Source organism: Chrysemys picta, chromosome 13 (assembly GCF_011386835.1).
Source record: "Chrysemys picta bellii isolate R12L10 chromosome 13, ASM1138683v2, whole genome shotgun sequence".
NCBI classification, from domain to species: Eukaryota; Metazoa; Chordata; order Testudines; family Emydidae; genus Chrysemys; species Chrysemys picta.
The window spans coordinates 27,682,925-27,753,359 of record NC_088803.1 but is presented as its reverse complement, the minus strand read 5'-3'; the positions used below and the strand labels follow the sequence as shown (position 1 = coordinate 27,753,359).

Genomic DNA, 70,435 nt, shown 5'->3' with positions numbered 1-70,435 from the left:
ATTGATCAGTGCCGGTGATCATGGATCATGATCTGAGAGCAACTACCTGGTCTGTGGAACACACCTCGGCAGAGTACACCATCCTCCACAACTTTTTACCACAGTGGTACCCATCATGGCAACTCATGCACCCTCTGCACACTCCTGCTGCCAGCTGAGCATGTCAAGGGGCAGAACTGTCCACACACCTCAGTTCCTTCACACCCAAAAGCTAGTATATGCTGTGACTCTGCTATGGACTACGTCTACACTCGTGACTGTCCACAGTCACATGTGCGTTGCTATGCCATAATCCCCTATTGTCTACATTTGAAACCCTGAAGCACGTTCCCAAAGGAGAGCTCACAGTGCAAAAGCTAGCACGCTGAGGGGTGTATGTACACAACTCTGCTGTGGCATGGCCCCGTACCTGTGCTACAGTGCAACGTGGACAGGGGAAAGGGCATGTACCAGGTCATGGGTGTTGATAGTACTCCAAGGCCATTCCCACAATGCATTGACTCTTACCCAAAGATCCCTGATTCCCCCCCTCCCCCCGACCCCATTGCCAGCGGTGGGGTAGTGACCTGCACTGAGCATTTCAGAATAATTTTCTGCTGAAATCTATTGTTCAGTGCAAGCGATCATGGTCTGAGAGCAGCTGCCTGATCTGTGGAGCACACCCAAGTGCTGATCAATGTGTGAGCAGAGTACACTGCCCTCCACAATTGCACCTGGATTGGCAGGAAGATACACCTCTACCGGGAGGTTTCATGGATGCTGGAGCAGGCAGCATTCACCAGACTCTGTCTCAGTGCTGGGAGCGCATGAGATACCTGAGGCTCCTGTGCCGGAGGGTGAAGGACCTAGCACATGCCCATCCTACAATGAGCCAGCTGAGGTGCTCTCCAGGGCTGTGAGTACAGAGCCTGAAGTGACTCATGGCCCCTTCTTAGCCCCACTGGACTCATCACATGAAAGGGGCAGGGCGAGGAGGATGCAGGGACCTCAGGGGAAGTCCTGGAGAAAGAGGAGCATGTGATTCTTCACTTCTACCCTGTGGACCTGGTTGAGGAAGCCCCCCTGAGAGCTTGAGTAGGAGCCAGAGCTGCTGTAGGAACCAGAACCTGAGGTTGGTAAGCCACAATAAACTCCCCCAGAAATATTCCCTCTTGATCCAGTAATAGGTGCCTGAAGCCTCCCCTCACCCCTGTTCCACCTTGACATGGTCCCAGAGCATGACATGGTTGTCAATCTACACTTGTATTGAAATCCCAAGACCTCATGTAAAGCATTTAGTGGCAGATATAACTGATTGTTAACGAACCAGCACCGTGCCCCTATGTCTGTGCATTTGTCAGTCAGCACTCAGGCTCTGAGGACCAAGGAGGGAGGGTGGGGTGGGTTCTGAAAGGTCCTGGTTGGGGAAAAGAAGAGTGTTATGACACTTACGGTTGTGCAAAGACCCAACACTACCTCTCTTTGCTCCTCGCAATTGTTCCTTCCCATTACGAACAGGAGCCTCAGAGAAGGGGGAGGGACGGGGACGTTTATTGGTTACTTGTGTGGGGACCCGTCTAGGTCCAAAGGGAAAAGGAACCATTTTGTTGTCCAAGAAACATCCAAGCATTCCATTCTCCTTGTGACCATTTCAAATGTGTATTACCATTCCCTGCCCCTCGTGTCTGTCCTTTCCCTGCATTGAGCCACTCTGGAGAAGCTAGGAGAAGTGGAGATGGGTGAAGCATCTGCTCCACAGTTGCACAAACACAGACCTGCATCCCTTAGCAGTGGAAAGGCGACTGGCTTACAATGTTAATCAAAAAGTTTAGGGAAGAAAATATATTAGTGGTGTCACTCTTTCCCAGTCCTCTCTATGCTCTTTACTGGACACGGGGGCCTGAATTTCTGGCAAGACAGCAGGAGCTAAGGCATAGGGGTACATTTTCTGTGATTCTTTGTTCCTCTTCCATGGGAAATCCAGCTGCTAGGTGAGAATTCAGTCAATTTCCTTTCAAATTGCCTTCCAGTCCAGTAAGCATAATTCAGCAAATTTTTGATGTAGCAGAAATTCAAGCTGGTTCTTCGGGTTTAACAACTTGGTGTATGTAAATGGTCCACCTTCATAACTCAACAAACCCCTCCACTCATCAATATGTAGAAGGGTGACCATTAACAGAAGCATCTCTTTAGCACAGGAGACTGGGTGTCCTCCACAGGTTTAGAAAGTCACTTCTCTCGTTTCCATTCCAGTACCTTGAACCTTGCTAAGTTCTTCAGATAATGGCCAGCCTTTAAAAAAGACATACGTAACTAGGAACATAACCCCTGAAAGGAGCCGATACCCACCCCAGCCGACCCCATGTTTCACTGCCAATTTTAATAACAGTACTGCAGGTATCTTATCATTTTTACCCTCAACTCCTTCCTTGGGGGCTGCAAACACTCACTCCTCCCATCTCTCTGTTCATGACATCAGTGAAGACCTGAAGGACACTGAACTAAGGGGGATGGGCCCCAGGCTGAAAGGAGACCCAGCCTGTGAAATTTACTGCAATGTATGATGAGGAAAACCTTCACTTTGAATTCTGTTAAGTTGTTAAGTTAGCTATTAGCTTGTGTGTCATCTATTTCTTTTGTAACTAATCCTGACTTTTATGCATCATTACTTTTAATCACTTAAAATCTATCTTTCCATAGTTAATAACGTATCTGATTGTTTTATCTTAACCAGTGTGTTTGGATTAAAGTGTGTGGGAAACTCCATTTGGGATAACAAGGCTTCTGCATATCATTTTCCTTTGATGAAATGACAGATCTTCCATTAACTTGTACTGTTCAGAGTACTGAGCAATACAAGATGCACATTTCTGGGGACAAGGGTGGGACTAGGAACTCATGGGTGTGGCCCTGTATGTAATTCATGAGTGGCTGGCAGAGCATTCATGTAACAGAGCTGGGAGTGATGCTGCATGCTGAAGGCTATGTGAACAGGCCAGGAGTAGATGTTCTCACAGCAAAGCAGTGTAAAAGGCACCCTCAACTAGAGAATTAAGGGGACACCACTGCTTGACAGTCCAGATTGTGCTCTGGGTAATGCCACTCAGTCCCTCCAGGGACCCTGGGCCCTGTGACTCTAATTCCACTGATCATGACACACAGCCATCTCCTAAACAGCTTGATACACTCTGGACCTAGCTGTGAGAATTACATCTGAATGTGTGCCTCAGAGCCACTGCTTAATCACATGATGGATCCATCCCTTTCAAAGAATTCTTTGAGATACAATCTATGACTGGATGAATCAAATGAACCTATTGCTCACTCCTTTCCAATCCCCATTATGGAGTCACAGGATCCATCAGGAGAGTTCTAAATCAAAAATACTGTCTCCTGCCCAGAAATCAACCATTCCTACTTAACAGCCAATCAACAGAGTCAAATAAAACAAGAACCTACTCAAGCCTTCACCCTTCTGAGATCAGAAACATTTTCTGTCAACTATTTTGAAACTTTTCCCCCCCCCCCCTCACAACTCAGTTGCTAGTCAAGGCTGGAAGCCTGATTGTCAAAACACCACCACACAGATTGTTATTGTGCTATTTCTGCCCCACCTGAAAGTGGAATGTATTAAAAATCACTTGGAAAATCCTGTTGTGAGATCTCTGGACCAAGTGGTTGGACTACATGCCTGAACATTATTTAAAATCAAACTTTCAAGCCTCTTCCAACAATTGTAATAGGCCGGATTCTTATGAGCGCTTAGCTTAACTAAAGGGGAGCCTTCAACACAATGCAGTGCAAAACAACTTCCTGGGAGCCTCTTTCCTAAGTCCAGCAACATCCTGAAGCTCCAGAAAGAAAAGAACTTTAAATGCTGCTCTTTAAAGTACTCAGAGAAGGAGCATCATGAAATGCCAATAATTTTCTTATGCAAATAGTCATAGCATCATAGAAATGTAGGGCTGGAAGAGGCCTTGAAGGTCATCTAGTCCACCCCCCGCCCCGACCTTATGGAGATCCCTGGCACAGTTTACCAATGAGATCAAGAGTTTAGCAGGATTTTTTTTTTTAAGTTAGACCTTCATATACACCATTACATTAGATAGGATAAAATGTTATAAGGGACATAAATGCAAATGTTTCAGGGCCTATGCCAACTACGGGCTGCCTCGGGTCAGTCAGAAACTTCTCATATGGGCAGGGCCAACGAGAGGGGGAGGAAGCCAGTACAAATTACAGGGGCCCGACGGTCCGGAAGGGGGCCCGGGGCCAGGCTTCCCCGGCCCTGTTTAGCCGGTCCACCCAAAAAAAAATGTTCACCAGGGCCCAAACCCGCTCTTGGCAGCCCTGGTTACTCCGTAATTGTCCTATATGGGGAAAGTGAAGTCTCCTATGCATTTTCTTATGTCTGATTCTCTTATGTCTACCCACCACTAGAGGGAGACATTCTGCACCACATTCTGAAGCTGTGAGCTCCATAAACTCATCATATTTATTGATGGAAATATTCACTTTTTGTGTCATTCAATCATTGTCTGCACCAGTTGCACTTAAATTACTCTTACAATCAGTTTAAGAGTTGTTTTTTAGCCCTAAAAACAGAAGTGCCACTAGAACCAGAGAAAGCTTTTCCAATGCAGCCAGTGTGCCATATATGTGCGTGTCTGCACCAGCGTGCTTCAATTAGGTTTACACTCAGCAAAGCTTAAACCTGCAGACTCAAGCTTTTAGTGGCTGAGATGTTTAACTGGCCATTTTTAAACTGGCTTATCTGCCTTTAGAGGATTTCTAAAGTGAATTAAAATTGTCCTGTGATGAGTTGCGGTCACTCAGTAAGAAATGTTTGCAGGTCTCTTGTATCTTGACAATTGTTAAGGGGGGAAAACAAGCTGACAAAGAAGCAAGGGCAGAGGATGAATCATCTGTCAGGCAGCTAATCTACTTGCAAGTTAAAGAAAATAGAGGCCCCCAAATGAGCCCAAACTCTCAAAAATTGCTGGATAATCTCTTCTGGTTTCCAGAAGGCAAATAAAAATCCAATCGTTCAGATTGGTTACTAAAAACAGCTTTAGTTAATTAATTTGTATAATCACTAGGACAGTAACAAATCCACTTCCATATGCAAGTAAACAGGGCAAGGCTCAATATAACATTATCCTTGGTCTGTGCAAGAAGACCATTGATTGCTAGCAGTATATAATATATTCCTTTGTATAGCAATGCTGTATATTTGTTTTTCTGAGAACCACGCTGCTTTGTGTTAATCATATTGTTTCCATTTGAATTATATTCACTTACATTTAATATATAATGTTTTGTGCATGAAGCCCTGATTTAAATGCAGCCATGATTTATTAGTTGATAGGTAGGATATGCTGCTCTTGGTGGAATACCAGTTTGGCTGCAATAACATATCAGCTCTAATCTGCTGATGGATTGTGTGACAAAGTTCCTCCTCTATCTTGGTGGGTCCTGTGCTTATTGGCGGATTTTCTTGCCTCAAAGATTCACCATGTGGGTTGGGGAACAGCCTAGAGACCTTCCCCTCTGGGTGAACCCACAGTCCAGGTCAATTGGGAGGTTTGGGGGGAACCCGGGCCCGCCCTCTACTCCAGGTTCCAGCCGAGGGCCCTGTGGACTGCAGCTGTCTATAGTGCCTCCTGTAACTGCTGCATGACAGCTACAACTCCCTGGGTTACTTCCCCATGGCCTCCTCCAAACACCTTCTTTATTCCCACCACAGGACCTTCCTCCTGGTGTCTGATAACGCTTGTGCTCCTCAGTCCTCCAACAGCACATACTCTCACTCTCAGCTCCTTGCGCCTCTTGCTCCCAGCTCCTCACACTCCCACCACAAACTGAAGTGAGCTCCTTTTTAAAACCTAGGTGTCCTGATTAGCCTGCCTTAATTGATTCTAGCAGCTTCTTCTTAATTGGCTCCAGGTGTCCTAATTAGCCTGCCTGCCTTAACTGGTTCTAGCAGGTTCCTGATTACTCTAGTGCAGCCCCTGCTCTGGTCACTCAGGGAACAGAAAACTACTCATCCAGTGACCAGTATATTTGCCCTCTACCAGACTCCTGTACCCCACTGGTCTGGGTCTGTCACAATTGTTTCATGTGAGGTTTTTGCATTAGTGACAGGAAAGTGCTAAATATAACGCTCAGAGATTCGTATGGATATTGCCACTAACTCAGAGGTGAAAGTGGCCGGTACGCGCTGGTACAGTGTACTGGTAAGAAGTGGCTGCCGGGACCGGCCCGTACACAGCCCATGTGAAAGCGCTGCCGTGGCAGCGCTTTAACTTTGCTGCCCGTTTTGTCCCCCAGGGCCACCGACAGGGGGGCCAAAAGGGGCAGCTGCCCCAGGGCCAGGCGATTTAAAAGGGCCCGGGACTCCCAGCTGCGGCTGCTGCTACTGCAGCAGCAGCCAGAGCCCTGGGCAGTGTGGAAGGGCTGGCTGGGGGAGGCTGACCCCCTAGCCCCGCCCCTTCTGCCTGAGGCCCCGCCCCTTCCAGGGGCCCAGAGCCGGGCCCCTGTACTGGTAAATATTTTATCTTACTTTCACCCCTGCACTAACCCAGCCTGCTAAATACCAATAAAGGTATGGATGGGTTGTATTCGGGGACCTGCCAGCATTACATATATACCAGGCCCAGTGGCATTGCTGTGTAGTGCACTGGCTATTCAGAATGGGAAAAGACCTGTCATATTTAAGCAGTAAGACAGTAAAGGCTTGTTCCTGCCCCACTGAGTCACTGAGAGTTTTGCCATTGATTTCAGGGAGCCCCTGAGGCTACATTTATGCTTGGAGCTGGGGATGTGATTCCCAGTTCAAGCAGACAGCCACGCTAGCTCTCCTCAAGCTAGCACGCTAACACTGGTAGTGTAGCCGCGGTAGCATAGGCAGAGGCAGCACGGGCAGCCGCCCCGCGTATGTACCCATGGAGTCCTGGTGTATTCAGGGCATCTAGCCCATGACGCCACTCATTCCTGGTCATGATACTGCGGCATCCACCTAGCACATGTATGTCTATTCCCCCAGTTCCAAGTGTAGACACAGGCTGAGAGTGGAAGCAGCTCGGGCTTCTTTTGAAATACCCCATTTGTCCACTCCAGGAGAAGCTCTGGAGGGAACTTGCATGAAGGTTTCCTCAGATGCAGGAAGAGTCACTGCAAAAGAGTGGGGAGACAAAAGGATAAAGGGGAGAAAGCAGGAGATTGCGGCTGCCCGTCCACATTTCTAGATGGAGAGATGGTCTTGTCCACCTACCAGCTCCTTGGCAATCAGCAGCAATGAGAAAGGAGACACAACTTTTAAAACAACCTCTAACTCTGCACCGCAAGTGTTCACCACAAGTAGATTTCTAAGGGTTCCCAAGTCATGAAACTAGACATGGAAGGACAGAGTTTCAAAAGTACTCCCACAGAATTGTGTACTCTTCACTAGCACACATTGTATGTGCAACCTCTGACCTGTGCATATGCTTGCTTCAAGTCCCAGTGTGCGGAAATCAGGGTTTGTGGCACACTGGATGTTGCACACACACAGAACTCTACTTGTGAATTCGAGCACTCGAGTTTGAAAATTCACCCTCTAAATGCTTTTGTTTGCACCTATGTGTTGTTGTGCCTGTAGGGTGACCAGATGTCCCGATTTTCTAGGGACAGTCCCGATTTTGGGGTCTTTTTCTTATATAGGTTCCTATTACCCCCCACTCCCATCCCGATTTTTCACACTTGCTGTCTGGTCACCCTATGTGCCTGTGATTTTGCTCATGCAATGGACAGGAGGTGTAATGTCAGAGGCTGGATTGTGGCCTTGTCCTAATGTTACTCCCAAAGTATGTGAGTTTGGGTACAAACACTGCACCACATTCTTCGCCTCAGTCTAGCTCCTTTGCAGCATTATGGTAGAGCAAAAAAAGCTTATGTAATACCCAGTAGGGGGGAATCCTATGCGGCCAACAGCTCTCTTCCTGGGCTCCAATTTAACTTTTCTCCATCTTTTTTATGGCAGCCTGTCAAGTATCTGATGATTGCTATCATGTCCCTCCCCTTAATCTCCCCTTTCCAAACTAAACATACCCAGTTCCTTCAGCCTTTGCTCATATGGCTGGCATTGCATCCCTTTGATCATCTTTGTTGTTCACCTCTGGGTCCTTTCCAGTTTCTCTACATCCTTTATTTTTGAGCTTCTCCATTATTGAAGTGATGGGACTACAGCCGCTGTTACTGAAAAACACAAGGCAGACATTTTTCCCCCTCAGAAGGGAATTCATTGAAAGATGCCTGCTGGACAAGCCTGGAGACTGAAGTCGCCTGTTTATCCATCAACAGGGTACAACATGAGCAGTGACAGAGCGAGCCTGCCCTGTACCAGCACTTACCAGTATGCTTCCATCTTCTCTTAGAGGAACCACCCACAGGGCTTGCTCAGTTTCCAGCTGTCTATTCCATCGCTATCCTTTCTACTCATACTGCCTACAAGCATGATACTGCAGTGAAGGGGGTAGTGTAGGTATCAAGAGATGTAGACAAAAAGAGTAATAAATGGAGAGACAGACTCGGTGCTTCTTCCTTTCAGCTATGATGTTTTTTTTCTCATGTGGACACCCATTGCCTAGGACCTCTGCTGAGATCTCCAACTCGTGTCTCCAACTGCTGCACAATACATAGGTATCAGATGGCAACAGCTTGTGGTTGGTATTGCCCTTTCCTGGGTTCATACTAATGTGAACCACTCTCTTCCTCAGCAGATAACTTCTGAGTTACCCATTTTCCACTAAGTCCCCTGGCTGCATTCTCTCCAAGTTACAGCAGTGCAGTCCTACTGACAACAGCTCCTCTGGGACTTGAACCGCTGTAAATGAGAACAGAATCTGGCTCACAGCATAAACTTCAGCTTGTGACATGAGGGGGCAAATAATGAACGGGAGCCAGTAAACACCCAAGGGACAAAGCTCCTGTTTTCAGGCAAACCCCCTCCTTAGTGATAAAGGGTACAGCAAGGGTACCTACCAAGGAGCAGAACTGCTTCTAGACAGAATGCTTTCCGCCGAGCATCTGCTGCCCTTTTTAGGTTCTACAGGCAGAATGGGAAAACTAGCATCCAATTTAACAGCAGAGACACTGATGCAGTCATCAGACGGATAGAACTCAGCTACAGAAAACAACAAACCAAACCTGTTCAGCTTCCCCCAGGACTCTTTTGACAGGCAGAGACAAATACTTGAATGAGTTCAGGTCAAACTACTCCCAGTTAGCATGACCCAAAGGCATTGATTATTCTGTCTAGAAGACATCTGAATGAGAATAAAGAAAGGGGGTGGTGGCTGTTTTGTTTCTTTGCTGGCAGTTTGTGGTGGTAACTGAACGAGCTTGGAGTTCCTGTGTTATGTCTTAAGCACGGGTGGGCAAACTATGGCCCAGGGGCCGCATCTGGCCCTCCAGATATTTTAATCCGGCCCTCAAGCTCTCACCTGGGAGTGGGGTTGGGGGCTTGCCCCACTCCGCACGGCTCCCAGAAGCAGTGGCATGTCCCCCCCCCTCAGTTTCCTACGCCATGGGGCTCCACATGCTGCCCCACCCCCACAGCTCCCATTGGCCGGGACCAGCAGCCAATGGGAGCTGCAGGGTCGGCGCCTGCAGACAAGGCAGCACGCAGAGCCACCTAGTGGCGCCTCCACATAGGAGCCAGAGAAGGGACATGCCACTGTTTCTGGGAGCTGCTTGAGGTAAGTGCCGCCCGGAGCCTGCACCCAACCTCGACCTGCACCCCAATCCTCTGCCCCAGCCCTGATCCCCTCCCGCCCTCCAAACCCCTTGGTCCCAGCCCAAAGCATCCTCCTGCACCCCCTGTCCACTTGTTAAACAGTCATACAAACACCCTGTTTCTCCCATGTTGTGCCACTAGCTTGGGAGGTTCTCCGCTTTAAACCTCTGCAAAGATACCGCATTATCCACCTTCAGATTCCTCCTTCAAACTTTCCTTTGCCGTGATGTCTACCAAAAGCTTGACAACAGTGGGACTTTGCTGAGTCTGCTGCCTGTCATGCTGGCCAATATTGTGTCATCGTTTCCTTGTACTCCCATATCTGTCTATACCCATCAGTTGTTTCTTGTCTCATACTTAGCACTTGTCTACATGATGCCACAGTCGAGACCACCGGGGTGTGATTTGTAGAGCTCTCTAACAAGCTGTGCTCAAACTGCCCCTTATAGGTCTTTCTGGTGTGAACTAACAGGTACCTAGTTTGCGCGGCTCTAGTCTTGGAACCATGTTAATGCAAACTAGATACCTAGTTGCTGTACCCAGGGCAATTACAAATCTCACCCCTGTAGTCCAGACTGAAGCACCATATAGACAAGCCCTCAGGACTGTAAGATCCTTGGACAGTGACTGACTTTTTGTTCTGTGTTTGTACTGTACCTAGCACAATGGGGTCCTAGCCCATGATTAGGGCTCCTAGATGCTATGGTAATACATGTAACCCCCTTCAGATTGTGCAAGCCCCTGGAACACTAGGGGTCATACCCCCTGGACTACAGCAACAGTGGCTCCAGAGCCTCCAGACACAATGTCCAGCCTGCTTAGGGTCCGGGGTGGGACAGAATAACCTAGGAACTCCTACAAAACCCAATGGGGAGCTTCAGGTGGAGTGCTTTTGTCAAGGCTGCTTCCCCACTTTGAACTTTAGGGTACAAATGTGGGGGCCTGCATGAAACTTCTAAGCTTAACTACCAGCTTAGATCTGGTCCGTTGCCACCACTCTCGATGCTAATTCCCTTCCCTGGGTAGCCTTGAGAGACTCTTCACCAATTCCCTGGTGAATACAGATCCAAACCCCTTGGATCTTAAAGCAAGGAGAAATTAACCATTCCCTCTTCTCCCTTCCACCAACTCCTGGTGGATCAAGATCCAACCCCCTTGGATCTAAAAACAAGGAAAATCAATCAGGTTCTTAAAAAGAAGGCTTTCAATTAAAGAAAAGGTAAAAATCATCTCTGTAAAATCAGGATGGAAAATAACTTTACAGGGTAATCAAACTTAAAGAGCCCAGAGGACCCCCTCTAGCCTTAGGTTCAAAGTTACAGCAAACAGAGGTAAACACCCTAGTAAAAGGTACATTTACAAGTTGAGAAAACAAAGGTAAACTAACACGCCTAGCCTGGCTGTTTACTTACAAGTTTGAAATATGAGAGACTTGTTCAGAAAGATGTGGAGAGCCTGGATTGATGTCTGGTCCCTCTTAGTCCCAAGAGCGAACAACTTCCCAAACAAAGAGCACAAACAAAAGCCTTCCCCTCCGCCCCCCACCAAGATTTGAAAGTATCTTGTCCCCTTATTGGTCCTTTGGGTCAGGTGTCAGCCAGGTTACCTGAGCTTCTTAACCCTTTACAGGTAAAAGGATTTTGGAGTCTCTGGCCAGGAGGGATTTTATAGTACTGTACACAGGAGAGCTGTTACCCTTCCCTTTATAGTTATGACAACTTTATATAGACAGTTTGCTGGGTGCATGTGACTTTTATACGATGTGAAAATTGCATTAAGTTCCTCCCACTTCCCATTCTAACAACCAGTCCCTTAGAATGTGATGGCAACGGGGTTACAAAAAGGGCTTCTGAATCAGCTGGTCAGTCCTCCTGCACCCATGCAATATTATCCTCCATGACAGTGCTATTGCCTTCCCCGGACAAGTGACAATATTGTGTAATTGACAGCATCTTAAAAAATACTTTTCCTTCTCCAGCATGTGACCACAGGTAATTAAAACCCAAGTGTAGAAGATGCTAGCTTGCAACATAGGCCTGTTGGTCTTCCTTAGACTCTGCCTCCTGTTTACTTCAATTCAGAAGTAGTCTTATGAGTGTAGTGAGTTAGAGGACCAGGGGAGGGTCATTGAAGATAATGAATGAGCCCAGGTAGACTTGCTGCCATTAATTTATAGCTGGTCCAGCAACACAATGCATTCAGTAACAATACAAATCCACAGGGGGCTGTTTATGCATTCCCCTAGCACAGGAAAATACACTGGAAATCTATTTTCCCCAAATTAGTGTTGATTTGATTCCAGTCTGGGCTTCACTTGTCCCTGCTCTTGCCTAATGCACTAGTAGAGCCAATCCATCCTTCTTAAGAATGAGGTTGCCAGATGTCATTCATCCCACAATACTTTGCTAGTCTAAAATGAGTATGTATCTTCAGGGCTGCCCAGAGGATTCAGGGGGCTTGGGGCAAAGCAATTTTGGGGGCCCTTTCCATAAAAAAAAGTTGCAATACCAGATTCTTGTGTGGGGCCCCAGGCAAATTGCCCCACTTGCCCACCCCCTTTGGGTGGCCCTGTGTATCTTTTTTCCACCCAGCTGTATAATATGGGGATATGCCTATTGCACAGAGCTGGAAGGGACCTTGAAAGGTTATTGAGTCCAGTCCTCTGCCTTCACTAGCAGGACCAAGTACTGATTTTTGCCCAGATCCCTAAGTGGCCCCCTCAAGGATTGAACTCACAACCCTCGGTTTAGGAGGCTAATGCTCAAACCACTGAGCTATCCCTCCCCCACCCAAAGTGAATCCATTTTAATATAACTGCTATTTAACTTCTACCCAACCAATATTATGAATCATTCCTTTGCATTCAGACACAGATCCAGGGTACTAGAGTCTGAGACAATAGCAGGATGTCTCAAGGCCAATTTATCAATGGGAGTGAAACTGTCAAATACTCTGCATCTTAGCTTCTCCTGGGGAATCACCTGTAAGAGCAGCATTTGCATAGCTAAAAGACAGCTTCTTGTGCTGAGAAAAGAAATGAAAATGCACGCACTTAGGAGAGACAGAGAAATGCCCTGTGCTTTGTGATTCAGACAGGCACTTGCTAAGAAACCTCACACAATACAAGCTGTCAGCAGTGGGCCAACTAGCAAAAAGGGCAGAATAGGACAAAAAGTGAAGAATAATTTCCCAAATTCAGCGTGTTGGGGAAATGTTATGTGGCTCGAACCTACCCAGAGCACCAGGACTAATATTCTGATCCTTGTGAAAAGTGCAATGCGCACATGGAGAGTCAATGCCTTGCTTTTGTCATTCATCTGACAGGCATCCACCTCCTGCAGCATGGAGACCTCTAACACCGGCTTGGGAGGCACTAATGCAGCACTGACTGAGGCTAGGTTTACACTGGGGGGGAGGAGGATTTGATTTAAGATACACAAATTCAGCTATGCGAATAGCGTAGTTGAATTCGACGTATCCTATTCGACTTACCCCGCTGTGAGGACGGCAGCAAATCGACCGCTGCGGCTTCCCCATCAACAGCGCTTACTCCTCCTGATGAGGTGGGAGTACGCGCGTCGATTCGGGGATTGATTTATCCGTCTAGATGAGACACGATAAATCGATCTCCGAGATATTGATTTCTACCCGCCGATCCGGGCGGGTAGTGTAGACTAGCCCCCAGAGAAGAGTGCAGCTAATGAACCCTCAGTGTCTGCAGCAGCTGAGATTCACAGAGAGGTTCCCCATATTCAAATATTGGCTACACCTAGGCAGAATTTTTCAGCCAAAATTTTTTTCAATGAAAAATGCACATTCGGCAACACCAAAACATTTTGTAAGTGTGTGTCAATTTGGCCAATTTATTTATTTATTTATTTTTAAATAAACCAAAGTCTGAATAACTCAAAATGTTTCAACATTTTCAAAACAGTTTGTTTGGATTTTGATTGAAAATTACATTATTATGAAATTTCCTTATTTTTTTTTAAATTTAAAAATGCTTGAAATCAAAATTAAAAGTTTTAATTCAACCCAAAATGAAAAAAAAAGTTTCAACTTATTAATTTGCTGAAAATTAACAAAAAAAAATTTGGTTTGACCTTTTTTTTTTTTTTTTAATTGATGGTGAACCAAAAACATCTGTCCTTTTCCCAGCCTTATTTGGCTTCTGAGAATGGACACAATCAGAGCCTGTCTGAAGCAGGAGGGCTTTCCTCCACCAGAAAGCAGAAAATATCATCTGACTCCTGTCTCTGGCTACACACTATCCCTCCCAATATTCACCAGCATTGCTTGGGAACATACATAGTTATGAACAAAATACACAGACCTGAGGAGGAGGAGACTATTTTTAACAGAGATAAAATATTTGGGGTAAAAGGAAATGATTTTCCGCAGAACAAAGCTGCCCAGTTAGTTGCTTAGTGCCCCTCTTTGGGGCAGGGACTTTTTGTTCTGTGTTTGTACAGCACCTTGCACAATGGGGCCGTGGTCCATGACTGGAGCGCCTAAGTGATACCACAATGCAAATAATAAACCTAGGAGAGATGTAAACAAAGGCCAGATCTACAGAACCATAGTCCATCGGTTTAAGGCAACAGAGCAAAATACGAATAGTCTGTGAAAATCATCATTCCATTGACTTGATTAACAAATAGTCCCCAACTCATCTGCTAGACAGGCCAACAATGCTGGAGCAGAAAAGCACAGTCGGAAGCCATATCTCTAGTTAACCTATGTGCTCACTAGGGGTCCACTGAGCTGTTTCCTCAGCCCCTTCTCAGGTGAGCCATCTCTCAATTATAGCAGGATCTTCATCACAAACAAAAAACAGCCCTGCAAGAGGAATGCAGCATATGAAACACACGAGATAGATATAAATAGTATCTTTGTTGATCACAAAAAAAGCATCTGATTTGGTTGGTCAACCCTTCATCTGTGCTCTGTTTTAAGGTATATTTCAGTGCTGGCAAATGAAAGCTGACGGGGAATATGGGGAGGCAGAAACAAATCCTCTAGGGTCACATTCTGCAGGCCAGAATCCCCAGCCCAACTCCCACAGAACTCACAGAATATGGAATTTGGCCTGTGCAATGAGATGAATACGCCCCAGTGCTTGTGAAAAGTGACCCGGGCTCATTAATTACTGTCAATGGTCAGAACTTCAGCTTTATACTTCATCTGACAGACAACACCTCAAACCATATGGTTAGGTTAACACCAAGCTGGGACACCGGCCCAGAACTGACTCAGAAAAGTATGACAGTGGGTGTCATTACAAAAATCTGAAGATATCATACACTGGTATTTCCTATCCGTTAGAACAGCTAAATCTGGAGGACGTTGGTATATAAAAACGACTGAGCTTAAATGTAATATTCTCTTTGGGAAGCAGGCCAGGCTTCGAACAAGCTCAAGGGTAAATAATCAATATTTTGTGCAGCAGGTTACATAATGGGACTTGTGTGCTTACATCTCCCTCCACAGCACTAGAGCCATCTCCTAAGTGTTCTGTAGGATACTTCAGAGTGAGGCCAAGTCTGTTCAGTTCTCCTACAATTTAAGAAGGACTTTTAAAGAAAAAACCCTAGGGTTTAATTCAAGAGGCAAAATGAATGTTGCTGCTCAGACTCATATCTGGCGCGAGGTCAATACTGCAATACCCCTCGACTGGACTGCACATTTGTTGCTAACAGACGTCTTCTGTAAATTTTCCCTGGACATTTTTTTTTTTTAATTCCCAAAAGCTGGTTAGGTTTTTAATTCCATGCTACTCATACCTCATTGGGGCAGAGTTCTACGAGTGATGACTGAGGTTTAAATGCCTATGCAGACAAACAGTAGGAGGGTGATTCAGGGGGACAATTTGCACAATAGTTGTGGAACGGGGGTTTTAAGCAAATGCAAGAAATATATACAGGACATAATATACAAAAATATTAAAGCAAACTTTACATGGTGCCTCTGCTAGGACAAGGAACCTGACTCTGGTCTCACACCAGTGCAAACTAGCAGTAACTCCACTCAGTGCCAAACATGGAGAACATTTCTGAACCACAATATAATCAAAGGGAAAGAGGAAGGGGAGAAAAAAATGCAGTTGATAAACTGGCTACTAAATCCCACTATTGAGGCCCTGCCACATTTAGTCAAGGCAAGAGCAGAAAGTCAACAGTAGGGTAACAAATTCTTGAATCCTTCATCCCTAATGATCTGATATCATCCCGGAGGCCTAGTCCACATACATCTCAGTAGAGGAGTGACACGTGTTCAGAAGCAAGGAATCTGTTCCACTTTACACATGATTTTTGCAGGGCAAATACATCAAGAAGCTTACCATGAATATTGGCTAAGAAAAAAACCCACCCTGTCTTGGAACTTGTTTTGTGTGTGTTCATCCTTCTGTATTTGATTCCCACAGCTATTCCTGTGGATATTCTTGCCAGGGATCTCGTTGAACAGCAAATTTAAATATTGGAGATAATAGAGAATTATACCATACTGCTGTGACCCTTGTCCTTCCTTATCCCATTCCTCCCTGCTGTTTGCCAACCTCACTCATTGAGCCTGATTGTTCACAGCTGTATTGCCAAACCCCAGGGCTCAAAAATCAGGAGGCAGGACCTCCCCCCAGCCCCCAATTTTAAAAAATAAATAAATGTTAAAGGTTTTATTAAATTATTATTATTTGCCAGCTGGTTTTTGCAGCATTTATAGTGACGAGCTAGAAACGGAGGTATTTATTTTGTTAAATGCAGCTGAGAATCTCAGGAGGTAATCTGACACCAGCAGCTGGAGGCTTTAAAAAAACACCCAAGATCATGAGATTCCCAATAAAAATTACATGGCTTGGTGCTGCTTTGTGCCCGGTCATGTACACCTACACACTGCAAGAGCACTTGACACCTGCTTTGCACAGGGGTAAATGATGCCACCTAGCTGCAGGGACTGAGGCTGGGTTTTACCAGAGTAAACAGTGGAGTTTTTACATCAAGATTTGAGGATTTCAGTAACTCAGGCTATGGTTACACTACAGCTTAGGTCGATATGACTTACATCACTCAGGGGTATGAATAAGCAACCCCCGCGCCCCCCCCCCCCCCCTGGAGGGATGCAAGTTACACCAACCTAAGTGCCAGTGTGGACAGCGCTATGTCGGTGGGAGAGCTTCTTCTGGCATGGCTGCCGCTGCTCGTTGGGGATGGATTAATTAAGTCGATGGGAGAACTCTCTCCTGTCAGCTTAGAACGTCTGCACAAGTAGCGGGACAGCATCACAGCTGTGCCTCTGTAGGCTCGCTAGTGTAGCCATAGTACGGACCTTTTGTTGGAGTGGATGGGTGAGGTTCTGTGGCCTGCGGGGATCATGAGGTCAGATTAGATGATCATGATTAGAGTCTAGGAGGCCCATCACTCACAGACTGTCCATTTCAAAAGTTGTTTTGAGAGAAGGGGCAGCCTTCCCCCCCGGGTCATTTCTGTGTCTAACTTGTCCGCTTCTGCACCTGTAGAAAAAGTAGCTGGTGGCTTATGGAAAATGGAGATAAAATAAAAACTCCTTTGCTTTAATGGCATCTGTAATTTCCGTTCCTTTCCCTTGTTTTTTAGGATTTTATTGTTAATTATTATTGTTATTATACATCATGATTAACATGAAAGCGGGATCCTTACTTTTCGGGACCCGATGCCACAACCTGTACTTGTGCTCTCGACAGTGGCCCCACGGCCATAACAGAGCATTTGCATGAAGCAGCGCTATTTGTCAGGAATACAGGTTGCAGAATAAGACTCTGAGGACCAGGGCTGGCTCTGGCTTTTTTGCCGCCCCAAGCAAAAAACGCCGGGCCAGCCAGAGCAGCAAAGGGGGGGGCGGGGGGAGAGGGAAGGAGGAAAACAAACCTGCCCTCGGCTGGAACGGCGAAGGGGGGTGGGAAACAAACCTGCCCCCGGCCGGAGCGGTGGGGGAGGGGAAGAACAAACCGGCAGGCCGGAGCAGCAAAGGGGGTGGGGGCGGGAAACAAACCTGTCCCCGGCCGGAGCAGTGGGGGAGGAGAAGAACAAACCGGCAGGCCGGAGCAGCAAAGGGGGTGGGGGCAGGAAACAAACCTGCCCCCGGCCGGAGCGGTGAAGGAAAGAAAAAACAAAATACCTGCGAGGCGGCGGGACCATGGGTGCAGGGGGACTCCTGGACCTGCAGACCCCAGGCAGCGGAGTGCGCACCCCGGCTAGCGGGGGGAGAGAGAGAAGGGGGGCCCCCAGGGCTTCCTTAAGCGGGGTGCTTGCCACACGGCCCCTCCGCAGGCGCCGCTTGCCGGGAGGGCTCCCCGCCACTCCGGTCGGCAGTCAGGAAAGGACGCGGGCTGCCCTGCCGGGCTTGCTGCAGGGCGCTCCTGTCCTCCACGCCGCCGCCCCCTACAGAGCAGCGGGAGCAGCAAACCAAAAAGAAAAAACCTGCAGTGGCGGCCAAAGTGTGAAGCGCAAAAAAAAAAGAAAAAAGAAAAAAAAAGGATAGATGGAATCTGCCACCCCAAGCACGAGCTTGCTCCGCTGTGCCTGGAGCCGGCCCTGCTGAGGACTGGTCTACACACTGGTTTTGTACTACTGTACCTATGGCAGCGAGGGGTGTGAATTTTAACTGATATAGTTACATTGGTACAACCCCTAGTATGGACACATTTATAAAGGTGTCTTATAGTTTATTCTCCTTCCCCTATGGGAATAAGATCTACTGTAGGGTTACCATTCGTCCGGATTTACCCGGACATGTCCTCCTTTTTGTGCTAAAAATAGCGTCCGGGGGGGATTTGTAAAGCACTCACAATGTCCGGGATTTCCCCCCTCCCCCGGCAGAGCAGAGCGAGCGGCTGGGAGGGCTGCAGGAAAGTCCCGGGCTGGACTCAGGTGCAGCTGGAGAGGAGCTCCGCCCTGCATTCTGAGCAAGTGTATCAGCACAAAGTGCAGCCCTCCCCTTTTGCAACTGGGAGTGGTTTCTGCCATGCAGCGTAGCAAAACGGGAGCGAGAGCACTTTGTGCTGATACAAGGGCAGCTCTCCCCTGCAGCCCGGTCCGGCAGCACTGTGCAGGGCCAGGGACCGGGTTTTGTTGTGCTGGGGAGCGCAGCCACGTGTCCGGCTGGCACAGAGCCCAACACCCTGTTCTGAGCAGCAGGGTAAGGGGGCCAGGGGGCAAGAGAAGGGGCAGGGAGGTTCTGGAGGGGGCAGTCAAGAAACGGGGGGGGCTTTTGGGGGGGAGTGGAGAAAGTTTTGGGTAGTCAGGGTACAGGTAGGGGGTGGGGTTCTGGAGGGCAGTTAGGAGCAGGGGTCCCAGGAGGGGGCAGTCAGGGGACAAGGAGCAGAGGGGTTTAGATGGGTTGGGAGTTCTGGGGGGGAGCTGTCAGGGGGCAGGAGTGGGGAGAGGGATCGGAGCAGTCAGGGGACAGGGAGCAGAGGGGTTTAGATGGGTTGGGAGTTCTGGGGGGGGCTGTCAGGGGGCAGGAGTGCGGAGAGGGATCGGAGCAGTCAGGGGACAGGGAGCAGAGGGGTTTAGATGGGTTGGGAGTTCTGGGGGGGGCTATTAGGGGGTGGGGGTGTGGATAAGGGTTGGGGCAGTCAGGGGACAAGAGGCAGGGAGGCTTAGATAGGGAGTGGAGTCCTGGGGGGCAGTTAGGGGCAGGGGTCCCAGGAGGGGGCAGTCAGGGGACAAGGAACGGGGGGAGGGTTGGGGGTTCTGGGGGGGTGGGAAGTGGGAGGGGCAGGGGCGGGGCTAGGGCGGGGCTCCTCCCGTCCTCTTTTTTGCTTGCTGAAATATGGTAACCCTAATCTACTGGTATAAGCACCATTATATGCATATAACTGCATCCACCAGGGGGAGGGGAGGCCTGTATTGATTGAATGATATTGCTTAAAGTGGTACAACTTGTGTGTGTAGATAAGGCCTAAAAGATCACCAGCCCCTCTTGTTCTTTCCCAGCCTGGCCCTATCCAGCATGGTGCTGTTCCCCTCCAGTGAGTGCTCTCAACTCCTGTTGAGTAGAGATGCCACCCCTTCAGGATTGGCCTGAAGTCTCCAGGAATTAAAGATTAATCTTTAATTAAAGATTATGTCATGTGATGAAATCTCCAGGAATTCATCCCACCAAAATTGGCAACCCTACTATTGAGTCCAGTGGAGGTTAAAAGCACCCAGAACTGTGCAGGATCTAATCCACCTAAGTGCCCATTTCTAGTGCCTGAATCACCAATGAGACAATGACCACATGTAAAAGCCTCCATGTGGTCTATGATTTAGGTCCAGAATCCTTCCATGACCTCAGTGTGCCCCCATTACATGGATTATGGTATCCAAAAGAGGGGATTCCAGGTGGGGAATAAACAGCAGGAGCTAATGAGCTCATCACAAAGACCCCTTGGATATTCCTAGGAGTAAAGGAAGGGATGGGGAAAAAATGATACAATTTTCAGGCAGAAACATTTGGGAAATCTAAAGAGGCCATTCTAGTTGTCCCACAAATGACAGCTGTTTCCAATCAGGTTCTTACAGCAGAAAATACTGTGATGGGTTTGTAATTTGACTGGTAAACCTTGTTTTCAGCTATAATTACCCCATCAAGGCAGCTAAATGGAAACAACATTTTAAGTGACCTTCAGCTTCCAGCTACAATAATCATCCTTGTGTAGAAGGCGAGATGGGGATGAGAACGTGATTCTGACACACCAAGGGGAGAGGTGCAGTGTGAACACGGCAGACAGACATGCCTCCCTAATCAGCGGGTTTTGCAAAGACAGCCTGGGACTGAGGACAACAAAGCTAGAGCAGTGCGGTAAAAGAGACAGCAATGTCCACAATGAATGACTCAGTGTCTTGGGTAGGGAAAGGCCTGGTGGGAGATTTCACACACGCCGGCTGTTTTGCAACAGTAGAATATCCGAGGAACTTGTGCTGGTCTGGTTACAACGATCATTGCAAGAATGAAGTGTGTAGGGGTGTTGCTCCCTGGCACAGTCTCAGAGGTTTATCATGCATGTCAAGACTCCTTAAAGCCTCCACTGCATACATTCACTCACAGCGGAGTACCTCACAGTACCCCAAGATCACCACCCTTCCTCTGCCACCTGGAAAAGGTCCCAACACCACACATTACTTTCTCCCCACTTCCTTTAAACAAACAAGATCCCCCAGCACTTATCTTGGCTTCCTCCCATCTCTCCTCCTCTGGTGCCATCTTGAGTGGCTCCCATCCGGTGCTGCAGCAGTCTTCAGGCAGCTTGCCAAGTTTCCACCCACCCTCTTATTCAGGGGTTCTCAACCTTTTTCTTTCTGAGGCCCCTCCAATATGCTATAAAACTCCCTAGCCCAGCTGTGCAACAACAACTGGTTTTCTGCATATAAAAGCCAGGGCCGGTGCTAGGGGTAGCAAGCAGGGCAATTGCTTGAGGCCCCATGCCACAGGAGCCCCACGAAGCTAAGTTGCTCAGGCTTCGGCCACGGGTGGCGGGGCTCAGGTCCCCAGGCTTCAGCCCCATGCGGTGGGTCTTCAGCTTTCTGCCCTGTGCCTCATCGAATCTAACGCTGGCCATGCTTGGAGGATCCCCTGAAACCTGCTCGTGGCACCCCAGGGGCCTTGGACCCCTGGTTTAGAACCACTGCCCTAAATAACCCAGCCTCTCCTCTTTCTACTGCAGACTTCCCTCTGTGTGAAATCCCCCTGTTCCTCTGCTTCCCACAGACTCCCCCAATGTCTCCTCCTGGTCCTCAGCACCTCCTCTGCCAAGACTCTCCTTCCTCCAGTCTGTCTCTTCTCTACCAGAACCCCCCAAACTCTGTCTCCTCTCCCTTTCCCCAACCTCATCTCATTCTCACCTAGTCCCCAACACCCCTCCTTCTGTCACCTAAACAGTCTCTAACCTGGGGCCAGCAGCACCACGGGGGCTGGAGTGTGGGTACTGGCACTCAAAGCAGCTGCACACCCTCCTCTCTGCCCTTACCCTCAGCTCTTTGCACACACAGTTCCCCTGGCTGCTGCAGAACTATCCAGCAGCAGCTGCCTGTGCATGTTTTACAGGTACATTCTGAGATGAAAATTTGCTCCAGACTAACGCTAGCAGTTTGGTTTTGCTGACCCTTCCGCCTCTTCAGCACTGGGAACGCTGGGCAGAAGGGGGAGGAGAATGTAAGCAACTCCTCAATCGGAAACTGCTTTATAGAGTCAGAGTCAGCTTGCTGCCATCTTTGGTAGACATGAAACCAGCGCAGACCACCCTGAGCCTCCTTTGAGAGAAACGCGTTCAAGTGAGACAAACCCAGCATTTGACAGTGTGCAGCAAGAGGAGAAATGAAACCATTGGAGAGCCTGATAAACTGGAGGGAATCCCAAAAAGGGGCAGCAAGGGTGAGAAATGGGTTAGAGGGTACAACAGCTATCTATCCCCATTCACACCCTACTATCTATGTACCCATCCATCCCCATACAGACTGCTATCTACTCATCCCCAAACACACCCCATTATCTAGCTACTCATCCACATACACACCCCATTATCTATCTATATTTCCATCCATCCCCATACACACTCTGCTATGTATCCATCCATCCATTGCCATAAACACTCTTCTATCTACTTACACTGGCTCCCATCACTGTAATGTAAGGAAGTAAATTTAATATGGCCAGCCCAAAAATGTGACAATAAAAAGGATGGCAGAAAATAGAACAGCGTCGGCCCAGGCTCATTAATTATCCTCAGTCTCCCCCAGCACAGCCCTCTCCTGCCCTCACAACTCCAGAATCCCAGCCCATTTCTGAATTAAAATAAATACAGGAATGGATGGGAGGCCAGCGGGTCGATGGGGCTAGCTAACTGCTTCTGCAAATGGATTTTAATTACCTTGGTCACAATCTCTGACGCCCAGAGACCACCACAACCAGTGTAATTACTTGATGGCGGTGTGGTGTATTCACTGAAGGGACTTTGCCTGTTTTGCAGCATTAAAGGGCCAGAGAGTTATCGATCAGGTCAGATGCATGCCCCACCCCATGAGGCCTGGGGCTTTAACAAGTCACACAGAGGCTGTATTGGAGTGGTCACAGTTTCATGCTCTGTTTGTAAGCAAAACCGAACCAGATTAATTGAACCCCTCTGCCCTCAGGGTGGAGAAGCAAAGCAAAGCTCGCTGTCCAAATCCTCAGTGGACTCTGCCCAGCACTCGTTCTGCTGGAACTGCCCTGCTCTGAGCTTCGTCAATAATGGCTGGTAGAGGCATCTGTCACAGGGCAGAGTCCTACGTTAATGCTGGGGAGCTCTCCGGTCAGGAAAGGATGCTGCTGCTGTTTTCTTACTGTGAATGTGGGTAGCTGCTAAATGCGGCTGCATTACTGCTGATGAGAAGATGTCTCTCTTTCCAACAAACAGGTGCCCTTCAGGTTAGTTGCTAAACTAGTCATGGTTTGGCCCAATACCTCCATCCTGCTCAGGTCTAAATATGGGACAAAGACCCAAAATGGTTCTCAGGATGTTCTTCAAAGTATAAACCAGCCTGAGAACCCCTGCCTGGGAGCTTATCTTTAGCAGTCTCATGTGGCTTGGGCAGCATTAAAATGACAGCTAACACCTCAAACCATTTTACCCGGAAAAACTAGAGTGTTTAGGAAAAATACTGTGAAACAGTGTACCCCAAAAAGCACCCTGTAACCCCCATATTCATCATCCACATACCGCAGTGTACCCCAAAAAGCACCCTGTAACCCCCATATTCATCATCCACATACCGTTGTGATATTTCATACAAAGCATGCCGTGTAAGAGATATGAAAGTTCATGATCTGCTGAAACCCAGTGTTGTCAAAATATGTATATTGTTAGTGTGTATAAAGTTATGAGATTTTGCTGTTTGGTTGTTATGACATATGTTGTACATTTGGGAGTCACCCACTGCCAATTCTCCAGTGACAACAAAGGCGGTGATCCACACTCAGGTGGGCGTTAAACGACAGTTATTCAGTAGGGGAGTTGGGGATTTACAATGCTGTAAGAGGGCTGCACAAGCAACACACAATGGGGAATTGCTCCACTCTGATGTGGCAAAGCCCATCAGGACATGTCTGGGCTAGTGTTTTCCAGGCACCTGCGCTGAGGATATAAAATAGGGGACAGTAGCATCATGGTTTTACCTTTTCTCCTCCCACGCCTGCACTGGAAGCAACAAGAACGCTGGGAAGATAAAGACTTGAACCGAGGAAACTGGGCCCAGGCTGAAAGGGGAAACCTGGGTATTAAGGACTATAACCTACCTGCAACATCCAGTGGGATTAGAAAAACTTCTTGATTCAAATAGTGCTTAGTCCAATAAGGTTTGGTATTTAGCCTGCGTGCTTACTTTTTATTTGCTTTGGAAACTTTCTGACCTTTTGTGCCTACCACTTATAATCATTTTAAAAATCTGTCTTTCTGTAGTTAATAAATCTGTTTTATATTTTACCTAAAACAGTGTGTTTTGCTTGAAGTGCTTGGAAAAAATCTCAGCTCAGTTTACAAAGGCAAGTGTCTGTCCTCTCCACATTGAGGGCAGGGTGGACTGGGTAATAAACTAACACTGGTCAGACTTCTGACCAGGGCAAGACGGTATATTCCGGGGGTGTAAGGCCGGGGACTTGGGAGATACACTGGTACCTTTCTCGGTGTGATTTGTGAGTGGCTCTGGGAGCATTCATGCAATTTAGCTGGGTGTGGGGCTCCACATGCTGTTGTGCTGAGTGATAACAGTGCCTGGTGGGGTTTGCTGCTTGTCACTAGCAAAGCATTGTGAGAGACAGCCCAGGCTGGAGAGTTAAGGGGGCACAGCAGTACCCCAGGGATCCTGTCACAGATACCCAGAGGTGTCTTTGGCCCAAGACTGCACTGAAATCAAACCCCATGCTGTTAAAGCCAGGCATATCACTCATGAATTGTAAAAAGCAGAAAATGGACAAATGGAGGGGGGGGGGAAATCAAGTGAACTCATGTGGAGAATTAAATAATTAAAACATTAGGGCAATTGGCAATGAAAGGAGATGAGGTAGTGTCTAGCAGGAAGCGAGGGACAAGTGTCACCATGATTGCATTTAAAATTCAAATCAACTTAAAACAGTGCTAGCTCATGTGTCCATTGCTCAAGTGCATAGGAGTGGTTGTAGGGGGCGATAATTATAATGTAAGTGATTACACCTTATCAGAAACAAGGAGGCACTACATCATTTCCAAGGGCTGCTAAGAGCCGGAGAAGATATCTGAAAACATATCCTCTTTTCAGGGGGCTCCGTTGGTGTTCTTTATTAATTTGGATATGAATAATGAGCTTGGTTGTTATCATGGCTAAACAATATAGTTACAGAGGGGCAAATGGGTTTGGATAAAAATCAGAAGCAACCCAAACATTCTGTTATTCACACTGAGCCCAATTTAAAGCTTCAAACAGATTCAAAGAAGTTCAGTTCAATTTCCCCTCTATCCCATCATTTCCCTTGCAATGTCATAGACCAGATCAGAAAGGGAAATGCCAAAATCCCATAAAGAGAACTGTAAATGTTTTACCTCCAAGCTAACCAGTGGGGGGGGAGGGGCACGAGTATGAGATACCTCATGCTAGAGCTTGTTCTAGTGAGTTTAGCCCTGCTTTACAGAGCCAAGGGTTTTGGGTGCTTCTCTGAACCTTTTAAAGTTCAATATGACTTTAAATGATCCATGTGGAGACTCACACATGACATCTGCATTGGCACTAGAGCTGAGCAAACAATTGATTTTTCAGTTCAATGGCAGAGCCAAAAAAAAATTGGTTTGTTTCAAACAAAAACTAAATTCTTGTTTTGTTTTATTCCCCCTGAAATAAAAACAAAAAATTGGTGGATTGACTGAAACGTTGTGAACACCGATTTTAAAATGACATGTCATTTAGCAAATGTCATTTCAAAACAAAACGGCAACATGTTTTGACCATTTCCCTTTTCTTTTTCCCCGGCTGAAATTATTCACCGAATTCAACCCAAATTTGTGAAGAGTTTTGGTGCCCTGAAAAATGTATTTTTCAGCTAAGTTATTATTTGCTGAACATGTTTTGCCCAGCTCTAATTGGCACCACATCTCCAGCCACCCAGCCTACTCCACCCAGGTGCAGCTTCAAGAGCTCCCGGTAGATACAGGAGGGGAAATCCCTCCCACAACAGCCCATGTACAACATTGTCACAGGGTACAGGAGCCTTAAGAGTCCCCCAGACATAGGCTGTCCTGGGCAGGCCCTTTCACAAGCCCAAGCATAGGAGGGGAGTCCCAATCATTTACCCAGCTATGGAAATTCTCCGGTGCTGTGGGCTAAAAAGCATCTCATGGGCAGGTTGGGTCATGGGTCACTGTAACTTACAAGCACCTCTTGGCTCCTCTAAATCAGTGGCTCTGAACCAGGGGTACTCAGAGGTCTTCCAGGGAGTACATTAACTCATCTAGATACAGTATTTGCCTAGTTTTACAACAGATAACATGAAAAGCACTAGCGAAGACTGTACAAACTAAAATTTCATTCCGACAATGACTTGTTTATACTGCCCTATACACTAGATCAGCATTTCTCAACCTGGGGGTTGCGATGTATTTTATAATGATATGGTATAAATGAGAACGTAAGCAATGTTTCAGTAACAGTATGCTATGACACTTGTATTTTTATGTCTGTTTTTGTAGCAAGTGATTTTTAAGTGAGGTGAAACTTGGGGTTTGCAAGACAAATCAGCCTCCTGAAAGGGGTCCAGTAGTCTGGAAAGGTTGAGAACCACTGCTCTAAATTACACTGGGGACCACACTGGACCCCTGAGCAGCCCAGAATATGGAGGGCACAAAAGCATCTTTTGCCCCAAGACCCCAGGCTTTGACTCCAAATCTCAGCCTAAGTTCCTAGTTCAATTAACTTGTGCCTTTAAAATAAATATATTTAAAAAAAAATCATAAAAATGGTTATCTTGCCAAGGGGTAGAAGTAATGGTGCTACAGCTATAGTTGTAGTTGTATGATTCTGTATAATATGTTACTTCATCAATAAAGTTTGATGAAACTTAGACCCTCTACAGTCTGTGCAGGGGAGTCAAGAAGTGACATGATTCATGCAAATGGTGGCTCCTATCACCACCAGATCATATACTGAATTCACACCTGGATAGGTCATTACCATTGTCTTTCAATACCTGTGAGACTTGAAACAGCCCATACAGATGTGAAACTGACTTCTTTGAAGCATTTCCCCCTCCTTCTTCCCCCACGGGATTGAAATTTGTTACTTCTCAGGCCTTTTTATTTCTCACAGCTAGTTAGCACAATGGTCAGTGGCAGAGTAAATCCTAGGGGAGGGTAATGCTCATATCAGAGTTGCTTCCAGACTTTCCTGCTTGGAGATTTTGTAAAGAGCAAAGGGTGAAGTATTTGGGAAACCTGAGAAAAACAAGGGTTGAAACAAACATCAGCTGAAAAGAATTTTGCTTTCCCCACCAGGGTAACTATGTCAGTTACAGTGTAAACCTGTAGCAGATGTGTCAAGTGAATGATGGGCCAGACCTACACTGCCAGATATATTTTAATAGCCCACATATGCAGATTGTGCAGAGAGTAAGCTCTCATTTTTTTAAGAAAAGTGTACATGTCTATTTTTGCAGCCATGAGGGATAAACCTCCCCAATGAAACTGATGCAGCATTGTCTTCCTGCATCTGCAGACTTCCTGGAACAATGGCTCTTCATATTTATGTAAACCTCTCCATGGGAGATCCCAGGTGGGAGATGGATTGAGGGGAGTAGGTCATGCCATATTTACATCATGGCCCACTGACTATAACTCAGGATGGAATCTGGTCCTCTCCACTGAATGAGTCTGACACTGTGAAAGGGTTCGACTCACCACCACTGGGGCCTCTTGTTGGTTGCTCCGGGAATTAGCTCTTGACCGTTGTGGAGCACCCTCGACATGTGGTGTCTGGCCCATCATCTCTGCTGCTGCCCTGGGACCCACGTTGCTCCCTTCTCAGCAGTGCCCTCTTCAGGACAGTCTTTGTCCACTTCAGGACACTGCCCACTAGTCTAGTCTCACCCCCTTCTGGGGAGGGGAAGGGGGGGTTGTTAACAGCAGTCTTTCTGTCTGCACCTGCCTCGCTGGCCAACCACAACCCTGTAGTCTAGCCGCTTAGTTAAGGGGCAAGTTGCGGTCTCTCTCAGTCCCTCTCCTCAACAGCCAGGTGCAGTGCAAAGGGGGGGGGGGGGAGGGGACCCAGCCTCCCCCCCCCCACTACTCTGGGTCCCAACCCAGGGACCCTCTAGCGGCAGTCTCCCTCTTCCTTTCTCCCTTCCCCTCTTGCCTGCCTTGTTTCCCTTTGGCCCTATGCATCTTCTCAACCCTTTTCAGCAAGGCCGCAGCCTGGCAGGTAATGGGCTAGAGCTCCTATCTGCTCCCCCAAGCCTGTCTAGCATGGCTCTGTCCAAGGTGCTGCTCATTTCATGAGGAGCCAGTACTTGTCCCCTGTTGGCCAGGGAGTGAATACCCTTTTCTAGGGAGCTAGGCAGTCTTTATATAGGACCTTGCCAGGTCCTGATTGGCTGCCTCATCTCCTGCCCTCATAGGCTCTCCCCAGGCCTTCACTGATTGGCTGCTGGTCCACACAGCTTCTCTGGCCTGGTTCAGCCCTTTTTCTCAGGACGTGGGGCACTGCCCCACCACAGATACCTTGACCTGCAATCATTGAGACCTTCCCATGCTATAGTATGGACAGGATGGGCTGCAGGCCTTTCTCCACTGAAAGCTCAGACTTCAGCATGCTCTACCACTACAATATATCCCAAAGGAGGGATATTTTACTCTGAGTTTTACTCTAATGCACCCCTATGCATGCACACACACCCTTGTCTCCACAAAAGGAACTAACTTGTTTTCACATGAAGTCTTGTGCTGGTGTTACTGTATCCTGCAGTTCTCTCCCCATAAACTGAAACAGTTTGCAAGCAAATCTTGGTATGAAAAGCTCTTTAGAATGATTTGCCTTCTGTGACAAGTGTATGAGGCTCCCCAAGATAAAACAACCTAGGGGCCCCAGTTGTAGAAGGAGATACTCTATTGTTTAAGCCTAAGTGTTGTGGTCTGTAAATGGTTCTGGATTGCTAGACGAGAGCTAGGTTAAGATGGATTTAAGGTTGAGAATATTAGTTGTTTGAGGTAAAATACTGTACATGAGAGGGCTGCTGTAATTATCTCCAAAATAAACATTTTAATCCCAGGAAAGGTTAAATTTAAATGCAGCTTAGTTCCTTATGGTGTCACTGTTTCTTATTTACAGTGTGACTAGTTCTGCTAAGGGCTTAAATGTGATTCCCAACTCACCCCCTCCCCAAGATTTGCCTATGGTTCTTTGGTAAAGAGTAATTATGGGGTGATAATGGGAAAAGGAGGGCAGTGGAGTGATAGGACCTCTCTGGTTTTAGTTCAAATCTCTCAACACTGGTTTGGCAACTCAGATTGGCTTATTTTCTCTCCAGCAAGACCTGGTGACTGAATGCCTGAGATAAGGGTGGGTAATTTAAGTTGCTTGCCTGTGTTTGTGAACTACTGACCAGTCAATGGGATTTTAGGCACTTTTGGAAGTATTATGAAAAGGATATTGCAGACTTTGGTACTGTTCAACCAAAGTTATTCCATATTCACTTCAAGAGTCAGACTTTGTTTATGTGAGAGGAGTTCTCTCCACCTTATGAGAAGACACCTTTCATGTGACAAAGAGGCACAGTAGAAACAGCAGATATCTTTATCAGACTGCTCCAGCACAGGCTAGTCCTACCTTCACTTTTGCATAGTAATACAATTACAGCTGTGCTGATAACAGATTTCTCAGTTCACTGAGTTCTAAAAGAAAGAAAAATTCAGATTGAGTTGAACTTAAAATGAATTTCTCATAAATGAAAGACCTCAAAAACTTTGAAGAGTTGTGGTTGGGGGGGTAAAATGAAGTGTTGCATTGAACCCAAAAGAAGATAGAAATTTAAAATAATACAAATCTAAGGAAAGAGGGCTAAATACCCAAGAGCCACAAATGAGTGAGGCAAATGCCTTAACCACAGAGTTATTGGTTTAAGGTGCTCCTCTGCCTCCTCCTGTTTGGTGAAGCTACCCAAACAATTGGTTGCTGAAGCCATACAGTGGATTAGTGTTGAACTCAAAAACAGCTGTTGTCAGCCTTAAGTGGCCTTCTTTTGGTAAATGAGGAGCTCAAAAAAAAAGTTTCACGCAGCTCTAAACCATAATTCTTTTCTTCTCATCTCCTACCAGTAGAGTTGGCTGGAAAGTGGAATTTGAGGTGATGAACGGCCAAAAGGCTCTTACCCTGATCCCCCATAAGCTCAACAATGCTATTCCCAAACTATGCTAGATGTAGCACTAGTGCAATAGAAGTTGTTTATCAAACTAGATTATTTCAAGCTTGGGATGGGGTATACTAGGTCTTTAATAAAGAGTGCTAGGGGAAGGAGAAGAACAAGGAAATCTAGCCAATGTTTGTATGCTGTGAAGGTTTATTTTTTAAAGTAGAAATATTGATCTAAGTACAGTCAATATCAGAAGAAAAAAATATCCCCTTTCAGTTGGTCAGTATCATTCTTACACCTGAATCATAGATCTTTGCTACTAGCTACAATACTTCCCCTAAGGGAACAAGTCTTTCAACAAGTGCTTAAGACTAGCAGGGGTATGGGACATCATCTACAGCAAAGTTAATGGTTACAAGTTTCAGTCTTAATTCTGCTTCTGGCCTATGGAGGATAGTGTTCTGGGAAATAAGTCTTCTGTTGTGTCCTGCTGAAAGTATATGCCTCTGCTTATTCCCTTGCTACTTGGCTAACACCTTAGAATGAGGGCAAGTGGAACTGATGAGTCAATCTAGTGCTGCACCAAGTACAGCCTCTACACCTGGTTTAAAGAGGAATTTCATACTTGCTAGAATAGTTAGACTGCAGCCTTTTGGATTTTCTGTTTCATACACAAGTGCACCATGGCCACAGTAGTCCTGATCTCAGAACACTACTCCAGCATGACAATTTGAACACAGTGAGGTTTAGGCACATTGCCAAAGTCAGTCACCATAGTTTGCAGGAGTCGTTTTGTCACCCAGAGCTGCCTTTCCAGTGCAAGCCACATATGGTATGCTGTTGAGTGATTAAAGCCACGAGGACATTCCCATTACATGGATGGCAGTGGTGAACAGATGTGTTACTCAAGTCATTACATGGAGATATCTGCAGGCTAGTACCTACTCCTCTTCCACCTGGTCAGGCTCCTGGAAGGTAGCAGAAGCTTTGACTATTGGTGAGAATGGTCCCACAAGCCAAGAGAGGGGGTGTTATGCTTTTGATATATCAGCAGCTCCTCCATGTATTTCTGGGCCACTGACAAATTCCCTTGGCTCTGGACCAGGATATTGCTGGACATATCCTTCTCTGCTGCCAGGTCCTTCCCAGAAGCATGAAGCTCTGCAACATTGCAATAAGCCTGTTTCATCGTCTCTAAATGCTGGAGGGAAGGCCTTGGATCATGGACTCTAGGCTCAGAAAGGTGTCCTGCAGCTGCTGCGTGATCTTTTGGGACAAGACAAGAGCCAAAGATTCCATCTTCTAGAAGGAAGCAGATTAGGAGAGGTTGTTATGTATAACGAAGAATGGGTTGTCTCCCAACCAAGCCAGAATCCAGTAATCTGGTACCTCAAGTTCTGTAGAGCTGGTCTCCATGCCCTTCTGAAAGATTCCTGCTCCAATCCAGCAACATTCAGTGCAACTTTTCCTGGCCATCCTGAAGCTTCTGATCAACTCCCTGCTTCACAGATTCAACCTGGAAGGGAAGAGCCATAGAGTTTGGAATTAGGTAGGAAAGGTTCTATGTCAGTGACTAAGAGACTAGATGGAGACAACAGGTTATGAAGCAGCCAACATCAGCACAATGAGAAGTCTGAAAAGCAGCAAGAGCAAAGGTGCCCATCAGAATTGAGTTTATCATACTAAAGTTGGCTCTGCAGCAGCAGTAAAGGTGTGTGCCGTGTGTCAGCCAAGAAGGCGGCCAGACTAGGAGGTGGTCTAGCTGTACCTACCAGGTCAATGGTGTAACGAAGCTGCAAGAGGGACTCCTGCATGCCCTGCCAGGGCTGTCTCACTTTGTCCACAGAATAGAGTAGGTGCACCAGCGGAGCTTAGTGGAAAGAGACCCCAGACGCACAAAATACTTCTGCTGCTCTTGCATGGAAGCCATTTCAGTCCTCTCCACAGAGGTTGCCAGTTTGGCTGATGGGGATGGAGAATAGGGTAAAGCATCCTGGCCAAGCAGACCCTCACTATTTGTGAGCATAAGCCCTCGTTCCACCTGGAGCCTGTGCTCTGGAATAGTAGGGACACACCACTTGCCACACCAGAGTTAAAGTTAAGAAATCCAATTACATTATACCTAAGTGTGTAACTCAGCCTCAACACCAAATACCCTAGGTGGGAAGTTACCCCAAGACCATCCCAGATTTTTTTTTTTAAATTGTGATGTTACTTTTGGCCGTAGCTCCATTTTAATAGTGTGTCTGGAACAGGACTAGATTTGAAAGTCCAAGTTACTGGGAGTCATTTAGACCAATTGGACAGGTTCTTAGTGTACAGTTTAATGCGGGCAGAGCATTATATGCTGCTAATGAACAATGGCTTGAACGCATGTTGAAAGCAAGGTCCTGCTCAGGATGGCCAGGAATCTCAGTGGCAGTATTCAGGCTGGCTCCATCCATTTCCATAAGGGTTTGGAACACTCTTGCAGAACCATTTTGACTTTCCTTTGACAAGACTGATTGAGAGGAGTAGACTGACACTGCTGAAGTGGATGCCGAAGGCTAATGTTCCTTTTTGGATTGCCATTACGAGTTCTTCCCTTGACATTGCCCCCCTTCCACACCCATCCCACATAAAAAGGAGACTGCACTTTGAAACTAGGGCATATCCACATTTTATTAAAGTGGTATAAGTATCCTCTGACCTGGTTCTTCATCTGTGATGGGGAGATAATGATCCACCAGTTCTTCAGATTTCCCCAGAATGACTTGTGCTCCCATCACAGCCATCTGACCCATTCTGGCGTGCATGACTGTGCTCATGCCACTGGTCACCATTCATCTGGCAGCCTCCTGAAAAGCTTCCTTGTTTGTTTCCTTTATTAATATGTGGACCCTTCATTGGGGCTGTGGTGAACACCTACATTTTTGTCCCCCCTTCAGCTGTGGGACCCTCCAATCAGTGCCTTGAGTCATGTAACTGTCTGGGGCAGAGACCTGTAAAGTCCTCTCTGTCCTTCCCAGAACCACCTCCCAATCCCCAGTCCAAGTGCGTGTGAATACAGAAAAACTAGAGACATGAGGAAAGTACACTGTGCATGGAAATAACTGGTAACTTTATGACTGGGGAAAGAAACGTGGGCTGGGTGAACTTCCCTGTGGGTTTTAGAACACAGAGAACAGGAAAAGCAAAGTGAAATACCTGTCATCACACCCTGAACAGTGCTAAAATACCACCTTCCTCCACCCCTCAAAAATTAGCACCACTTTGAACCCTGGGATTACTCACAATTAACAGCCACATCCCCTCACCATCTATTCTCAAGGTTCTCAGGCATTAAGCAATCCCCCTAAACTGTGGTGCGGCTAACAGTTGAGAGCATTAACACAAAATGAAAGTGCAATTTAACTTGGCAGACACCCTCCGCAGAACAATCATAAGCCAGAAGGTGTTGTACCCATAGAGGTGCACTGCCCCAATTATCTGTACCGAGTCATTACCTAAACGACTGGCTAATGACCATCAGCAGGAGGGTGAGTGGGAATACTCCCTGCAAGGTGGTGTTCCTGGGATTGTTTTTACAACTGCATGGGGTGTGGCGCTTTGTTCCAGAACCAAGTGTTTTGCCAATGTAGGGTAGAAGCCAACTTCTCTCAGAGCTCCAGGAACATCTGCTTCCTCAGTCTGAAGCTCTGCAGCCACAGCTTATCATCCCAGGTTTCCAAGACAATATGATCCCACCACACTGTGCTGATCCTCCTGGCCCAGAAGCAGCAGTCCGGTCATAGATATACAGTCACAACATCAGCAACCTCCTGCGTTTCTCTGTCATATAGCATCAGTGGATCAGTCACTGTCTCAGTCTCTCACCTTTGGCTTGTGAGAAAGGTTTGAGGCCATTCAACCGAGGTTCTTGCAGGTCATGTACTGCAAAACAGACACATTTGTCCTGCAAGAAGGAGTAGTGGCAGAACCACATCATCAGTCACTTGCTCCATGTCTTCCAACAAGATGGGCGGGAGGGTGGAGGGGACGGAGAGAGAGAGAGAGAAAGAGTTTTCTACAGCCTTAGCTACAAGTCATATGGCTTTTAGCTCATGCAGTAAGCTCCAGAGGTCCCAGCTTTCATCCCACCCACGCGCCCGCAACTGGGGTCTGTTGGTTACACTTGCTCCCTTTTTTTCCCCCCTGTACTGGTTCCTGATCTTAATAATGCAGACTATGAGCTAGCATGACAGACTGGACTACATAGCGAGGAGAATGAGAAACTCTAGTCACTCATGTGAGATTTTCCAGTGACCCTCTTTTGGTTCTCCTCCAGTGCAGCCAATAAAATCTTGGAATGAAGTGAATGATGATACAAAAAAAATATATGGAAAAGCTGCCTCATTTCCCAAGCGCAGTTCCTCCTATGCATCAAATGAGGCAGGAGTCCTTTTGAAAAAAGTGCAATGTGACCATGTAAGTAGAGACTGTATTACAATTATGGCTGAGCAAATAATTGATTTTTTTCAGTTCGGTGGCTAAACAGTGAATTTTCTTCCAGGTTTTTCGGTTTCAAACCAAAACAAAAAACAGGTCAAAATGAAATGCCAAAATGGTTCAATTTGACATTTTTTGGAAACAAAATTTGCGGGGGGGGGGGGGGGGGGGGGAGAAATCAAGGTTGTTCTTTTTTCCTGATGAAACAATTCACACAACTCAATTCAAGTTCATGATTAGTTTTGGTGTCCTGAATAATACATTTTTGATGAATTTACTATTTGCCACAAAATTTTTGCCCAAGATAGATATGCACAAAACAACCTTTCATCTAGCATTTTCTAACTTGAGAGCTTGACTTTTCAACTGTAACACTGTTCTCTCACTGTAGGTTCATGCAGGATAGCATATAAACTAAAGAAATTACTTCCTGCTGTAAGTATAGGGAAATAGCATATGTCATATTCTAGGGTGGTAACTAGATAAACATCAGCTTTTTAGTGGTGACAACAGTAGTATTTTCATTATGAAGATCAACCATGCCTTCAAGGACATTTGCTTATCATTTAAATAAGTTTTGTTTCACAGAAATTTCCCCATTCTCTCAGCTGTGTCAGGGAAGAGGCTAATTATATATAGCTGCTCCTTTGTTGAGCCATTATTCATATTGATAGCTGCATCCCACCTTGCAACTATTTTCCCTGAGCAAGCTTCTGGAGTAGAAGGTCTTATCAACTTCCTAGAGGTTTCTGTTTGACTTTCACATCATCCTTCTCTGTGATGACCTATTACTTGCCCCTCATTCTCTCTTGCTCTTACTACATGTAGTTTGATATGGAAAAGACCTTTTCTGTCTTCTAGTCCATCTCTCTAAGCCTGCATAAACTCCATCTCCACAATATAACTTCTGGTTTTATTCATTCCAGGTTTGAAAACTTCATTCAGTTGCAGGACAATTGGTTTTTCAGAGCTTAACTAAAAGTATATGTCCCTCAGATTAGACTAAACTCCTCAGGGCAGAGATGGCCCATGTCCATTGCAGTCTTAAACTCCTAGTTGCTGCTAGGTACATTCCAGTTGCTCTGTTTTCCCTGTGAGAGTTTTAAATGGCCCTCTCCATACTAAGCTTTTTAATTTTCTTCCTTTTACAGTGGATGCATCACTTACTGCTATCCTGAAGTATTGCTCCATCCTTGCATATGACTTTCAGAGAACTCTAGTTACTCAGACTCTAGGTAAACTTCAACAAAGTAGTGCATTAAAGGACTTAAGATTGTAAAGTCAAATCTTCAAGTTAGGAAATGCCCACCTCAAGGATACTTAGCCTTCCTGCAATGCCAATGGTAGACTTTTGCTGTCGTATTTAGAGGTAGTTACTTAGCCACTCGCAAAGAGATGCTGTTACATTCATAATGGTTAGGTTACTTCTCCAAGATGCACCGAGCTAGCTTCTCTCCCCCCCCCACACACACACATACCCAGGGCCGGCTCCAGGCACCAGCCGACCAAGCATGTGCTTAGGGCAGCACCTTGGGGCAGGGCGGCATGCAGGTTTTTATTTATTTATTTTATTGGTTCGTCGGGGCAGCACTGGAGGGGATTTTTTGTTTCTGCGGCGCCTGGAGGGGGCAAGGCTTCGGGCAGTGCAGCACTCGGGGGGGCAGGGGCTGGCGTGGCAGTCGGAGGGGGGGCGGGGGCTGGCACAGCATGGTGCTCAGAGGGGGCGGGGGCTTGGCGTGGCGCTGGGGGCTGGTGCAGCAAGGCGTTCGCAAGGGGAGGCTTGGTGCGGTGCTCGGAGGGGGGCGGGGGACTGGCGTGGCACTGGGGGGACAGGGGCTTGGCACGGCACTCGGAGGGGTCGGGAGCTTCGGGTGGGGCGGTGCTGGGAGGGGGCGGGGCTGTGGGCAGCATGGTACTTGGGAGGGCGGAGATTTTGGCGGTGCTGGTGGGAGGCTTGGCTGCACGGCGCTCGCAGGGGCGGCGCTCTTCTTTTTTGCCTGGGGTGGCAAAGAAGTTAGAGCTGGCCCTGTCCCCAACCTGGTTAAACCTTATGTCACATGCCACAATACTGATGACCCCACCCAGTTTGGTCCCATTTGATACTTTAGTTCTTTGCCATAAGAGGACACCTGACTTCCAACAGCTGCAGTTGCTTAGGTAGCAGGCAAGAAGCTGTACATAGGCAAGAAAGCTTCACTCATTCATCTTTTATAGGTTCCTCAGGAAAGAGGAACCTTTCCTTAGGAAAGATGTTACCTCCTCCTGCAAAGCAGCTAAGATATTGATTTCTCCGCTTACTGGAGTGTGAAACTAGGGGTGAGAGGGAGTTCTATGGGGTAGTGGTGTTGTTCAGGCCCCCCCATGAGGGCTTAAAGCATTAATCTACTTCAGAACTATGTTCGCTCTTGCTGTATGGGAAACAAGCACCTTGGTAAGAGCCAACAGTCTTCTTTTAGCTCCATTGACTTGAAGAGGTGAAAGGGGGACCTAGCCTAGAAAACACAACTGTGGGGTGGTGGCAGCAGGCTCTAGCTCACTTACTCCCCTAGTAGATACTGCTCTAGCCCTGCTGTGTTATCCCCTGTGCAGACGCAACACCTGCTTGTCAACCTTAGGGTTGACACTTACCCTTCAGTGCTGACTAAGCCACTCCACCCTGTGTTCAATAAGCACATGGCTCAGGAGACCCCAAGAGTGGTGTTGATGCACACAGAGCACTTCCCTGGAGAGGAAAGCTTGTGTAGTTTTGTTTCTTCTGCACCTATGAGACCATGTAAGGATACAAGTCGCACTTCTGCTGCTACATGCACACATTTTAGGAGGTAGGAATAGGAGCCAGGACTTGCCAGTGCACACCTTTAAGCACAGTTAGTTCATCCTGATTCAGGAAGGACAAAAGTCATTCCCCTGCTCCTGCCAGCTGCATGGTGAGTGTTAGGGGTAGATTGTAACCTCTGCAAAGTTCCACGCTTTAGACCTCCCCTCCCATGTTCACCCAGCCTGAGTAACAGGCAAGGAAGGTCTAACAAAAGGAGCAGGGCTCCTGCTCCCAGCTTAAGATAGGGTTAGGGGAATAGTTAGTGAGACAGAGAGCACACATGCATCAAAGCACACGTTTAGTCTCAACAATAAAATGGTTTTCAGTAGAGCTCTTGGTCACATCAAGGCAGCTTTTACATTTTGGACAACCCCACCAGCTTTGCTTCTATGCATTTAACTCTAACAAAGAAGTGTTACAATACAAGCAGTTTATTGCTTAGAGTATAGGGGAGACTAGGATATCAGCATCTCAGGGTCTAGCTAACCAGCTGCTGCACGGGAAAGAAATCCTCTAGAAATTTTTGCTCTAGACAGGTGCATAACTGGTGTGTTAGTTCTATTTTTATGGGTTACTAATTCAAGGTTTACACCCTCCATGTCCAGGAGGATTGTACTAGGCTGTGAAATGATCTAGAAAATGCTTGAAGCACCCCTGCCTAGGTTATGTCTCCTAGTACTCTATTCCTTCCCACACAGCTTCAATTAAGTGAATAGCAATACAATACATGACTGATTGATGAGAACTACATGTTTGATATGTACAATTCACATGGCAAACCACCTTAAGGTCTCAAGACTGACACTAAGGGATGTTCCAGCTTAAGGGGTATTATCTAACCCATGGTGTTGCCTAAGTGTGGGTGGGGAATGTAGTTCAGAGCCCACACAGCTCATCAATACCACTTCAGTTGATTTCCTGCAAGATTATGCTAGCACTAGGATTCTCTAGCAGGCTTGGATAGGTGGACTTTCCACCTCCTCTTGGAGGAGAGCAGCAATTCTCTAGGATACCAGGTTATTCTTCCCCATCGGCTGCCTTTGACTAGAAAAGGAATGCTTGTGTTTGGCAAGGATGCTTGTAGGGTAGGGACAGATTAGAGAACCCTGCTATTTTCCCGGTGCTGCAATTCTGCAGCGGTTCTGCCACAGGAGGTAAAGGGTCCCACTAGCCAGGAAAGGGGAGCATTATGCACCACATATTCCTGGGCCCTGAGCAGCTTCTGCTTGCTGCAGGTCAGGATACTGGTGGACAGGCCCTGGAAGGAGCTGGCCTTGGAGCAGACAGCATGGACCTCTTGCAGATTGTGATGAGCCTGCTGCATCTTGTCCTGAATGCTGGTAGGAAGGCCTTGGATGATAATGACTAGGTTCAGGCACATGGTCTGCAGCTGCTGGGTGATTCTCCAAGACATGACCAGAACCAGGGTATCCACCTGCTGGGGTAAAGCAAGTCTGTGTGTGTGTGTATTTATATTTAAAATGGGCAGGATAGAGCACCACTGCCAACATGAGTTAGTATCCAAGTACCTCTGGCTGTGCAGATCCCTTGTCAATTACTGCAAGCTCCTTCTTAGTCCACTCCAGACACAACTGGTGCAGCTTCTGCTGACCCTTGTGTAGTTTCTTACCCACACTCTGCTTGACATTCTGAATCTGAAGTGGGGACAAGAACAAGGTGTTTTCAAACTTTACTGTAGGAGGACCAGCCTAGGAAGCAAAGGGTTCCAGTACAGACAGACTATCTGCTGGACAGAAGTGTCAGACAAGTCTCCCATGGATATCAGAGATGATTGCAGTTATGTAGGTTAAGCCAGAATATTTTAGAGGAAAGTTTTGTGGTCTGCCCATTGGGGCAGGGTTGTCCCCAAAAGCTACTAGCACAGATTAAAGACTGCCTACCAGGTCAATGGTGTGCTGGATCTGAGAGAGGTTCTCCTGCATGCTCTGATGAAGCAGTCTCACTTTGCCCATGGACTGCAGGTAGGCACACTGGCGGAGTTCAGGGGACAGAGACCCCAGACGCACAAAGTACTTCTGCTGCTGTTCCACAGAAGCCACCTCAAAGCCCTTCACAGAGGCTGCTAATTTAGCTAAGGGAGAGAAGGACACACAATTTAGGCATCCCTGCCAGTGCAGAGGCTTCAGTCAGCAAGACCATGGCTATTTCAGAGCCCTCATTAACATCTGAGTCAGTAGCCTTTTCCCTTTGGAATACATCACCAGTATCTTCACCTCCATGTTCCTCTATCAGCTCCCTGGAAGGTAGGTGTTCCCCATCTAAGTGGTATTTGCCACTTGCTTGGGAGCCTCCCCTGGCCTTACTACATTCCATTTCCACTGTCATGTAGGTTGCCCAGAAGAGAGACTGACTGGAATTACAGTTACCATTATTGATGACCATTATCTACATTTGTTTCCACAGCAGTCTATGGGAATCATTCTTCTGGGTGCATGTATCTAAGTAGTGTTTTAGCAGCCCTTTAGTCAGAGTAATAGGATTGAGACCTAGATCATTGGCACACGAGAAAAATCTAGTGCAAGGGGAGTCCAAGACTTATGCTTTGGTTTGGGAAGGCCAACCGCTATGGTGTACTAGTGTCATCCAGGTATTTCCCCCAACCTAGTTCATCATCTGTGATGGGGAGGGAGTGATCCACCAGGTCTGCTGATTTCTCCTGCACAGCTTCTGTTCCACGCACAGCCACAAGCCCCAGTCTGGAGCCCATGACTGTGCTCATGCTGCTGGTTACTGCTGATTTGGCTGCCTGCATGGTCTTGTCCAGCACCTCAGTCACTTTGCTGTTCATGGCATCCCTGGTACCTATCACCAACTCTTTGGCATCCAAAAGAACCTAGAAAAGGTGAAAGGTCATCACTTCATGCTACTTCACATTCATGACTGTTTCAAGGCGGGAATTAAAGAGTTACAGGATAGAAGCAGACGTGACCCCTCAAGGGATGCTTGCAGAGAGGACTCCATGTCACTGGCGTAGACACCACTAAAATGGTCAGAAGGCCACAGCAGGGGTCAGAAGTGCACAACCTTGCTGGAGAGTCAGTCTACTCTAGTTAGTGGTCTCACTTTAGGCATCCAAGTTGGGAAGCTTTGGCACAAGGTTTAGCTAGCTACAGCAGTGAGGAAGTGGTCAGTTCCTACCATACCCAGTCTTGAAACTCAAGGGATTGACAGCATTTAGCTAGATAGAAATATTTATCAGACCATGGTCCTCCCTTCCATCTAGGGCCTCAAAGAGCTAGTTACCTTATCAGTCGGCTGTTGAAGGATTGGCAGTTTCTCCTCCAGCTTTTCCAGTCCTTTGCAGGCAAATTCATTTGCTGTTGCAACTGTAAAAGTTGACACTAAGAATTAAGTTTCCCAAATCTTTGTTTAAAAAAAAAAAAAAAAAAAGGTGGGGGAAGGGGGGACTCTAGTAGCTGATGGTCCTTCCTGCTCTTTGATTTTCTGGTTCTGCAATATCCTTGCCATAGGCCAAGACACGAAGGAGCTTTCTTGCATGTTAATATAGTGTTTGCCTATAACATGTTGTGGGAAGTGTTTGAGTAGAGAGGGTCTCACTGAAGGAGACTTGCCCATGAAATCTAATTGAAAAGGGGAAGTTTCATTTATAGGGTTGTTAACCTACCCCAGGAAAAATCTTAATATGGTATCTCCTTGCATGTTATGAGAGCCTTTTATTATAACCCAGTGCCAATACCACATGTAATTACTCAGTGGAAATGTCTCCAGACAAGAGACTCAGAGCATAAAGCAAGACCTCTGTTGTGACCTCATTCTTTCCCCAGACGCAGCACTTGTTAATGCTTACTATTAGCAAGTGTTACTGAGGTTGTAATTGAGGTTTTGCATTGTACCATGAGGGAGATTACTGTGTAGCACATTTCCTTATCTGTCAAAGGCAGAAGGATGCTCTGATGCTGCCAAGGGAATTTACCCAACCTTAATCCCTTAAGACCATTTGCTTACAGTTTCTTGTTTAATATAGAAAGTGTAGGAGGGTTCTAGAGACATGGATGCCTCCCACCTTCCTCTGGCATGTGGGGATATGCAGGGAACCCAGCTGTTCCATCTTTAGGCTTTAACACCATTGGTGTCTGAAAACCAGAGTGGGGGGAAAACCTTGCAGACGCTGCATCTGGTCTGTTGGGGCAGCCACAGCTCCTCAGAGTCAATGTGCAATCTTCAAAGGCTAGAGATCTGCCAGTGTTGGAGCCCAGAGCTTCTCACCCAATAACCCTAGATTTCACCCCAGGGCTAAGCAGTGGTTCTCAGCATCCATTCTCATTTCACTTTCCTAATGAGGATAAGATACAGGGTGGCCACCTTCTGTGATGGAAGCTGCTGACTGATATCCAATTGGAGACAGCTATCTGTGACACATAGGTCTCAAGGATATTATGGGAAATTGCCCTTGTTGTATTAAGTTTATATGCTATTGTGGGCCAAGATTGCACCTAACCTCTCTAGGGGGAAGATGTAAAACCTGGGAGTTCAAGGGGCTATACTGAGAGTAGTCTGGACTTGGCTGGCATTCTGGGACAAGTGTTAAGTAGATTTTCTGGGGAAATCTCTAGGTGAAGTCAGTCACAGCTAGGGAATTTGCATTATGCAAAAATCCACCACTTTGGAGCTACACCTGTCTGCTGATTGACATTCTGTAACAGGTAACATCAGAAGCTCAAGCTTACAAATAGCTGCTCTGCTCCACCTTTGTTCTGGTTTAGGATCAGAGATGAACTTATAGCCACAGAGAAACCTACCTGTGGTGTTTTGAGGACTAAAAAGCTATCAGAGCCCTAAGGTGGAGTGGAGGGTGCCCTCTGGTAAGCTTGTGGTAGGTGTAGATTCTTTTATTGTTTAATGGTTTTTGCTCTAATGCATTCCTGATTGAGGAAGGGGTCCTACTGCTGTAACAGTTACCAGTCATCTGGTTTTCAACCAGAACAGTCAAAAAGGGACCCTGGCAGCCCTGGTCAGCACCACTGACCAGGTGGTTAAAGTCCAGTTGGCAGCACAGCAGGGCTAAGACAGGCTCTCTGCCTGCCCTGGCTCTACATGGCTCTTGGTAGTGGCTGGCATGTCCCTGAGGCCCCTAGGCACAGCCAGGGAGGCTCTGCATGCTGCCCGTGCCCCAGAACTGGCTCTGCAGCTCCCACTGGCTAGGAACGGCAGCCAATGGGAACTGCAGGGGCAGGGCCTGCTGGTGCAGGCAGCACATTGAGCCACCTGACCATTCCTCTGCCTAGGGGCTGCAGGAACATGCTAGCCACTTTAGGGAGCCACTTGAATTAAGTGCCAGCCAGAGCCTGCACCCCAAACTCCCTGCCCCAGCCCTGAGCCCCCTCCTGTACCCTTATTCCCTCTCAGAGCCTGCAACCTGCACCCCCTCCTGCACCCCAAACGCCTCAGCCCTGGCTCCACCCTAAAACCCATACCCAACTGGAGCCCTTGCCCCTTCCTGCACCTCAACCCCCTCCTGCACCCTAAACCCTCACCCCTGGCCCCATCCCAGGTTGGGGGAGAGCAAGGGCGGGGCACCTCAGGGAAGAGGCAGGGGTGGTGTTCTGTAATCAGAAAGTTGGCAGCCCTAACTGCCGCCTCAGGAGGCAGTCGTTAGCCATACCATTTTACAATGGAATTAAGGGAGAGGCTGCACCAAGCTAGTGGTGGGAGTAGAATGTAGTAGGGCAGGATCAAACTGTTTATGGGGTGGGGAGGGGGAAATCAGGGTATTGATTGCAGGGGATTGTGAAGATTATCCCTTTGTCAAAAACCCAGCCTCCCTAAAAAACAGAACTTTTGATTAAAGTGGTCTTTTTTAAAGCAAAAACTGAAAGCTAAGGTGTGATGAAATGAAGTCTATTGTAACTTTCTGTGGAGGAAAATACTTGATCTCTAGAAAAGAGCTGTCTAATATGGCAGACCCCATTCCCATCTATATCTGTTAGACTATGTCCTCCAACCACTAGATGACACTCCCCTGCAAGGTTAAAATAGAATCCAGGAGGCTAAATCCCAGCATTAGTATTGTCTGGACAATAGTTGTGTAGCTCCTTGGTAAAGTGTGCCACATCCCCCTCCAGTAGAGTTCCCAGAGCAGAACAATTACTCCTCTAGCATACGTGACAGGAGTGTGGGCTGAAGGTTCAAACCCTGCTGATTTCCCCCTCCTCCATGGGTTATCTGAAGGATTGCCCATGGTAGAATTCCTTAGCCTTTGTGAATGGGTCAAGTCATCCAATGACGTTTCCTTGGGCAGTTTATGCTAAAACCCAAGCTCAAGCATGTTTCAAGTTGCACTGCATTTAAGTCATGGTCACAGTGGCAAGAGTTTTGTTTGAGTGGCAAGGTAGCCCTTGCCCTTTTAACCCATTAACCAAGGAATAGTTAGTAGAAAAACTCCAAGTTGATTCACACATTTGGAGACACTTTCTCCACATAAGGTTGAAGCCAGCTTTCACCAGCTCAATCCAATCTTGACAGTGCCTGTAATACGTGTTTGTTAGCCATTTTCCCCTCCCAGTACATGAGACATTGTCCCTGCAAAGTGAAGGCTTTTGTCACTAAGCATCTTAAGGGTTACTTGTGTGATCAGACATCACCTACCCCTATTACTGACACTTGTTGCACAGCTGTTTGGCAGTTACTTTTCAGTAGTGAACTGGGTTGGAGGTCAGAGTTACTCAGTGAGATTTTAGTACTCTGAATGTGGTAGGGACTGAGTCTCTTAGCAAGTACGAACTTGCTCTTGCTAAGAAGGATCAAGTTTTTGTATAGTGGAGAGAGGTCACCCACTGCAATGAGAGGTTAGTTGTGCACATGGCCCCTTCCAATCACCTGTTCCTCATCCACACATTCAAAGAGAATTGCATGTATAGGTACAGACACTACACCAGTCAAGCCCAATAATGGTAAGTCTCCATTAGAGAGGCATTGTTCAGATGCTGAAAGACAAATTCTGACCTGCCCTGAGTCACTCAGCTAGATGGAGGGGAGTGGCTTCCACCTAGGATATGAGCCAGCATGAGGTTCTCATGTGGGATTTTACACAACTGAAGCCTGTGTGATCACTTTGAGACAACCTCCCCCTCCCCCCCCCCATACATCTTTGTGCCATGGTTTACTCACTCTGAGGTTCAAGTTTAGTCAGAACTGGCTGTGCACAGTTGATTGTAGCTTCAGTCATAGTCTTCACTCCTTTAGCTGCCACATCACACAGAGATCTGATGTGGGGGTGGCTCTCTTTAGTGCAGATGTAGACCATGGAAACCAGATCACAGGCAGATCTGACCAAAGGCAAGTTGGCCACCCTGCTCACCACATTCTGGCAAAGAGAGAAGTCACATCAAGAAGAGATTTGCTGTGGAATGAAGGGAGGTTTGACTGTTTTCCCCCACACTTAACACATTAGTCAAAGAATGAGAAACTCCCAGTCCTGTATAGACTGGAAGGTTAAGTGACCCTCCAGCCAATTATGGCTTTTGTATTTGATGCATTTAACTATTCAATAAGGGAATGTCCTTGTCTATAGCTGTGGGATTTGAATCTCAGAATTTCAGCTGGAATTAGACCACATGTACTTCATGGAAATACAGCAGTGATTTCAGTCACCAGTTACCTCTTCCAGGTTTGGCAGCATTATTCATGACTAAGCAAGTTTTACAAGACCCTAGACCCCTGGAGAGCCTGTGCTTATAGAGCCTGAAATGTGCTGCTGCAGATTTGTCTGGTGTCTGTTAGTGGCCAGATTGCTGCAGGGTGGCATAAAACATGGACTACCAACCTGCTGTGCATGTTCCCTGCTCTCTGGAGTGTCAACAACAGGAGTTTGGCTTTTGTTTTCAGACATTGTCTAGTCAGACCACTAAAGAGGAGAAAGATAGAATAGTTACAAGTCAAAGCTTTGTCCCTTCCCTAGGCAGTATTCATACTGGGCTCCGTTTTCATAGCCATGCACTAAGACAATATGCTCTCCTCTTCACTTTGTCACGGCCCAGTGGAGAGCACAAAAGCCTGACCTTCAAGTAAAATTCATCCATTTTAGATTAATACAAGTGCACCTATCCAAAGCTCTGGCTATCTTACAGTAATAGAAGTCACATTACTAGGCAATCAATATATTCCAAAAGTGTTCAAGATCAGCTGCTGGAGGAACCAATCAGCCATAGAACCTTCAGCAGTCTTGACTTCCCCACCCTACTCTCAAACAGTTATGTGATTGAGAGTAGTTTGACTTCCCCTCCCTAGTTTCAGGGTTAAGGTCTCTACTGATATAAAAAGGAGGCAGCTGGTTTATCATAGGAGCACTAGTAGCCCTACTGAGCAGATATATGGCACTCTGAGTAAGAAACTCTCAGGCAGAGCCCTAGCCCCTTATAAGGTTTAGGCTAGTAAGTAACATTCACTAAGAGTTATGATGGCACTAGAATCCAAGCTTGATAAGAACTACTGTGCAAAGGTCAACAGCTCTTCCCGCACCACCAGTTAGAGTTTCCAGAACTTGAGGCCAAATTGATGTGGCAAGACAGACTAAAACAATCCACCGCAGTGAACTATTGCCTGAAGCCACCTTCACACCTCAAGTTATATAGGAGGGTTTCCCTCTTATAAGAGCTTTCAGTGGGGTTTTTTTAGTGTTTATTAGATTACGCCACCTCATGCAAGTGAGATTAGGCATGGTTTTCCTGAACTGAGCAGTATTACTATAGAAGAGATCTGATAAATACAAGCCAAACAAAGGGAATTTGGGGAGGTGAAAGCTACCCTTCTCAAGACCTTCAACTAGTAGCCTTTGCCACTATTTACTTTAACAATTCCAAGTAACTCTATTTGAACAGAAATAAGAACAAACCTCTTACAATAAAACAATCAGTTTAGAATCAAAAGTAACTTCCATACCACTTCTAAACAACTTTGCCTCCGATTTAAAGACACAAAATAAAACCTCTTACCTAATAGATTAAAAGTTGCCTCTACCCAACAGGTTCAACATCATAGAAGCCAGACCAGCTTCTGCCTTTATGTATGGGCAAGTGATGTCATCAAGGGAGGGGAATCAAAGGACTGACAGCTTGGGGCAGCAATGAGAATGAACCAGACTGTGCCTTGACCAATGAGGGATGGAATAAGGATGAGCAATTGGGAAAGAAAGAGAGAGATACAGACTTCAATTAAGTTGCAATTGTTCATTCACCTCATGCAATTCAAGCTGATTCTTCTAGTTCTTGGATTCTAATGAGCCAATGGATTTTAAAAATACACAGAGGGCTCACCCAACATGTTTATGGTAATTGCTTTTGGGTGGCAATGTTACAAGTAGCAAAGCCATGGCTGAGTTAAGGAGCTTGTTCCCCCTGATTGCCAATAAAACTTTTGCACTCCCCCCTCTCCCTCTTGTAGAATGCCACTTTTCCCAGATTTTTCTCAGAGCATGTTTTAAATGTTGTTGGTATTATCGACTTGCCTCTAAGGTCATGCTGGTATTGTACTGATTAACTGTACTCAGATGGAGAGAACACATTTTTTTTTTCAAAACCTTTAAGACATTACCTAGACTAGCTTTCCTGTGCATATTAATTTCATGATTGTAAGATCCAACCTCTCAGGACTTTCCAGAGCTGGAAATAAAAACTGTCCCATTTAGCAGGGGTAGATTCCCAGCTTTCCTGTGGTGTGAGTGTGAGGGAAGAGGCACTTCTATGAATACTTCTATGTAATAATGGTATGAATATTGTAAGTGACCTGATCAGTAAGGTAAAGTTACTGTATAACAATGGTGGGTTATTGGAATTTCTGATATGATTGTATCTAACTTAACAGGGGACAAAGAGGAGAGCAACACAATACATGTAGACAAGCCCACCCCCCCACACACACACTAGGAAGACAATGGAGCAAGTTGCTAGATTCAAAGATCCTGTCTCCCACAAGTTGCAGGCTTTGTTTTGCCAAAGTTAGAGACTGGAGAGTCAAAAAACAAATTAAAATCCTTTCTTAGGGGAGGGACACTTGTCCGAATCTGACTCCAGGGACACAGGGATGGAGTCTAAGCAGTAGGGCCGTCCTAGTTCCAGGGAATGATATGGCCCTAAGGAAAAAGTAGACTAGTCTGTTCTATTGTTTTTAAGATCTGTTTGCACTGAAAGCTTTTGTTCTAAGCAAATAATACTTTGCTCTAGGGAGGCTGCTTGGTCATTGTTTTACCACTATCATTGCTCCCACAATGAAAAGGAACAGAACTGCAGATACTGAACACAAGTCAGGCCTGCTGAGGCATAGGCACTGGAACAATTTTTTATAGTAGGGGTGCTGAAAGCCATTAAACAAAACTGTAAACCCTGTCAATGATAGAAACCACTTCAAACCCGGGGATGCTGCCACACCCCCAGCATCCCTAGTTCCAGCACTTCTGTGCTAAGGTAATCACAATTAGCACCTGGGAACTGCAATCCAAGGCTCAGTCTGAGAGTAGGAGAACCACATGATCCATCCCGAGTGAGGTGACAGCTCGTGGCCTGGAGGGGGCACACTAAAATATACCAAGAGGGGTTGGAGGTGCTATTACAAATTAACCATTTTAACCCTGAGGAGAGGGGAAGGGAAATCATAAAGTGCTAAAACTTATCATTGGTCCAAGCCTGACTATTGCCTAGCCTGGGCCTTAGGTGAGTGTCATTGTTTATAGACTGCAGTATCTTTAGCTGGACACAGAAACGCTTAACATTAGAGATCCCAGTGTAGTGTGATAATAATGCAAATCTTACACCCACATAACCCCCCGACCCCCAGCAGATTAAATTATTTTTCTGGCAACTGGCAAATCAGTAAAAAACCCGGCTAGGCCAGTCAAATACCAGCCAGGTTGTGACCCTACCCATGCAGCGGGCTCAGGGAGGGCATGCCACCTCCATCCCTGACTCACCTAGGCCAACCACCCAATCTGTCTAGGTTGGGAGGGCACAACCAAAAAATCTGGGGGTTGGAGGGGGCACATGAACCTGTGTGCCCCCATGTGCTGCCTCTGGTAGGGGGCACAAATATGCTGCTAAAATGCCTAGTGATGGTTTTGCCCCAGAGCCTCCATCTCCAGACTATTTACTGGGTCCTGACCGGTCATAAATACTTATAAATGGGTCTTGAGCCCAAAAAGGTTGAGAACCACTGCTATAAACAATGACAGTTTAGGCAATAACAGATCAAAACTGTTGATAATACAACAGCTGTCTGCCCAACAACACACAAGCACACCGCACATGTGTGTGAGAGAGGGTTTGAGTCATGAGAAAGTGAGGAGACGTGCAATGTTATCAATCTTATATGTGTTCTCTCTCTACATACTATACGTGGCTGTTGAAGGGGGGTTGCGGAGTTGTCTTGTGACTGGGGTTCTGGTTGCGACAGGCTTGCCTTGTGGGGTGAGGGGGTGTCAGTTTTTTGCATTTCAAAAGTGGTAACCCTACACATGGGGCTGGCCCCACCGAGCCCCGTCAACAGGTGAGCAAAGCCCACAGGTAAGTGGGGAACATGGAGACCGGGGAGATGGGTCGGAAACGAGAGGGAGTGTGGGCTATATTGGCAGAGAGAAAGGAGAGTCAGGACAAAACTGGGAGGAAAGATCAAACCAGTATCTTAGATGCCTATATACAAATGCGAGAAGTATGGGGAATAAGCAGGAAGAACTGGAAGTGCTAATAAATAAATACAACTATGACATTGTTGGCATCACTGAAACTTGGTGGGATAATACACATGATTGGAATGTTGGTGTGGATGGGTACAGCTTGCTCAGGAAGGATAGACAGGGGGAAAAGGGAGGAGGTGTTGCCTTATATATTAAAAATGTACATACTTGGACTGAGGTAGAGATGGACATAGGAGACGGAAGTGTTGAGAGTCTCTGGGTTAGGCTAAAAGGGGCAAAAAACAAGGGAGATGTCATGCTAGGAGTCTACTACAGGCCACCTAACCAGGTGGAAGAGGTGGATGAGGCTTTTTTCAAGCAACTAACAAAATCATCCAAAGCCCAAGATTTGGTGGTGATGGGGGACTTCAACTATCCGGATATATGTTGGGAAAATAACACAGCGGGGCACAGACTATCCAACAAATTCTTGGACTGCATTGGAGACAACTTTTTATTTCAGAAGGTTGAAAAAGCTACTAGGGGGGAAGCTGTTCTAGACTTGATTTTAACAAATAGGGAGGAACTCGTTGAGAATGTGAAAGTAGAAGGCAGCCTGGGTGAAAGTGATCATGAAATCATAGAGTTTGCAATTCTAAGGAAGGGTAGAAGGGAGAACAGCAAAATAGAGACAATGGATTTCAGGAAGGCAGATTTTGGGAAGCTCAGAGAGCTGATAGGTAAGGTCCCATGGGAATCAAGACTGAGGGGAAAAACAACTGAGGAGAGTTGGCAGTTTTTCAAAGGGACACTATTAAGGGCCCAAAAGCAAGCTATTCCGCTGGTTAGGAAAGATAGAAAATGTGGCAAAAGACCACCTTGGCTTAACCACGAGATCTTGCACGATCTAAAAAATAAAAAGGAGTCATATAAAAAATGGAAACTAGGACAGATTACAAAGGATGAATATAGGCAAACAACACAGGAATGCAGGGGCAAGATTAGAAAGGCAAAGGCACAAAATGAGCTCAAACTAGCTACGGGAATAAAAGGAAACAAGAAGACTTTTTATCAATACATTAGAAGCAAGAGGAAGACCAAAGACAGGGTAGGCCCATTGCTTAGTGAAGAGGGAGAAACAGTAACAGGAAACTTGGAAATGGCAGAGATGCTTAATGACTTCTTTGTTTCGGTCTTCACCGAGAAGTCTGAAGGAATGCCTAACATAGTGAATACTAATGGGAAGGGGGTAGGTTTAGCAGATAAAATAAAAAAAGAACAAGTTAAAAATCACTTAGAAAAGTTAGATGCCTGCAAGTCACCCGGGCCTGATGAAATGCATCCTAGAATACTCAAGGAGCTAATAGAGGAGGTATCTGAGCCTCTAGCTATTATCTTTGGAAAAACGTGGGAGACGGGAGAGATTCCAGAAGACTGGAAAAGGGCAAATATACAAATATAGTGCCCATCTATAAAAAGGGAAATAAAAACAACCCAGGAAACTACAGACCAGTTAGTTTAACTTCTGTGCCAGGGAAGATAATGGAGCAAGTAATTAAGGAAATCATCTGCAAACACTTGGAAGGTGGTAAGGTGATAGGGAACAGCCAGCATGGATTTGTGAAGAACAAATCATGTCAAACCAATCTGATAGCTTTCTTTGATAGGATAACGAGCCTTGTGGATAAGGGTGAAGCGGTGGATGTGGTATACCTAGACTTTAGTAAGGCATTTGATACGGTCTCGCATGATATTCTTATCGATAAACTAGGCAAATACAATTTAGATGGGGCTACTATAAGGTGGGTGCATAACTGGCTGGATAACCGTACTCAGAGAGTTGTTATTAATGGTTCCCAATCCTGCTGGAAAGGCGTAACAAGTGGGGTACCGCAGGGGTCTGTTTTGGGACTGGCTCTGTTCAATATCTTCATCAACGACTTAGATATTGGCATAGAAAGTACGCTTATTAAGTTTGCGGATGATACCAAACTGGGAGGGATTGCAACTACTTTGGAGGACAGGGTCATAATTCAAAATGATCTGGACAAATTGGAGAAATGGTCTGAGTTAAACAGGATGAAGTTTAACAAAGACAAATGCAAAGTGCTCCACTTAGGAAGGAAAAATCAATTTCACACATACAGAATGGGAAAAGACTGTCTAGGAAGGAGTACGGCAGAAAGGGATCTAGGGGTTATAGTGGACCACAAGCTAAATATGAGTCAACAGTGTGATGCTGTTGCAAAAAAAGCAAACATGATTCTGGGATGTATTAACAGGTGTGTTGTGAGCAAGACACGAGAAGTCATTCTTCCACTCTACTCTGCTCTGGTTAGGCCTCAGCTGGAGTATTGTGTCCAGTTCTGGGCGCCGCATTTTAAAAAAGATGTGGAGAAATTGGAAAGGGTCCAAAGAAGAGCAACAAGAATGATTAAAGGTCTTGAGAACATGACCTATGAAGGAAGGCTGAAAGAATTGGGTTTGTTTAGTTTGGAAAAGAGAAGACTGAGAGGGGACATGATAGCAGTTTTCAGGTATCTAAAAGGGTGTCATAAGGAGGAGGGAGAGAACTTGTTCACCTTAGCCTCTAAGGATAGAACCAGAAACAATGGGTTTAAACTGCAGCAAGGGAGGTCTAGGTTGGACATTAGGAAAAAGTTCCTAACTGTCAGGGTGGTTAAACACTGGAACAAATTGCCTAGGGACGTTGTGGAATCTCCGTCTCTGGAGATATTTAAGAGTAGGTTAGATAAATGTCTATCAGGGATGGTCTAGACAGTATTTGGTCCTGCCATGCGGGCAGGGGACTGGACTCGATGACCTCTCGAGGTCCCTTCCAGTCCTATAATCTATGAATCTATGAATCTATGAACCCCCGCCGCACATGGCAGGCCCTAGCTGATTGGCATTGCAGGCCCAAGCCACCCCCGCAGCTTTGCATCCTGGGCAGCTGCCCCACCCTGGTTATGGCCCTGTCCTGGGGTGGTTTCGGTCGGATCCTGCCCCCCAGGGCTTACCTGGACTCCTGTTATCTTGACGACTGGGCCTAACCTGAGTGGCGTTGGGACCCCGGAGGCTGCAGTGCCTAGAGCAGGGAGGCAAGCTCAGCCAGCCTTGTGGGACAGGAGCCACAGGAATTACCACATCACCCTTCAAAACATTCTGGTGACCCAGTTTTGGGTCCTGACCCACTGGTTGAGAAGCCCTGCTGTATAGGATGAGTGGGAGAGTCAGGAGAGAATGCCACTTTTGTGGGAAAAGAACATTTTTCTGACAGGCTGAGGTTTCTTTAAGATGCAACTGTTTGAAGCTGCTCAGAGACCCAGAGTGTAGATGTAGTCCTACTGGAGACAGCTGAAGGCCCAGTCCTTCAAATCATTCCACGTGTCTAGCCCCTTGTATCCGCACCAAGCTCCATTGACTTCAGTGGACCCCACAAAGTTGCAGGAATATGCCCAAGCAGAATAGTTCATAGGATCAAGGCCTTAGTGGGCAGAGTACAGCAGTCTGCCTGCAATTAGACCTTCCTGGAAATTGCATCCTACCAAGCAACAGCTGGTAGTCAGCACAAGCTCGTCCTATGTGTACAGAGTAGTTAACTGAGATTGCCATTAAAAAATCAGCATTTAGCCAGTTACAGAGTATACACTTGAGAGGAAGGATGATCTAAGTAGGTAGGGTGTTAATCTAGGGATTGTGAGACCTGTGTTCAATTCCCTGCCCTAGACTTCTGTATGACCTTAGGCAAGTCCTGGCCCAGACCCTTGATGGTATTTAAGTGCCTCACTTCTATTGATATCAATGGAAATTAAAAGCCTAAGTACTTCTGAGGATCTGGGCCTTGGTGCCTTAGTTCCCCAAGTAGTATTTCCCTACCCCCCCAGCAATGTCGTGAAGCACTCAGATACTGTCATGAGGAGGGCTAGATGGATACTACAGATACTAGCTGTGTGTCTCCAGCAGCCATTGCTGGTAACTGTAGGTGCATAATCACTTTTTAATGGCATTTGCCTTATAAAGAGCTTTGTGCAATGGGCTTTCCTAGCTGACTATCTCGGGATTCTAAACGTGAGCTTCACAGAGTTCTTTATCTGTTTTGAAACTTGTCTGTGAGCTGGTAAAATGAGCCTGTTGCAATGAGCACAGCAATGCTGGAAAACGTCAGAATGAGTGGCACACAAGCCCCATCATGGGGAGAATAAGCACAGTCTATTCTAAAACCACCTTTTCTCTCCTTTGGAGCTTTTCTGCAAGACAATATTCCTTTGAGGATGAAATTTCCCACGGTTAGGCCCTGATCCTGCAATGAGCACCATGCAAGAGGATCCCTGTTCCCACAGAGTCCCACTCAGGTTAGGATCAGGGTCTATATCATTTTCCATCACTTATGACATTTTTTTATTTGTCATTGAAATGTCTTCAGCTGTGTCAAACTTCATCACTTAAGCTTTCTTACAACGCTTGGTGCCGAAACTTGTATTGCTGAGTCACGTATTCATTAATGAGAAAAGCTTTTCCTAACTAGCAACTGTTGTGATGTAGGCTGTCCCTTCCAAGACAGACCAGCTGGATGAAAGGTAGCTGTCAATCAAAGAGCTGGAAGTCTCAATTGGTGTCACATGTGGTGAACAAGTCACTTTCCTCCTAGGATCCTCTCCTCCTGCCTAGAACGGCAACCACATTCCATCTCCCATTGGTCAGGACAAGCAATGCACCTGGCTTGTGTGTGCTCCCCATTTGCTGATGTCAGTAGCTGTATATTAAGGGCAGAGTGAGGGGTGTACTGTATGGTGCTTGGATTGGTGACTAGAGATTCAGGCAGGAACAGAGGTGAGTGGGCTGGTTTCTAAGTGTTAGACTTGTTTAAACCCTGATAGTTCTGTTATTTAATACAATATAGTCAGTTGTTTCTTCTTGCTGCATCATGGGGGGGAAGGAGTAATTGTTTTTAAGCAGAGATGGGTTTTCACTGCAACTAGAGCCTTTAATTAGGAAGGCATTGGCAAAAATGCTAATTACATGGAGGTGGGAGTTGAATATAATAAAACCTGTGGTGAAGATTCTTCTTCATTAAGCTACTACTTACCTCTTGTAATGTCCAGGTATCTTAATATGAGGTCTTAAGAAGGTCCACTACAGGTGCTTTAAAAAATCCTGACACTTGTAAAATAAACTGGGGGGGGGGTTGTTTGTTTGTTTTGGGTCTTTGAGCCTTCAGGGTTCAGGCTTTACCTCCACAGCAGTTAGAGTAAGAGACTCTTCTAACACACATTTAGATTGTCAGTTGCATGATATGGGGCTGGAATTCTGACAGGGGGAGAAACAGGCAACAAGTGATGAGAATACTAGATTCTCTTTAAACTACTTCAAAACATGCTTATAAGTTAAGTAAAAGGAATCTTGTCTCCTTTACTGCTTGTTTAGGCTAACTATCAGTGTTTTGACTGGTATCCACTGTTAACGGGGGGGGGGGGGAGAATCAACTATATTAATAAGCCTGCATCTCTTCAGGGCTGGCTCTAGGTTTTTTACCACCCCAAGCAAAAAAAATTTTGGCTGCCTCCTGCCCCAGCCCTGGGCTCTCCCCTTCTCCCCCCAACCTGCACCCTCCTTCTGCCACAGCCCTGGTCACTGGTAACTCGCTCCCAGGGCAGGTAATTCAGCAGGAATTTTAGTGTACACAGACAGGATTGGTTCCCATATGGTTACAGGACTGTAGTAAAGTGGAACAATTTTCTGCTTGTGTGATTGGAGGATATCTGGATGCATATTATAAGACTGTCCTCCATAAATGAGGAAAAGTTGAGGTGCCTTTATTATTCTTTTGTGCCACTCTTTCTTTCTATGGGGAATTTGCCAATGCAATATCACTGTCTTCCTTTTAAACAAAAAAAGGCAATGGCTGTTGAAAATAGCAATTCCAGTCCTAATAACCACAGGGAAGCATTTCTTGCTCAATTTTTATCCTACTTTTTCTATAGCAAGTTACAGTGGATCAGTATATTTGATTTGGGAGAAATGAAGTAACAGCCACCCAAACTGAGCTTGAGCACTTCTGAATTTTGAGGTGTTCAAATCTGGAAGGTAGGTGTTTGGGGGGGGGGGTGCCTGTGGCTCCGTAGGGGAGCATGGCAGCATATATGCAGCAGCGTGTCTGGCGCTGCATGAAGCCAGACATGCTGGTCTGAGTGGCACGGTAAGGGGGCTGGGGGGTTGGAGAAGGGGTAGGGGGTTCTGGGGGGGCAGTCAAGGGACAGGGAGCAGGGGGGGTTGGATGAGGTGGAGATTCAGGGGAGCAGTCAGGAGAAGGGGGGTTAGATGGGTCAGGTGTTTGGGGGGGCAGTTAGGGGACAGACAGCAGTTGGATAGGCATGGGAGTCCCAGGGGTTTGTCAGGGGACAGGTAGGGGGTGGGGTCCTGGGGGGGGGGTCTCAGGAGGGGGCAGTTGAGGATAAGGAGAAGGGAGGCTTAGATAGGGGGTGGGATCCTGGGGGGCAGTTAGGGGCAGGGGTGATCAGGGGGGTTGGATGGGTTGGGGTTTCTGTGGGGGGCAGTTGGAGAGAGTGGGATGGGGGTAGGGTGGGGCTACTCTCCCTCCCTGTGGAGTGTCCTACTTTTTGAATGTTAAAATATGGTATCCTTACCCTTCCCAGTGCAGCTCTCCATTCACAGCAGGCTGCAGCATGAGATCTGAGTCCTCACTCCCTCCCCCTCTTTCCTGTTGGTAGTGGCCAAGGGAATGCTGGGAAATGTAGTTCTTTCCCTGCTCCAGGGCTGGCTCTATAAGCAGGGAGCTAACCAAGGAACCAGCTCCCATGCTGGATCCCTGCTGCCCCTGCAACTGGGCTGCCCCAAGCACGTACTTGCTTTGCTGGTGCCTAGAGCCGCCCCTGCATCTCTTTAAACTATAAAGTATGGTGAGGCTAGAGAAACCAGTGACAACACCCTGAAAAGCTGTGATCAAAACTTGCCTAGATGTGTGGAAAAAGTGCATTTCTTCTGCTGTATTGGAAAAGATGAAGGTTCTCTGTATGCTGGTCATGGGTAATCTCAAACTGAGTAGACTCTAAAGTGCTTGACCTTTCAATTTATGTGAAGTCTATAATTTGAAAAGAGAAAGAGAGAGGCAAGCTTAGGTCCTGTGACCTGACTGAACATATGCCGAGAGGGAGAAGCTCGGTGGTGTTCTTCTCTCCCCCCCCCCCCCCCCCCAATGAAGAATCCCACCAAAAACCCCAAATGCTGCCTGCTTGTGTGGTATAGGAAGGGCCATATGTTACCATGGGATTTACCAGCACATGGACTGTGTTCCAGAATTGAAACTTTAATCTGAAAACTTACATGTCGTCTGGTTCTCATGTCTGTGAAGAAAACCTTCTGTGCAAACTAGTGACATCTGTGGACATCCAGAAACAAGTGTAATTGGATGTGCTGCTGTCAATTGGGTGTCTAGTTAGCAGTATTCAGGTTCTTTCCCCTTCTGAATATCAGGGAAATGATTTTTCCCATATCCCCAGCCTGTTGCTCCTACCTTGCCACTTACCAAAACATCTAGCCTTTGTCAATAATGCCCCCTTTCTAGGTTCATTGTTTTGGCTAATGAAGCATTGTACTGAAAATCAAACTTGGGGTGAGAGGAGGAAATATGCCATGTAAATGAAACCTGAGCCCATGTGATGACACAAGGGGACTGACTCATTTTAAATTTTAAAATAAGACTTTCTGAGAGTTGCTTAAGCTGCCCAGACTCTGGGACCCCCTACAGAAATGGGCAGTGGGGGGTGAGCTTGCCACAGGCTTGCTAAGCTCTAGCCATGGTTCCCATGGAACAAATGGGGGCAGGGCAGCTGCATAACTTTTTTCCCCTCTTCTTCCCCCTTGCCCCCCCCTCCCCAGGGTTATGTGGCTTTGCCTGAGGGGTAGATATGCTCGTTGATCACAAGGCAACACTTTGGAGGGGGGCTTTAGAGAAATAGCTGGGGCCTGTGTCCTGGGAAACAAGCTGTGACTTGCTGAATGTGCAGCTTGGTGCTGTGGGCACCAGCAGGGGGGGACTGTTGGTGAAGGTGTGCTGTGGTGACTGCATCGCACCAGGCCTCAAACCCCAGCACAGGGTGCCAGGAGCCTTGAGCTGCCAGTCAGCTTGCGCCAGCTAGATCCCGTAAGGGCAGATGGGATCAGGAGTGGGGGGGAAGGCTTAAAATTGCAATGGAGGGGAGACCATCACCAAGAGCAGCAGACCCTGGGGCAGGGAGGGACAGTGGTGCATGGGCCCTTCAGCATGAGCTGGGCCCTGTAAAGCCTGGGCCTCCCCATGAGGCTGCTTTCAGCTGCAGTAGTGAGATGTGCAGGCTAATTCTCCTGATCCTGCCTGCAACGTGTGAGTAGGCCTGGCTGGGCTTTGCTTTCCCCAGAGCTGGGCCAGCTTCCCCGGTCTCAAGGGAAATCTGTGATCCTTTGGGATGAAGGAGAACTTTGCTCAACAAAGCTGGATCTTGGTGCCTCTAGAACATTTTGTGTGTGCTGGGTTTGTTTTGGGAGGGGGGGGGGAGAGGCAGGGGATTGAAGGTACAGTTGTACTAATCATGCTCTGAGAGCATGCGGCTTGGTCGGAGATGGTGGCTGTGCTCTCTGGTGGGAGACCTTGAGTATAGACTAGAAAACAGTCTGAACAAAAGCTACTTGGCCCAGTGATCCTGAGCAGGTTGCAGACTCTAGCACTACTTGGCTGCCTTCCCTCTGAGTGCCTGGATCATCCCTCTGCTTACAGAGTGGGGCTGCCCTGCAGACTCCCTTCTTCACAGCACCCTATTGCCTTCAATGCATGTTGCAGTTCTTGGGTTGTACTCACTCTGTTGGGCGCTAACTTGTAGGAGAAGTCCTGATTTAACTGCTGGATTGTTGCCTTTCAGTTGCATCTAACTAGAAGATGTCTGATGAGAGCCAAACAACTGCTCCTGCCCCAGACAGCAAGGAGCAGCAGGTAACTGCTCCACAGCATGTGTAAGATCCTGATCTGTACTACTACCAACCAACAGAAGCAGCTTAGTCCTTCACCAGTGTCAAGGCATGCAGTCATTGCCCGTGTTGTAGTGACATAGGGGTCTCTTTCTCTTAGTCCTGAACCAGCGCCTAATGGTCTTGAGTGGGAATGGTCTGTTACCAGTGGTGCTGCTCTCCACTTACTAGGCATAACCTAGTGTGTGCTCACTGTGGTAAGTGAAACTCCCTGGGCCTGATTCTCCACTGAACTGCAGTGGCATTGTGCTCATGGCTGAGTGGAGAATAGGCCTGCCTTTTGAGCCAAAACTTGGCAAGTGCTCCTATTAATCTAAATGCCTTCTGATATCTTTGCCAAAGTGACAAGTGCTATAACTTTTTGTTTTTTATGCTACATGCAAGTGGCTTGTGGAGAGCCTATTAAAAAGCTTTTTGGATCAATCTCTGCCATTGCCTGCCCTCAGTAAAATGACAAGCCTCAGTGAGACTTCCTGGCTTGCTAGCAATCAGAGCTAGTTCTTACTAATTGTCTCTAAATTGGCCACCCATGCTTGATTTTTATTTTATTCCCCCTTCTCTCCCCCCCCCCCCCCCCCCCACTGCTTGGGAACTAGTCTCCTGGCCATCCTCCGATCTGGGACAGGCTCCTGGAGTATGCTGTGGTGTAATCTTGCAGTGACATGCCTGACAAATTCAGGCCACTCTAGGTGAACATCTAAACCAGTGATCAGCAACCTTTGACACGCAGCCCACCAGGGTAAGCCCCCTGATGGGCCAGGCTGGCTTGTTTACCTGCTGTGGCCGCAGGTTTGGCCGATTGCCGTTCCCACTGGCCACAGTTCGCCGCTCCAGGCCAACGGAGCCTGTGGGAAGCCACAGCCAGCACATCTCCGTTGGCCTGGAGCGGCGAACTGTGGCCAGTAGGAACTGCAGTCGGCCAAACCTGCGGCCACAGCAGGTAAACAAGCCAGCCTGGCCCATCAGGGGGCTTACCCTGGTGGGCTGCGTGTCAAAGGTTGCCGATTCCCTGATCTAGACGACTCCTACCAGGCTGTCTCTGGCCTGAAGGAAGCATGTCATGCAAGCTTATGTTGGGGTGTACATAAAGCCCAGTTACTAGTTTTCTGAGCTACCCTAGAACTCCCTGCTAAAGAGGGAAGTCCAGGGCTGACCTGTCAAACTGCTGAAGGGCAAGTGGCATGTACATTGATATGAGTTTCTAGCAGTGTGGCTTACAACACACCTCTGTGCCTCAAAACTAGAGGGAGAAATGGGGAAGGGGAGCTTGACTAAGGCAGGAATTTATGTGGTATGTGTATAAAAATCTCCCCCCCCCCCCCCCCCCCCTCCAAAAAAAAAAATCAGAATACCTGGAGAGTTGCCTAACTTCTACTGGAAGAACGTTTTCAAGGCAGGAGATGTGTGGCAACAAAACTGCTACCTAGTGATGATTATAAAAGCGGCCTGATTCTGGTATGAACTGTCACTTCATTTACACAACTGTTCTTCTGCCTTGTTAGACCCCAGTGAGTCAAGTGGCTGGTCTGCCCTTGTTCAAGTCTACTTATGACATGGTGGTGTCTGCCCTGACTTCTGCCAAAGGAACCCAGCCATCAGGCAAATCTGTGTGTGAGGCAGCAGAGAAAGGAGTGACTGCCATGGCTGGTGAAGCTGTCACTAGTGCGCAGCCAGCTCTAACTGATCTGGAGCCTCAGCGTGAGTAAGCCATGGGCTGGCAATGGCCTTCCCTTTTGTAAGGCATAGGGAAAGCAAGTGGGTGCTTCGTGTTTGATGGGTAGCTTGTTTGTGTGGGGGAGGGAAGCACCTCATAATTCCAGTTCTGAAGAGTTCTGGACTTCAGTGCTATTTGCAGGGCATTACTTTATAAGTGAGCGATAACACAGCAACTGTGTTGTTCTAGCAGCTTCTGAAAGGCTTGAACAGGTCCCTGCTCTGGATGGTCCAAAGCTGAAATAGACTGTGCCCATGCTAAAGAGGGGATGCTGTGGAAAGCCGTGATGGTGAACATCACTTGCCCATCATCTTAATTCAAAACTTCCATGCTTCTGGTTTGTACCGGAAGGGTGTCTGTATAGAACTTCTTAGAAGCTGACTGTCAGACTCAAAAGAGCAGAAAGCTAAAGCCACAGCAGACTGAAGGAGGGGTTCTAGGTGTAGCAAGCCTGTAGAGTAAGACCACCCTCTCCCCAAGATCATTCATGCAACTCCAGGTGGCAAAGGAGACTTGCTCTTCTCAGCTCTGGAGGTAAAGAGGTTGTATGGAGCACTGAACACCATAACTAGGTGACTAAATCTGATGTGGACAGGAAGGGGAATCCACTGTTCAGAGCAGTAGGCAACATCGCTTTTTGCAGCAGTATATTGGGAAGACTGAAGGGGAGGTCAGAAGCTGGCTGTGTCGAGAAGGTGGTTGCTGAGGGGGGAGGTGCATGGGGGAAAGGGGGGGGGGGTGCAGTCACATCCACATCTGGGCCTGTCTTTTGAAAGTGCTGGACACTGTGCAGCTCCCACTGAGAATAATCAGAGCTGCTGGGTGCAGAGCTCTTCCAAAAATCTGGTCCTAGATGCAGATCTTGGGCAAACCTTTCTCTGGGTCTTTGCTGCACTGGTGTAGGCCGCTCTGGCTTCAGGCATCCCCTGTTACAAGGGCTAATTCCTCAGCTGTTCATCTGTCCTCGCAAACAGGGTTTTCAAGATACACTGCCAAGATCACTTAACACCTGAGCTGCCTAAGGAGGAGACCGCTCCCCTTTCTCTGGAGATGGCTCCTAAAACACCTCAGCTTAGCCAGCTGCTCAAGGCATAAAGAACATTCCCACTCTTGGGTTCCCATATTCACAGCTGCTCCCCACACATCTTCCATTGACTTCAAAAGCAGTTCTTTGCAGACTATCTGAAGCATTGACCCATTAAATATGGAGGGGGGGTTTACCACTATCTCTAAAGACAATAGAGCAGCAGCATTAGGCTGGGTAAAAACAACACCCTGTATCGAGGGGGAAATATTACCTGAAATAACACTGCCCTGGGAGTGTCTAACTGCCCATTTATGACTAGTATCTTGGACTTGCCATGGGTGCTGATAGAACTCCATTTCTGTTCTGTGGGAAACTGTTTTTTCATTCCAATATGGAGGCATCATTGCATGAAAAGTCAATTGTTTTTGCAGGAAATTCTGAGAAATATTGAAATGACCTTATTAGAGACTAAATGAAGCATGCTGATGTTTTGACTATTACAGCAAGTTTTAGATTATAAAATTTGCTGTAAGTGCATCATCCTTATCAAAACATGGTGGGTTTTCTTAACTCAACAATCTGTTCTGCAAAACACTCTGATTTGTGTTTGAACTGGCATTTCCTGAGGGAAAACTTCCATTGAAAACTTTGACCAGCTCTATCCAGACAGCCTAGTCTAATGCCAACTGAGTAAAAGCATGCTTCTCTGATGTATGAAATGACTGATTTTTCTAGCATATGTCTGCATGTACCCTCTGTAAACCTGGAGACTACATGCTTCATATCTTGTCTCTAGTTGCAATTGCAAATGAGGGTGGTTGCAAGGGCCTGGAGAAATTGGAGGAGAAGCTGCCAGTCAAAGAGCCAGCAGATAAGGTAATTACCTCTCCTGGGTGGAAAGGTCTGGTGTCCATGTTCTAGAGAGCTAGTTCAGAGCTGCCCCGAGTCTTCAGGCTAGCTGTAATTCTCAGCAAACAATCCCTTTATTCTAGGCAGAAAGAATTTATTAGGCTCTTCTCACAAGAAGGCTTCCTCTTCTCACACTGCCCTTTCAGCTGCTAGTTGGAGCTGGACAAATAATTCATTAATTAACCAACTTTAGTTCTTACTGTCTGAATTTGCCACAGATAGTGTTCCTTGATCATTTTACTTGAAATTACATGGATGTTATCTTAACTACCTTAAAGTTGGCCTGCAAAGACTCATGCCATCTCCTGAGGTTTTGATAGATGAAGACCTGAGGCTTTTCTCAAGACTTTTTTTTACCTTTATATCAAACATTCTGGTCTTAGTTTAGCTGGGAGATCTGTTAGATGTTTGCTTGCAAACATTTTAACATTTGATGGGGAAGGGGAGTTCAACACTTGAAAGTGGCTGTTCAACTCTGAATAAATGTTTTGCATGAGTAGATTTTCTTTAAAAAGAAACACAACCACTCTCCCCCTCAACTGCACAACTTCAGGTCTCATGACCCTTGCAGTGATTCATTAACTTTTCAGGCCAGATGAGACTTGAACTTCCTTTATTTAAAGGCTTCCCCTCCCTTCTTCCCCCCCACTCTCACCTCCCCCCCCAAAACTCCTCAGTCCTCTTAGGCATCCTAAAGCAGCCCAAAAGGGCACAAGCCCACCTTAGTCTCTGCTGGACACTTCTTAGATTTAGCTCATGTGAGGTACTCAATATGTAAGATGTCATGCTTGTGCATATAGGTCAGATTGCATATCATCCCTGATAAGTGTACAACGTAATTGATCCTCAGAGAGCCTGAAGCTATAAAGCTTAATGTGACACTTGCTCTGAGCAAATATTCAATAGCTGCTGTTTCCATAAATATTCCTGCCACTAAAATCCTCTGGGAATATAGTTGAGGAGCAAAGAGTTAAATCTACTAATGTACTCCTGACTGCTCATGAAAGTTTCTCCCAGTTTGATTTCAAGTCCCTTTGAGTCAGTCACTTAAGTGCTTGTCAAAAACCCAACCACAATCTCTAGTAATACTTGCTCCCACTCATTCTGGTGCCCAGACTCCATCTCCCAGCCAGCTATAAAACTCTGGAGATGTTGGTACAGTCTCCTCAAGGTCAGGCCCCTGAAGTACAGCACTAGCATAGGTGGAAACAGGAGTTTTATACCAACTTGATTTCTTCCCCTAGGATCTCTTGGAGCCCAAAGAGCTGGTGTCCTCCAAAGAGGTGGATGCTGTGAGCAGCAGCATGACCGAGGTGGTAGATGTAACCAAGGAGACTCTTCAGGACAGCATAGAGGCTGTGAAATCAATGGTGACCAGTGGCATGAGCACAGTCATGGGCTCCACAGTGGGCCAAATGGCTATGAGTGGAGTGGAAGCTGTGCTGGAGAAATCTGAGGACCTGGTGGATCACTACCTCCCCATCACAGATGAGGAACTAGGTCCGAGAATGCATGCTTGACCCTTAACTACAAATAGTACACATCTGTCTCTTCCCTCCATTAAATAGCTTTCCTATGAGGAATGGGAACATTTTAAGCATTAATGCAGCAGGCTTGCTGAAGGCCCAGCCATTCTGTTACCTGCATCAGCAGTCAGACTAAATCAGGTTAGGCTTCAAGAAGCAGCTAGGTCATATGAGGCTAGTGAGGGATTTAACCTGGACTCTGGCATAGTCACTCCTGCACAGATATCTTCCACCCTATAGGGGTTATGTACCTACCCTAATCTTCAGGGGCAGGGAAAGAGGCCCTGTATGGTGGACCTGTTTCAAGGTACTCTTGGAGAGATGAGGCCAAACTCTCTGAAGTGGGCACAACTTGCAAAGCCAAGGATAGGTACAAATGACTCCATTCTGGATCTGTCCCTGAGGAAAAGGGCATAGTTTTTGGAGATAGCAGGTGGAACTAGGCCAAAGGGCCATATTCTTGGGGGCTCTGAGCACTCCCAAGTCACTTCAGAAGGAAGGTTAAATAGCTTTGAAGGGGTGCACTGGCTCTAAATCTGTAGTAGGAAGCAATGCTGGAGGGATGGAGACTGTTCTAGGTAGAAGCCCTGGAGTGAAGCAAAAAGTAACTTCAAGGATATATGGCTTTCTTGACTCAAAAGGTCTTGGTGCCTAAAAGTAAGGGACTGATTCTTCACTATAGTTAACAATAGTTGTCACATAACAGTAGTAAAGCTACCATTGTTTTGTTCCCACTGAGTGAAGCTGAAAGCTACAGAATATTCAAGATGTCATTGCTATTTCCTCTAGCTGCATGTACAAATAGCTAAGTGACTGGACACAACTAGGAGAACTACCTAGGGAAACTTGCACACCAGATTCCTGTGAGGGGAAGATGTTTGTTTTTTTTTTTTTTTTAAGCATCTTGAGTTAAAAACAGACATGAGGTGACTAATGGGAGGGTAATTCAGACCTCTGTTCTGGATGCCTAAATCTGGATTCTTATTGCAGCACAAATAACACACTGCAGAATGCAAATGTACACTTGAAAAAAGTCCTTGGGTATGTCTGCATTGGACTAAGACCCACAGCATGGCTGTGGTTGCCCTGGGTAAGCTGACTCAGACTGTGGGGCTAAAAATTGCTATGTAGATGTTTCGGCTCGGGCCAGAGACTGCAAGTGAGGAGGGTCCCATAATCCAGCCCAAGCCTGAATGTCTACACCACAATCACAGCCCCATGAGCCAGAGTCCGCTGAGAGAGACCAGCAGCAGGTAGGCCCCAAAGAGTATGACCGACTGAGCAGACCAGAGAGCCTGCACTGAGGGGGGGATTGAACACAACTTCATTGAGTAAAGGGCTGGAGAAGGAGTCGTGCTTGGATTGACAGGCCTGTTCTTCCTGGGTTGCTCTTAATCTTTTTGCATTCCTCTATATTGAGAATGGAAGGCTGGTTGATTCTGTGCCATTGATATGACCAAACAGAAGAGTTGGAATGCAGTCATCTTCCCTGGTAACTCCCATTTGGGTCTCGATGGGGACTAAACCTGAAGATGATGGCCATTGTCTAGATTTAAACCAATACTGAACTCCCCATTACCAGGGGAAATGCCTATCTGTGCTGAAAAGCCCTGCATTTCTATCCGCATAGATCCACCTCGTGCCAGGTACCTGGCCTGTTGACTTCAGTGGGACCCCTGCATGAAGGGAGATCCATCATGTCAGTTGGGAACACCTGGCTGAAATAGTGTGACTCCACCTGCCCTATAGCACAGGATTTAGCTATGACTCTTCTTACCTCTGGGTGGGATGTGGTGGACAAGATCTCCAATATATGGTACCATAGGTACACTTGCAACTTAAACACTCATGAAAGATGACCTAGGCAGCAGTAACTCTGTATGAAAGGTCTCATGCCAGTCCCAAACAATCTCATGGGGCAGATGCCTCCAGCTAGCTGCTGAAGGGAATAAAATATCTTATTGGGGGGGGGGGGGGTGATATTTCTAAATCTAAACCCCTGGTTAATTTGTGGCTCTCTAGCTCAGTAAGGACTTGAATAGAGTAGGTGGCTCATGTTGGCCCCATGCCCTTCATCCAATAGGGTGACTGACCTTGATCTCATTCCTTACAGCAAGCTTAGCTGAATCTGTGGAGGGAGCTGAAGAGTCTGCTGTCCAGCATCACGGCTACTTTGTGCGGCTGGGCTCCTTGTCAGCTCAACTCCGCCAACGTGCCTACCAGCATTCCTTGGGCAAAGTGAGACAGGCCAAGCAGGGCATGCAGCAGACCTTCCTACAGTTTCATGAAGTCCTTGACCTGGTAGGAACACTGTTCCCTCATCTCCTTGTTAAGTATCCTGTCCTAACACTATTTTTGTGGGAAATGGTCTTATTGGTCTCTCTGGCCTCACGAGGCTCAATCCAGGAGAATAGCTGTATTGTCCCAGCAGTGCTCCTGTCTAGCAGCCTCTTCATACTGGTGTTGCCACCTTTATAAGTGGCTCAGTGAGTCATATATGCAAGTTGTTCTCATAGAGATTCATCCTTTGCTCCTTGCTGATTCTGTCCCCTTCTAGATTAACTCTATCAGGCAGAATGTTGATCAGAAGCTTCAGGATGGCCAGCAGAAGCTGCACCAGATGTGGCTTGACTGGAGCAGCAAGCAGTCAGAAGGAAGTAATGATGCAGCCTCTACAGAGCCAAAGGTATTGGGCTATTGGAGAGCAGTTCTGGACTGAGACATCCCTATAGAGAAAACATAGACCTAGTTCACTTCATGTGTCTTCTAAACCTGTTAACTTGCTTCTTTACAGCAGGTGGAGTCTCATACGCTGGCCATGTCTCAGAGCATCACACAGCAGCTGCAAGACGACTGTCAGACCCTGAAGGCCAGCATCCAGGGCCTCCCTTCCAGCCTACAGGAAAAGGTGCAGCAGGTTCTCAAGAACTTAGAAGAGCTCCACAATTCCTTCTTTGCTGCCAAGTCCTTCCACGACCTACCAAGTGCTACCCAGAGCCAGGAGAAGATAACCAAATCCCAGGAGTACATAGATGAGCTGCTTGAGTATATAGAGCACAACACTCCTTTCTCCTGGTTGGTGGGACCCTTCACCCCATCTGGCAGAGCCTATGTAACACCACAGGAGGAGCCTGAGAAAGAGGAGGTGGCTCAGAAGAAGGCAGACTAGGGACCATATTATAGCTGTACCTAGCACAGTCTTTTTGGAAAGTGCCTAATGTGTAAAGGGTAGAGCTTTTGTGGGAGGAGTGGGGACTAACTTCTCTGGCCAGCACTAATATCACACCTTGAACCCAGTTGACTGTTTGCAGGTGAATGCCTTGAGAAAAGTTAATAAAGAAATTAAATTTATTAGCCAATGGCTCTTTTCCCAGGAATACCTTAGACCCAAGAACAGTCTTATAGCAATAGACCTTCAAGCCTGTTAAAAGTAAGTAGGCTTTACACTGAATAGCTTTCTCCTAGAGACCATGTATGGTGCAGAATCTCTAACAAAAACTAAAAATAAAACGTGTTTAAATGCTGTCAGTCTTTGACTATTGTCTCATTTATTCTATTTATTTTTTAATATATAAATTTGCTGTCTGGTGATTTAGCTTTTAATTTAAACTACATCTTGTGCCTTCTGAGCTGGGCTCTCCCCACTAAATCATCTTGCCTGACTACTCTTACATTCTTGGCCCCAGCAGCTTCAGATAGGGGAAGGGGAAAACCACCAGCATGTTTGGTTTTTAGTTTGGGGGGGGGGAGGGCACACATGCGCGCGTGCGCTCTCTCTCTCTCTCTCTCTCCCCCTGCATACTACACAATAACCAAACTATGATTCAGGCAATAGTTAGTTCTGTCCCAATGGCAGTTTTAAAAGTCTACACTCAAGAGTGCTGGAGGTTTCTTTAAGAACTGTACAAGGTGCTTCTGTTAGGACCTACAGAGTTTCCTTCTTCCTTCATCAGGTCCTGAAATACTAGTCGTGGTGTGTTTTTTTTTTTTTTTTTTTTTTTTTTTTTTCCTCTCCCTCCCCCTCTCAAACCCACCATGACCTAGATCTGTTTAAGGGAGCAGGGATGTGTGGTGGCTTTTGTTTTTTCTTCCTTCCTTCTGCTCTGGGGCCCAGATGCGACTAACCTCTGTTCAAACTGATAACCTAGAACTCTGTCTTTCTAACACCGTTGAATCAGGGTCTGGTCCCAGCCACAGCAGTTTTGACCAAACTGCCTTCAGGCAAAGTTACCAGCTCAGTTTTTAAGTGACCCGTTCCCTTAATTAAGAGCCTTTGTGAGCCTCCTCATAAGAGGCCTGGAGTGAGTGTTCCTACTATGTTGCTCTTGCATGAGGTAAACACCGAACGTACCAACCCCCAGGTGTGCTGTCAGAACAGGTTTTTGTGTTGGGTCTGGAGCCATGGTGAGTTCTCCTGGCAGGAAGGAAAGTGTGTCAGAATTGATCTGTCTGTGAGCCAGGGAGAGACACTGCAGGCCTCCCCTTGTGGAGCTTGCTGCTTCCTTGCTGACAGGGAGATGGCATGATTCAAGCGCTGTAGCAGCATTCTGCATATCCCTGCCTCCAGTTCAGAGAGGAGGTAGGAACAGGATGTCAGTATAGGTTTATTAGCAAGTTGGCAGCTACAGTCTCAAAGTTCTAGACAAACAACTGCACTCTTATTCTCAGCTAAAATTCTCCAGTTGATTTTTCTGTACATGGCTTTCACTTTATGCAGCTCTGTGACAATCTGCTGAGAGTGTCTGTCACTTGTGGAAGCAGACATCTGGCTACAGTGAGCAAGTGCTCAGATAACCTTTGTCCTTGACATCAGCGATGTCTGAGTCCTTAATTCAGTTTTAGGAAGGCTGCCTTTCCAGCAATATAAAGCATCATCCTAAAGGCCTGCTCTAGCGCCTGGCCCAAATAATGTAGGAAAGGCTGCAACTAACCATTTACTTAACAGGGGAATCCCTGAGGACAATACAAGTGGGAGGAGGTGGTAAATCCCTCCACAGGTGTAATATGCAGCAGGTTGTAAAATCCTCAAACCCTCACTCCCTGGCTTGAGGACACAGTTCAGGGAGTAGGGGGTCCCCAAAACAAATTCTCTGCCTAACTAAAAGATGGTGTACTCACAAACTCCATGAATGATCCTCAGGTTCAAAGATGATGCTGGACTCCTCAGTCACTGGAGAGGCGCTGCTGTCTGCTGACAGGGATCCTCTTCAAGCAGGAATCAGGCTGCTTCAGTCCCAGGATTTCCTCTCACCACAAAAGGGTGCAGGGCTCAAGCTGTAGGTTATACAACTACACTAACAGCCAAATGGTAGCTTCCTAGCCTAGCCTCCACTCACACACTCAGCAGGCAGCTTCCATGGACTAGCAGACAGAGCAGAGCTGACCATGTGGTGACTGGTCTCACCTAGGGAGCTGGAGGGCAAACTTAGTCTGGCTGGGGAAATTTCCCAGCAAATGCTACAAATTGGGAATCATCAGTGGGGAAGGAAAAACCCAGCTGAGGGATCTGCAGTCAGGTTCCTTAGAGGCCTGTTCTTAGGGGGAACCCTGCATGCAGGCCTAGGACTCACCAGCTTCCCACACAGCCAGTTCTGCCCTTGTCTTGGCTGGCTCCAAACTGGCTTAATCCATACCTACACCTTATTTAGCATATGCCCATATATCTATAGTAACATAGCTGAGTACAATGCCATCAGTTTGTTTCCCATAGGCCTCTCTCAGTCCATCTAAACTGGATTGGAACTTGTACTGACACAGGGTTCTGGTTTAATTGCTGGAAGAAGCTGAAGGAGAGACAAAGCTGTGAAGGAGAATGATTGCAGAGGGAATAGGCTAAACACTTCTGTTACCTCTCATTGTATAAACAATCTGCTTCTTCAGGTTGGCTTGGGTGCAAAGTCCCTGTTTAAGGGCTTGTACGTACTGTAGCACTGGGAAATGCCGCCGAGGGCCTACATGATCCCACTTGACTTTGCACGAGTCTGGGGTTACAGCACTTCAGCAACATAAACTAGCAGGGAAGAAGGTCTCTCTACTCTCTCACTTATCAGCTCAGACCACATCAGTCATTTCAGTTGTCACTGCAATCAACCTCACAGGGAATTTAGGCCACTATTTGGAGAAAAAAAATCTAAACACAGAAAGAAGGGAACACCAATGACAGGGTCACCTGTCAACCACAGGTGACAGAGACCTTAATCCAGTCAAAAATTTCCTTTTGCTTCCCTTACACCTGAAGATTTTGGAGCATGAAATATGTGCAAAGCATCAGGGAATCGGCTGCAGTAAGGGTCTGAAATCAGATCTTCTGTCAGTCTCCTTAGCACGTTGTTGGGTAGTTTATAAGTGTCCTGCCTGGATACAGAATAAATAATAATAATAATGATAGTGTCAGATATAAAATAATCTCACAGATTTTTTTCTCTGCAAGGCTTTCCAGTTTCTATAAATCACATGCTCTTCTGTGCAACCAAGGGAAACCAAAACGCTCACCACAGATAGCTCATCAGAAAGAGACAAGAGAGTCATTTTTTTTTCTGAATTTGTTCCGCCTAATACCTTGTTTGCCTTAGCAAGTCATGCATTTGCTGAGTTGTGATGCCTTTTCAACAGCAGGGCTAATTGCTTTATAGAATGCACAGGCGGCATGTACTGGAATTAAGCATGGAGAATAATAAAGGAAGCAAAGCTGCATTTTCTATTTTTCCTCAACACAGCAAGGAAAAAGGGAGCCCATTTCTTTGGGACACCTGCTCCCCCACCCAAAATAGGTTTAGATTCCAGTAGGTTTGATGGTGGGAAAATAGGCCTGAAGAAAGCAAAGGAAATGTTTCCTTTTCCTTGAGAGGAGATGATTGCATTCAAATATTTTCATTTTAAATCACATGAAAATGTCAGCACATGCCAGGCTGAGGCTAATGCAGCCTCTCTGGGGGTGGCACTATTTTATTCCAGGCCCCTAGACTGCCCCAATCTTCCCCAGTAACAACTTACCCGCTCTGAAAGGTTACAGCGATAAGGTTTTCTGTTTCAGTGGTGTTAGCTGTGAAAAGTTAGAGCCACAAGGGGACACATGGCAAAGAGCCGTAAGCCTGTGCAGGCAGGAAATGAAGTCAGTTGTGTTCACTTCCACCCTGGTGCCCTTGGTCTCTGTGAACTGTACAAGGTGTCAGAATAGGATTGAATAAAGACCCAAAAGAT

The 70,435-nt window shown here is 46.7% G+C and overlaps 2 protein-coding genes across 8 annotated transcripts; one reads left to right on the top strand and one right to left on the bottom strand.

Annotated features, from left to right (window-relative positions):
- Nucleotides 1-29,540: 29,540 nt before the first annotated feature.
- On the bottom strand, nucleotides 29,541-55,766 carry LOC101945655 (perilipin-3-like). 4 transcript variants are annotated; one of them, XR_010592231.1, is made up of 10 exons: nucleotides 55,686-55,704; nucleotides 46,370-46,522; nucleotides 45,202-45,282; nucleotides 44,547-44,742; nucleotides 40,662-40,744; nucleotides 40,020-40,251; nucleotides 39,299-39,489; nucleotides 38,927-39,052; nucleotides 31,502-31,628; nucleotides 30,368-31,414 (listed from the first exon to the last, which is right to left on the bottom strand). XR_010592231.1 is itself a non-coding variant. In XM_065565707.1 (9 exons), the coding sequence occupies exons 3-9, from the start codon at nucleotides 45,265-45,267 to the stop codon at nucleotides 31,566-31,568; spliced, it is 957 nt and encodes a 318-aa protein (XP_065421779.1). In that variant the 5' UTR covers nucleotides 45,268-45,282; nucleotides 46,370-46,522; nucleotides 55,686-55,734; the 3' UTR covers nucleotides 29,541-31,565. The 4 variants fall into 4 exon arrangements, 3 of the variants coding, with proteins under 3 accessions (XP_065421779.1, XP_065421777.1, XP_065421778.1); XM_065565707.1 differs by having other exon boundaries at nucleotides 29,541-31,628; nucleotides 55,686-55,734; XM_065565705.1 differs by lacking the exons at nucleotides 30,368-31,414; nucleotides 31,502-31,628 and adding an exon at nucleotides 37,577-38,835 and having other exon boundaries at nucleotides 55,686-55,766.
- On the top strand, nucleotides 53,727-66,763 carry LOC101945933 (perilipin-3-like). Of its 4 annotated transcripts, none has more exons than XM_065565702.1 (8): nucleotides 53,782-53,871; nucleotides 57,954-58,024; nucleotides 59,562-59,757; nucleotides 61,597-61,676; nucleotides 62,954-63,209; nucleotides 65,349-65,536; nucleotides 65,793-65,921; nucleotides 66,030-66,763. In XM_065565702.1, exons 2-8 carry the CDS (start codon nucleotides 57,971-57,973, stop codon nucleotides 66,402-66,404), a joined length of 1,278 nt encoding a protein of 425 aa, XP_065421774.1. In that variant the 5' UTR covers nucleotides 53,782-53,871; nucleotides 57,954-57,970; the 3' UTR covers nucleotides 66,405-66,763. The 4 variants fall into 4 exon arrangements, with proteins under 4 accessions (XP_065421776.1, XP_008166387.2, XP_065421774.1 ...); XM_065565703.1 differs by lacking the exon at nucleotides 53,782-53,871 and adding an exon at nucleotides 57,093-57,202; XM_065565704.1 differs by lacking the exon at nucleotides 57,954-58,024 and having other exon boundaries at nucleotides 53,727-53,871.
- Nucleotides 66,764-70,435: the final 3,672 nt, after the last annotated feature.

Bases quoted from the DNA above. Each gene is read 5' to 3' on its own strand.
- LOC101945655 (XM_065565705.1), bottom strand. From the start codon at position 45,267: ATGTCTGAAAACAAAAGCCAAACTCCTGTTGTTGACACTCCAGAGAGC. The intron at 39,490-40,019 runs GTTGGGGGAAAT...TCTCTCCCTTAG, and splicing joins CATCACAGATGATGAACTAG to CTAAATTAGCAGCCTCTGTG. The intron at 38,836-38,926 runs GTACTTGGATAC...GCTTTACCCCAG, and splicing joins AGGGATCTGCACAGCCAGAG to CAGGTGGATACCCTGGTTCT.
- LOC101945933 (XM_065565702.1), top strand. From the start codon at position 57,971: ATGTCTGATGAGAGCCAAACAACTGCTCCTGCCCCAGACAGCAAGGAG. The intron at 59,758-61,596 runs GTGAGTAAGCCA...TCTTGTCTCTAG, and splicing joins AACTGATCTGGAGCCTCAGC to TTGCAATTGCAAATGAGGGT. The intron at 63,210-65,348 runs GTCCGAGAATGC...CATTCCTTACAG, and splicing joins CATCACAGATGAGGAACTAG to CAAGCTTAGCTGAATCTGTG.